This window comes from Barbus barbus (assembly GCF_936440315.1).
Source record: "Barbus barbus genome assembly, chromosome: 3".
Classification (NCBI taxonomy): Eukaryota; Metazoa; Chordata; class Actinopteri; order Cypriniformes; family Cyprinidae; genus Barbus; species Barbus barbus.
In genome coordinates, this window is record NC_136731.1 from 4,339,608 (window position 1) to 4,400,555 (window position 60,948).

General features: G+C 38.8%; 2 protein-coding genes across 2 annotated transcripts; one reads left to right on the forward strand and one right to left on the reverse strand.

Moving 5' to 3' along the window:
* Positions 1-838: 838 nt before the first annotated feature.
* On the reverse strand, positions 839-14,072 carry LOC306854275 (interferon-induced very large GTPase 1-like). The gene is made up of 2 exons (XM_079392153.1): positions 13,828-14,072; positions 839-6,406 (listed from the first exon to the last, which is right to left on the reverse strand). Exon 2 carries the CDS (start codon positions 6,333-6,335, stop codon positions 1,740-1,742), a length of 4,596 nt encoding a protein of 1,531 aa, XP_079248279.1. The 5' UTR covers positions 6,336-6,406; positions 13,828-14,072; the 3' UTR covers positions 839-1,739.
* A 17,120-nt stretch (positions 14,073-31,192) lies between these two features.
* LOC306854284 (interferon-induced very large GTPase 1-like) lies at positions 31,193-48,404 on the forward strand. Its single transcript, XM_079392162.1, has 2 exons — positions 31,193-31,413; positions 43,133-48,404. The coding sequence occupies exon 2, from the start codon at positions 43,213-43,215 to the stop codon at positions 47,458-47,460; it is 4,248 nt and encodes a 1,415-aa protein (XP_079248288.1). The 5' UTR covers positions 31,193-31,413; positions 43,133-43,212; the 3' UTR covers positions 47,461-48,404.
* The last annotated feature ends 12,544 nt before the right edge of the window (positions 48,405-60,948 follow it).

Sequence of the window (60,948 nt, forward strand, 5' to 3'; positions counted from 1 at the left end):
TTCTTCTTAATTGATGTTTTGTGTCTGGCAAAATAAATATTATTTCTTGATTTATTTTAGATTGCTGAAATCATTATAACTAGTCAATTGTGAGGAGGCTTTTGTTACAGCAAATCTACATCCAGGATAGGCCAAACTGAAGGCTCATGAGTGAATTTAGCAGTAGGCACTTCATCGGACTCCTTTCAATTCCTGTCTCTTGCTGATGTTAACAAGTTGTACAGGAAAAGACCGAATAAACTACACATTTTGTCAAGAGCAAGCAAGCACAACTAACATTATGATTAACTTCTAAAATTACTTTTGCAATTTGTATTTTATAGTCACTTGAATTAAATTAGAAATCAAAGTTTTAATAAATCAAGTGATTTTTACAGAAGCACAAGAAAAGACATACACGCAGAACACCTGCTGGACTTTGCTTTTCCTTACATGTGCTAAATCTAAATCATTTATATGGGGGGTTTTTGTATAGGGAGGTGGATGCCTTTTCTTTTAAGACCTACAATTTTTCTTCCTCCTGTTGAAATTAGAGAGGGAGTCAGGGAAGTGTATCTGTATTTAGTAGGAAAGTTATTCCGTGAATAACAGCTTTTGTTTATTGTTGTGGCCTTTTCCCCTTCTGAAGCCTTTGTCTGATTATTTCCCGCAATTTATTTAATAAAATATGTAGTATTATTTTGAAACTGGAGTTGCTGAGCATTTTGTGTATCTGCCCTGGGACCTGGATACAGCAGTTCTCTCATGCTCTCCTCTCTATTCTAGTTACACACCTCGTCCTACCTCTGCATTTAAAAGGGGGCATGTAACAAATACATGTCAAATAAGTGTAAAAGGACATTTGACAAATTCATTTATTGTGTCTTGATTGTTGACATTATTTGTATTGAGTGAAGTACTGGATTTACATTTATTAATTTACCACATGCTTTTTACAACTAAGGAATGTAACAACAAGCAAATCATCATAAAGAGGCAGATACACACAAGAAGTGCTTGTAATAGAAAGTACAGGGAGGGATTAAAGAAATGTGAAAGCCTTTTTCTTTTTAATAGGATGCAGTTGAATGTTGATGGAAAAGAGGAGCTTACTGCTGTCTCTTGAATATTGTCAGAGATTCTGCATTCTGAATAAGTGTGGGAAGATCATTCCACCTGTAAAGAATAATGAATGAAAATGTTCTGGAAAGTGATTTTGTGCCTCTCTGTGATGGTACCACTAGGCATAACTCACTTGTAGATCTCTGAAGGGCCTGTAGATCCGTAAGAGTGAGTTGAAGTAGGAGGGTGCTGAGGTGTGACGTGGGCCCTTTTAGACTTGTTGAAGATCAGGCGTGATGCTGCATTCTTAATCAATTAGCTTTTTTCCCATTGATTTGCATATAGGTCAGATCAACAGGTCGTAGACTTTAACATTACTCCAACCATCTGATTACAAGCATTAAGCTTTAGCAATGTCGCCTTATGTTTATATATTCACATGTTTATTTTATATCCTCAGCAATGTATTATGAAAGTCTTCTTTTTTGGATGATAATTGAGATTAAGTCATTTTGATTATAAATGTTTAGTTTTATTAATTAGGCCTGTGTTCAGAAATATGTTGTTTTAATAATTTCACAGTATTGTTTACTGAATCTTTTTTTTCTTTAATCCTCTTCTAGTGTATGAGCTTTGCTCATCTGAGAATGTAATAGAAATCTCTGACTGTGATCTGAGGAGAATCTAAGAGTCTCCATTCAGTGTCCACTGCCCTGGTAAAGTTTATGTAAACTGTCTATAGCATCCTGTTTTGTGTATCTTCTCCATTCATATGGGATTCCAACCAGTCCATAACATGTTTTACTATAGTGTTTTTCCAGATCTTTCTGGAATCTGCACACAAACCACTTCCAGTAGGGCAGTTCAGAGAGATCAGGAGTGATGCTCCAGTCTGCATAATCTCCTCCTGCTCTTCTGTAATCTCTAAAAGTGAACCTTCCATTGGGTGTGTTAAAATTAAGATCACTTGCCACTAAATCTGTGCAAATATCAGCACAGAGATTCAATGTGTCTGCTGAATACATTCCAAGAATTCCAGTCACTCTGTGTAAAGGAGCACTGTGATCTCCTTCATGGTTTTTTGTGTCATTGGTGCAGATGGCTTTACAGAACGGACACTGAACCCAACAGCACTGACAGAGATGATCAATCAGAAGCTCATCTGGAAATGTCTTTCTGTTGAATCTACTGCTAATCTCAGACATTAGAGCAGAAAGTTCTTGTTTTATCACATCTTCCAGGAGTTTGAAATCAACATCATCATGTTTGACTCCACTGAAGTCTTTTTCAGAGATGACCAGCTCATCTGAGAGCTGCTGTGTGAAACTCTTCAACCACAAGCCAGCATCTCTTTTCACTTGAACATGTTCAGTGGATTCATGAGCTGCTTTCATGATCTTCTGCTGCAGGAGTTTAATGTTCTCCTTCATCTTGGGTAAAACACTGACACTGAACTGATCAGCGATGTACCGACTGACTTCATCTCTGATGAAACTCTTGAAGTGATCTCTGGGAGTTTCAATGTAGTTCATGTATTTGTCAAAATCCTCCTCTTCTGCCAGTGTCTTCAGGATGTGTTTCTCCAGATTTGATCTGCTTCCATTCAGCGATTCACAGTTTGATCTCATTTCATCTGTCAGATCTCTGGCAGTGTTCTTGTAGAGACTCTGCTCAATGGTCTCTTTAAGTTTCTGACAGATGATTTCACCAAATCTGACAATCCATGTTGCTCCATGACAGTGTTTCTGGAAGATACTATAGTACTCATCTCTCTTCTTTTCAGTATACAGAGCAGGATCATTGGCTTCCCTGAACTGTCTGTGTTGGTCAATAAAAGTATCTTTTGTTCTGTTGCAGATGAAATAAACCAAATCCACAAAGAATTCGTCCTTAAATTCATATTTCTCATTTTTTTTCTGATGTTCTTTTACTCTATTCTTGATACAATATACCAGTTGTCGAATGTAGCTGATGTTATATCCCTTCTCTGAAATCTTAAATGACTGAATCAATGTGACTGTCTTCTGAAGAACATCTTTGACAAATGATCTTATTTGGGCTTGATCTTCTGGAGTAAGAGTTGACTCCTTTACATATTGTTTAGTGCAATTTTTTGAAGACTCTCTGAAGATGACATATTCAGAGTAATTTGGCACATCAAGAATATTTTTGTACTTGTTGCCCTGTTTGCAGCAACTGAGAACCTGTGTCACATCATTCAGTATGTCAGTATGTGTGATGATCTTCTTCACACTGCTTTCCCAAATCAAATCAAACTCCTTCTTCAGTATTTCTTCATCATTTGTTTTGTGTTTGAGTTTTAAGGCCAGTTCTTTGCTCTTTTCAATGAGAGTGTTTTCAAGTTGTTTCCTCTCTTCATTATTTTTCTTCAGGTCTCGATTCTGAAGAATCTCATTTAATTTCCCTTTTGTTTTTCTCACAATTTTTCCCTGAAACTCTTTGATTTTTGTTTCATATGATGTTTTCCACTGAGTCAGTATTTCTGCATATGCGTCTTTCTCAAAAAATTCTGACATTGATTCTTTTACTTTTTTACTTGTATTCTTCAGTTCTCTTTGAAGATAAGTTTCCTCAACTTCATGAATTGCTTCATTTTTTATTTCGTTGTGCAGTTTGTTCTCAATTACCATCATGGCACTCTGAAGACTACAGGACCAGTTCCTGTATTCATTCTTCAGTTTCCTGTAGGCTGAACTCTCCAGAGACTTTCCGAAGCTGAAGACAAATTGTTCCTTCAGTAAAGCCTCCCACAGATCTTTAATATGATCTTTGAGGGGTGTCAGACTCATTCTATGTGATTTTGAAGCATGAGATATAATAGTTTTTTTTAGTTCTTTAATATTCTCACAGTAGTTTGGGTTTGGTGGTGCCATGGGTGGGTTTCCTTCCCAGAGCTGAGCAAAATACTTCACATCATTCTGAACATCAAATCTAATGACTTCACTGAAACGTTCTGCACCAAAGCCTTCCTCTTCTGCAGCAAGTTTTGTCATTTCATCCAGTGTCTCCTGCAGTCGTCTCCTTCCCTCCATGTTTTTCTCTCCAGCTGTGATGTCTGACACGTTCTGATGCACAAACACACAGCTGGGATTCAGTCTGACCTTCTTCATCCTCAGGAAGGCCTGAACAACAATCTGAAGAATGTCCTGCATCTCAGCAAGGTTTTCTCCAAGGATGTTGATCAGCGTTAGATTTGCAAGACCAATAACAAATGTGGCCAATTCATTGTCATGATGTTTTGTTGATCTTCCAGCCAGTTCTGGAGCATGAAGACCTTCAGTATCAACAACCAGAATATAGTCAAACCTCATCTGTGTTTTCATCTCGTCTGAGACTCTGACCAGCTGCATGAAAGCTCCTCTGGTGCACCGGCCAGCACTGACGGCAAACTGGAGTCCAAACATGGCGTTCAGCATGGTGGATTTACCAGAGCTCTGAAGCCCTAAAACTGACAGCACAAAGACTCTCTGGTCTCCCAGTTTCTGGATGAGTTGATCTAGAACAGCAGAGATCCAGATCACAGGAACATGAGCAGCGTCTCCATCCATCAGCTCCAGAGGAAATCCAGAGATCATCATCTCTGCTGCGAGACTCGGGAGAGAAGAGAAGTGAATCTGCAGGTCTTTCTTGTTCTCCTTTACAGATGAACATGATTCATAGATTTGTCCGATTTCCCTCATGATGTGCTCCAAACCAAACGTTGCAGCCTGAAGTTCCTCGGATACTGTCTCAAGTTCAGTTTTGAGATACTGAAACTTTTCATGATTCTCTTTCAGTTTTAAGACTGTTGACCATTTTACATCATACTTGTGATGTAGAGCAGAAAGATCAGCTGATGTATGTTCATCCAGGAGAATTCTGAGCCATTTGAGAAAAAACATCTTCTGATGTTGATCATGTGAGTTAATTTCTTTAATGAAGCACTTTATGAAGTCACTGATGTGAAATTCATGCTGCTGGTGACGGATTTCTGTGTTTTTTCTACTTATTTCCATTTCTGTCTCAAGTCGATGTAGTTCTTTGTTCTTCTGACTCCACTGATGCCACAGTTTCTGATGAGGCAGAAATGATTCTTTGATTTCTGTCAGATCTTTCTTCTCCAGTAAACTGATCATCTGCTGTGCTGCTTCTCTTCCTCTCCTGCAGTCACCATCATCTTCCTCGTCTACTCTGATATCTGAGTGTTTGGACAGATCTTCAAGTCTGAATGTGGAAGATGATTCTAAGAGACAAGCATTAATAGCTTTTCTGAGTTCTTCAGATACGTCTGACTGATTTCTGTCTTTCAGACCAATTATGAATTTTCTTTTCTTCATCTCAATTACAGTAGATTTTTCGTCAGTAACAAGACAAATGAGTAATTTTTTGTCTTTGTAGAGGTTTTTAATTATTGATGCATTTCTGTCATACTTGTCCAGTTGTGGTAGAAGAACAACATTGACTGAGGCCATTTCAGTGAGGATCTGCAGCTGTTTTTCATGTTTTCCTGCATCACCGTGTAGATTACAGAATGCAACACAGTCAGTGAATTTATCATCATATGTTCCAGAAGGGCAGTACCAGGCGATCTCCACCACTCCATCCATCAGTTCTCTGGTTCTGCTGCTGCCTGGGCAGTTCCTGTGGAAGAACGTGTTGTGTTTCTCATTGATCAGACTGTTCATCAGCTCAGACTTGGATGAAGACACAGAGCCAAACCTGAAGAAAAACACCATTGGAGTTGTTGCCTTGTAGACCATCTGGTTTTGACTGATGGTTTCATTGTTGGTGCTTCTCGTCTTCCAGCTCTTGCTGATTTGTCTGAATGTCCAGAGAGGAAACTCAATCTGTTGTGTGAATGGATCAGGAACAAGCAGAGGCAGAGCGTACTGACACTGGGACAGTTTAGTCACCATCAGCTGCTTCAGGAAACCATCAGCACAATGAAACATGGCCATCTGAACATCCATTGGGTGAACAGGGTCTGACTGACCTGATGCTTTGTCTGACGGAGAGATGTTTCCGAAAATATCATCAAAAATATCACTCTCCTCTTCAGAAAAGTCGTTGTCTGTTTGTTGTGTTTGATCCTGTTTGCTGGTCTCTTTAATTTTAATGTATCTTGCTCTGTAGTTCATCATCAGTAGTTTTTGTATGAAAGTCTGAATCAGCTCCTTTTCAGAATAAAACTCATGGGACTGTAATGAATGTTCAGTTATCTGAAGAACATCTGCAGCTCCGAGTTTATTGAGGTGCTTGACTTCAACATGGAGTTTGCGGAATAACTTCTCCATTTTTATGTATTTTCCTTTTGTAGGTGTTAATCTGAACTGATTCCTGCTGTTTCAATGTCCTTATAATTTCCCTGAAAAAGAGATTAACATTTTATTTAGTATGGTTGTTAAACAACAGAATAAATCTAAAATAATTGAGCTACTGAACTAATTATGCACTGAACCTCTGTTTTGAAGTGATCTCAATGATGGAGTTTCTCTGTATTGCTACAGTTAGTTCTGGTGTGGTCTCTGCTATTCTCTTAAATGTAAGGCTGGAAGTGAAACACTCCTTATATTCAGGTGTGCATAATTATTAAGCAGGTTTTATTTTACAGATCAAATGAGCCAAAAAAGAGATAACTCAGACTGAAAAGTCAAAAATTATTAAATGCCCATGAGAAGGATGCAATACTAGAATTTGCAAAGTTAAGGCATGACCATTGGACAGTAAAATGCTCTTTGGGTCAGCACAGTCAGAAAAAAACAGGTGGAGAAGAAAAAGCGCATGTTACCTGCAAGAGAATTAAGAATTAAGGTGAATAATTAGATGTGAAACCATCAGGAACCATTTGGTCTCCAGCACCACCGTTTTCCAAAACTACAACCTACCTGAAGTCTCCAGAAGTGCAATGTGTCTCTCACAACGTGGTTCTCAGAGACTTTGCTTGGGTAAAAAAAAAATTGCTAAAAAATTAACCTCACGTAGGAACAATACCATTTCTACACCTTACCTCTACCCCTCTCATGCATTCACGTGAAGGGGTTGCGGTGTCTCTGTTCTCTTTTGGTTGGAGGCGTAGGGGTAGGGAAAAAGGGCTAGCTGGCCCTTCAAACAAAGATTTTTTGGAACCACACTTCAAACGAAGGGGTATGAGAATTCTCAGCATACACCGGCTACAGTGGCAATGGCTGCCCGAGTGAACAAAATGTACCATAATGAACCATAAATGTAAGCATTTTGTTTTTTGACAGTTTTGTGGCATTTTTTCCTGATAAACCCAAAAGGAACTTACTCTGTTATTTTTGATTGTACGGAAAAGAGTAATATGTCATTTGAATTTGTAAAGGGTCTACTAATTTGTACACACTCATAATAACAACAAAACTTTGTGCTTTTGTAATATAAAGAAAACAAACAGGTTGTGCTTTCAGCCATCTTGGTCTCCATGATATTCAATCTTCATCCCATCACTAAAATGAACCGAAACTCAACTAATACTTGACATACAAACATGAGAGATATATCTATAGAAAGCTTAACTCTTCAACTTTTAAATGTCAAAAAAATTATAATTCTGAGATAAAGTTATCAGTATGAAACCAACGCCATGTCCAGTTTCTCTGTCTGAACTTATTGAACTTTATTATTATTATTTTGGTAACACTTTAAACTAACATTCAGTTGTAAGTCATTTATAAGTGATTAGTTAATGATGAACTAATCATTTACAAAACATGACTATGCCTTCATAGATGATTAATAAGTGATATGTTAATATTTTATCTATGTTTTGTAGATTAAGTTATAAATCATTTGCAAGTGATTAGATGATGATGAACTAATCATTTACAGAACTTGACTATACATTCACAAATGATTAAGTAATATGCTGACGATTTACAAATCTGTCCATAAGATTTTACAAACCTTCTGGTTACAGGTTGTGTGTGTGTGTGTGTGTGTGTGTGTGTATATATATATATATATATATATATTTACACACAACTGGAAACCATAAGTTTGTAAAACATTTACAACCGATGAGTAGTTTATACTTCAGATTAGGGGATGCAGAAAGTGTGGTAAATGATTTATAACATTTATTGTAATAATAGTACAATGTTGACATTTCAATGATTTATAAGTGATTAAAAATAGCATCATGAAATAATCAAATAGATCCTTAATGGTTAATAGTTACTAATTAATATATTATTAAAGATTATGGACAGATTTGTAAATATTCAGCATATTTCTTAATCATTTGTGAATGTATAGTCATGTTTTGTAAATGATTAGTTCATCATCTAATCACTTGTATATGATTTATAACTTAATGTACAAAACATAGATAAAAATATTGACATATCTCTTATTAATCATCTATGAACGCATAGTCATGTTTTGTAATTGATTAGTTCATCATTAACTAATCATTTATAAATGACTTACAACTGAACGATAAAGTGTTACCCTTATTTTTAAAGTGACCATGCCCACGAGCTACTTTTGCTTTTGATATTACAATCGACCACGTGAGATGAACGCACATGTAAACACCCACATTATTTAGGCTACGTGTCGTTTCTGGAAGAAGACATGTTGTGAGGAATGATCTTTGTATTACCGCAAAAAAGAAGATTTGATGTGCCGCTTGATTCAGTGGAGGAGCTCTATTTACATGAGAAAGTCTTTTTCACTAGCCTACTTGCCTTAGTTGCTATTGTGTTACTATGACATAACTTGTACACATTTTACTAGTTAAACCTTTTCCAAACTATAATTCCTGACTGCATATGGTATGACAGCTTGTTTTGGAAGGCACTATGAATGCTGAAAGGTTTATAAAGGTTTTAGAGAAACATATGCTCCCCTCCAGATGATGTGTATTTCAGCAGGACAATGCGAAACCGCATACTGCAGCTATTACAACAGCAAGGCTTTGTAGTACAAGAGTCTAGGTGCTGAATTGGCCTGCCTGCAGTCCAGATCTTTCACCTATAGAGAATTTTTGATGCGTATTTAAACAAACAATACGTCAAAGACGACCACAAACTCTTCAGCAGCTGGAAATCTATATTATGCAAGAATGGGACCAAATTTCAACACCAAAACTCCAGAAACCTAGATGCCCAATGTCCTCAAACTGTTTTGAAAAGAAGAGGAAATGCTAAACCATGGTAAACATGCCCCTATCCCAACTATTTTGAGGCTTGTAGCAGACTTCAAATTTTAAATTAGCTAATTTTGTGCATAAAATTGTCAAATTTCTTATAACAAATAAAACATTTGTTATCTATGTTCTATTGTGAATAAAATATTGGCTCATGTCTTTTAGTTTTAATTTTATTCAAATTTTAAAAATGTCCCAACATGGACTTTTAGGTACAGAGAACGCCTTTTGTAGTAAATATCAAACACAGGCCATTTTGCTCTGCATGTTGCTTGCAAAAAAACTGACCTTACAGATGTGGAAAGCAGATTCTGTCCCTACTTTTGAGATGTGGGCAAGAGAACTGAGAAATATGTTACATTTGGAAGAACTAAGATTTATATTAAAAGATAAGTTATCCACATTCATCAAGATCTGGAAACCAATAAGACTGTTCTTGCAGGCAGAGTGAATATATTGGATTCATCTCTTTTAATCGAACTGTCTGAATATACACTATTTGGATAGCTGTTGTCTGTGCATTTACACTGATGCTCATGTACAACATCCCTGACTGCAAAGCACTTGAAGTAACCTTCTACACCTTTTTTTTTTTTTTTTTTGGGAGGTGGGGAGATGTTTTAATATAAAGCTTTAATGTTCTTGACTCCAGAGTCATGTACAGTGTTACAGCTAAAGGTGTTTGATGTTGTATTTTCCTTTATAGTGCCTATCTTTGTGACATTGTGTGTGTGTGTGTTGTTTCAAGAGAATTAAAATAAAGGGGGGAAAAAAACGTCCCAACATGTCCAGAATTTGGGTTGTGTGTGGATATGTATATGTATATATATATATATATATTTATATTAGGGCTGTCAATCGATTCAAATGTTTTAATCACGATTAATCGCATGATTGTCATTAGTTAACTCAAGATTAATCGCAACTAAATCGCACATTTTTATTTGTTCTAAATGTACCTTAAATTAATACTTTTCAAGTTTTTAATACTCTAATCAGCATGGGCATGGACAATTATGGATGCTTTATGCAAATGTATGTTTATTATTATTGAAACCATAGTTAACATAGAGCATGAAGAGTAAACATATGTTTCAAAGATCATATGTTTTTTAAAATACTTGTTCATGTCTATTAGACACATGAAAAATGTATTCCAGGTTCCCATTACTTGTCTTTCTTTGCACTGAGAAATGTACTTACACAAAACTGTTTACATTTTTGTACGACAGAGGGCAGCTCACTTCTTCTGAAGATGCAAAATGTACATTTATTATTTTTTATTAGATTTGTTTGCCTCTCTGTGCCCACATACTGTATTTTGATGCAGCTAAATTCTTAATAAAACTGTTTTCATTGGTATATTTTACTGTTTCTGTTGTCAGACAACCAGAGGCGGACAGTAGTGAAGTATTTTTACTTTACTCAAGTAAATTTAAAAAGTATCTGTAGTTTATCAGAGTGTTTTTCTTTGGAAAACTTTACTACATTCCAAAGCATAATGTCATAGTTTTTACTGCACTACATTTCATAAATAAAAGTTGTTGTTTGTTTTACCTTTAATATTTAAGAACATTAATAATGTTGTACTTTCTAAATCTTTGAATTACTTTTACTTCAGTAAAAGAAAGTACAATAATATGCTTTGGAATGTTGTGAAGTAAAGTTTTCTAAAGAAAAACACTGATAAAGTGCAGACACTTGAAAAGTACTTTTAATGCAGAGTAAAAATACTTCACTACTGTCCGCCTCTGCAGACAACGAATGAATATGAAATAGTGAAACACAACCCATTAAGACTAGGCTACATAACCAGCTCTCTTTTCCAAGATGTTAATTTGCACAAAAATCCTGTTGATAAAATATCTCTGATATTAAGTCTGATAAAATCAAATACTCATAAGATAATGACAATAGCTGTGCTGTGATTTTGGTGATACTTGCATGTAAAATTAGAGAAACAACATAATATCTGTGTAACTGAAAGCGCTGCTCCTCTCCGCTGTGTTAATCATGCGTTAATAAAATTAGTGCTGTTAAAATGAGTTTGCATTAATGCGTTAACTTTGACAGCACTAATATACACATATATAAAATTGTATGATATGTGAATTATGAAGCGCTAATATAAGTAATAAATAAGGTTATAAGGCGAGTGAAATTAGACAAACTTGGGGGGGCGCATGTCCTAAAAGGTTGAAAACCCCTGATATAGTGGATCACTGTTACACAGCAATAAAAGATGCATATCACTCTGTCCCATGGGCAGTTTTGGGGCTCTCTGACCACTGCCTGGTTCATCTTATACCAACCTACAGGCAAAAACTTAAATCTGCTAAACCTGTATTAAAAAGCCTGTTTCAACTGCACCGATTGGAGAGTTTTTGAAGCTGATACCACCGATCTGGACGAGCTCACAGAGATTGTAACATCCTACATCCTCACAGAACCTATATGCATAGGAATATATGCATTCCTACCAGGACTTATTTAATTACATGACATGGCGATTAATTAATCGAATTAATCGCAAATCAAACGCACATCAAATTTGGCTGATAAATTATTCCCAAAAGATCATTTAAAGTCATTGTTGTGTAAAGCATCAAACAGATATTAAAAAAAAGTAGAAATCAGCAAGACATATTTTGTTTGATAAAATTGATTACTTATACTCTTTTGGCCCACGAGGGTGAGTAAATGATGACACAATTGTCATTTTTGGTGGATGAACTATACCTTTAATAATTTATTTTATTAGTTTTATTATTGTCATGGAAATATTAAATTATTTCTTTGATGAAACTAAAACTGCCAGTAGGTGGTAGTAAATGTCTTAATGAATAAGTCATCGAGTCATTTATTCATTTGATTTGTTCATATGGCTGATTCATTCAGGAGTGAAGTAAATGGTTCTTTATGAATGGTCCAGTGAATCATTAGGCTTGTTCGCCTTGAAGCGTAAAATAATAAAGTATTACTAAATAGTAAGTATTATATTAATAATCACAATATAGCTATATTTTAAGGGGCAATCGTGGCTTAATGGATAGAGAGTTGGACTTTTTTTAATAGTGCATTACTTTTTCATTTTACATCTAAACACAAGCATTCAAGTAAGAAAAACAAATAATCAAATGTAAAAATTACTTTGGTGTGTTCATTACAAAAAAATGATAATTAAAACTCCAAAAGCAGTTTAATCAAGAGCATCGAGTGATTCCCTCTTTTCTTTTATCTTTTGATTGACATTTATACGACAGACAGCCTATATTAAGACCTACTGCAAAGAATAGATCTAATATAATATTACATATCAGAAGTTTTCCCCCAACAGTTACATAAATGTTCACTAAAGACATACTATTATGTTTGGGTGAATACTTAAATACTGTAATTATGTATAGGCTGTGTACATATCTGGATCGCTTGACGTCGGAGGTGCCTTTGTGTGCAATTCAGATTTCAATCAGTGCAAAAAGGTACTGCTCTCAAACAACGTACAAATAATGATAAATTTAGATGATTAATTACTATTTGAGGGCTTAATTAACAAATTTTGGTGAAAACCTCAAATTTGACATCTATAAAAAAAATGTCGCCTGTTGCTCAAAATTAGCTTACCAGGGGTCACAAATACATTTTTATCATACAAAGACGGTTCACAAATCAGACAACAGGCAATTCGGGTTCACCCACATGCACATCAAATATTCAATCTGTAAAGTCTTTCATGCACAAAACAAGAAATTATTCTTATAACGCTGAATTCTCATTATTTTACTTCTTAAAATTGAAGAAAGCAGTAGAAATTTCCCAAAATGTGACATTTGGATTTGAGTGAAATGGAAAAATATTTAGAAGTGATTGATTACGTTAAATGATAATCCTCAAATGTTGGACCACAAAACCAGTCATAAGGGAAATTTTTTAAATTGAAATTTCTGCATCATCTGAAAAATACAACTATTTGAAAATCTGGAATCTGAGGGTGCAAAAAATCTAAATATTGAGAAAATCGCCTTTAATGTTGTCCAAATGAAGTTCTTAGCAATGCATATTACTAGTCAAAAATTAAGTTATAATATATTTATGGTAAGAAATTTACAAAATATCTTCACGGAACATGATCTTTACATAATATCCTAATGATTTTTGGCATAAAAGAAAAATCAATAATCTTGACCCATATAATGTATTTTTGGGAATTGCTACAAATATACCCCAGCGACTTAAGACTGCTTTTGTGGTCCAGGGTCACATGTGTGGGTTTTAAGTAGCAGAAAGAAATAAAGTTTACTTTGGTTCACTAAGCCTGGCCAGTTAGAACAGGAAGCAGTATTACAGAAAGTAAGCCTGGCCAGTTTTAAACAAGGTGTAAAGTATGGTGTGTTAAGTAAACCTAAAATTTGTTTCAGATTATTATCATCAGTGAACCCTTCCCTAAGATTCATAAATGAACTAATCACTGAACATGGCATACACAATTAGAAAATCCACACATACACAGAAGTTCACTCATTTCACCAAATGGGGACATTGCATCAACTTCTACTGTTTTATATGTAGCTAATTCTAAATGAAAAATAAAATGTTTTTAAGTCATAAAGACAAACCTGCATATAGAAGGCTTCCCTCTCGGTGTCATCAGTTCAGTTATACGCTGACAATGTGAGTCTGATAAACATGTCTGTTTATAGGAAGTGGAAAAGTTTTGCATTCAGAAAAATCCCCTAACATTACAGAAAGAAAGAGAAAATGTTCTGTTATTTGCGGTGATGTTTGTCACCTTACGGTTGAGGACTCATCTTGATGCTGGTCTAGAGAGCAGTTAGTCTCTGCCTCAGACCTGGTCACGCCCACGGACCGTTGACTGTTTATAGAGAGTGGAAAATTCTGAGAAATCCCCTAACATTACAGAAAGAAAGTGAAAGTGTTTTGTGTTATTTGTTATTTGTGGTCATGTCTCAACTGATTTCAACCCTCTGGCCCTCTTCGTTTAGGAGTCACACTTGCCTCCTTCGCAGTCAAAAGTGACCGAAGCCTTGAAATTTAATTTTTTTTTTGTTCAGGAAAATCAATGCAATATATTTTTGTTCAATAATATTTTTTATTATTATTTATGATTTTGAAGGAATTTTATGATACTATGCAATATTTATACAATTTTAATGAGCTATTTTCTCCATTAGAATTCATATGTATTTTTTAAATTTTTAAATTTCTTTATTTTTTTACTATTTTTTTAATAAATGCAATATTTCACATTAAAATAGAGTGAAGGCATTTAAAATCCATTTTTTTGAAGTGAGAATTGGGCCATCTGAAGGCATTAAAAAATAAAAACTTATGTAATGTTGTGTAACCTTCTTGAATTTTCTTAATTTTCTTAGGTTTTGCATTTAGATATATATCTAGACATTCTAAAAGATTAGATGAGGGGAGGCACGAGCCGCGCAGGGACCAGCTCTGCAGTCACCAACCCTAAAATTGTCTTACCAGCTAATTTCTCTGTCTGCGTGTGTGCGCATGTGTGGGTGTCTATTTTGCATTCCTGATATTCTAGACAGTCACCCCTTGATTGCTGCACACTTTTTTTCTGACCAGTGGCTGATTTGTAGTTTGTACCACCAAAAGATTAACTGACTTTTCACATTTGTTTGTATTTCCCATTCATTTCCTATGTCGGTCATTTTTGACCGCGAAGAAGTCAAGTGTGACTATTTTTTTTTTTGACCCTTTAACATATCCGAATCATGTCCATGATTTTTTTGTGCGTTTATATTGCTAATGTGACAAAAATCACCAAGTGTCATCTCATTCTGATGAAGCTAAGATATTTAAAATTTCAAAATATAAATTTTTTCGCTCAAAAATGACCGAAGAAGGCCAAAGGGTATTAAGTGAACATTTGTGCTTTTTGATATTTCTGCTTAAAGTTATTAATACATTTATTATTGATCATGTGGCCCACAAATCAAGTATTTGAGTAAAAGTACAGAAACCCCAATAAAATATTACTCCAGTAAGTAGGCCTGTTCTTTTTCAAAATTACTTGAGTAAAAGGACTACAGTAGAAACATTGTTACAGTCCACTAATACTATTATTAGCCTATAATGGAAATTAAATATGCGTTTTGTTTGCTGTACACCCAAAAGGACTCATTACTATAATTGTACATATGTTTTTGCCTGTATGGTAAAATAATTGCTTTGTGCGCATGTTCTGTAGGAAATCTACAGTAAAACTCCACTGTCTTGCCATAAATATCCAACTTACTACAGATACAGTACACTCTGTAAAATGGTGGCTTGTTTGTTTATTTATTTACTTATTGATACATAAAATGGGATTATAAGAATTATAACATTCTATTATAAAATCATTCAATTTCATAATCAATCTATAAAATCATTACTGTCACGAATCTGGTCCATGCTCTCCCTGTCAACCACCACTAGAGGTCACCCGTTCACCACAGTGACTTTTACACTCACAGCACATTGGACTCCATTTCCCACAATCCATTGCACAGATCACAGCTGTCACCATTCACACATCACACACACCTGATCACCATTTTCCAATCACCACCACACACCATATAAGCCTGGGACTTGCTCTTGCTCAGGGCCGAGTATTGTTGCATTTATCACTCACCTAGCGATAGCACTTTACAGAGCCACTGTCTTAGCCTTAGTCTTGCCTTGTTTTCCTGCCGTGTTTGACCCTGCTCTTGTTTCCTGGATTTACCCTTTGCCTCTGCCGTTTGGACTCTGTTCGCTCCCTGTTTGGATTATTGCTCTCGCCTCTGGATTATCTCTCTGCCTTGCCCCTTTGGATACTGTTCGCTGATCGTTGACCCACGCTTGCTCCACGGATTGCTCTGTCTTGTCCTTGCCATACCTGTCTGCTGTTGATTGACCCTGCCTGTCTTGACCATGTTTAATAAAGCTTTGCAAATGGATCCGCACGTCTCACGTCTCGTCAGCCCCGTTACAGAATACTCGGCCACACAAGGATCCAGCAGCTTTTCCAGAGGACATTGGCCAGGTATGGACACTGCACGACTGTTGTTAACCCTCGAGCAGGGTTTGAGACCGCTCGAGGAATACATACAGGAGTACTTAGACCTCGCCTATTTTTCTGATCTGCCAGACTATGCACTAATAGACTTTTTTTGTGAGGGCATTAATCAGCCGCTCAAGTCTCAGTTAATCCGCGAGGGTCCCCGTTCATCTCTCAGTAAATTTATGGACTATGCTTTGCTGTGTGTGGGCTCTCCGTTCACTGTGGGTGTCGCGGAGGAACACGGCACCGCACTCACTCACAAAATGGCGGCAGCAACAGCACCCCTTCACGTCATTCCTGCCAAGCCAGAGTCTGCTCACGTCATGCCTGCCAAGCCAGAGTCTGCTCACGTCGTCGCTGTCAAGCCAGGGTCTGCTCACGTCGTCGCTGTCAAGCCAGGGTCTGCTCACGTCGTCGCTGTCAAGCCAGGGTCTGCTCACGTCGTCGCTGTCAAGCCAGAGTCTGCTCACGTCGTCGCTGTCAAGCCAGAGTCTGCTCACGTCGTCGCTGTCAAGCCAGAGTCTGCTCACGTCGCCGCTGTCAAGCCAGAGTCTGCTCACGTCGCCGCTGTCAAGCCAGAGTCTGCTCACGTCGCCGCTGTCAAGCCAGAGTCTGCTCACGTCGCCGCTGTCAAGCCAGAGTCACACCACGTCTCCGCTGTCAAGCCAGAGTCACACCACGTCACAGTGCTCCAGCCAGAGTCTGTCACACCCAAGGATTCAAGGTCGGTCCTTCGAGTTCTGATATCCAGTGTGATGGACCCACCACTGATGTCGGTGCGAGTAGCTGGCATTCCCAGGGCCTCAACCTTGGCTATTACAGAGACTGTTCCCCTGACCTCAGTGCTTCCCGTTATGGCGGTTGCCATTTTGAGTGTGTGGGCTGCACACTGTGCTCCTGAGGCCTCTCCTGTCCACGAGTCTGCTCCAGTGCCTCCAGAGGTGGCGGCTTCTGCTGCAGAACCTCCCGAAGTGGTGGCACCCGTCCCTGAACTCGCTGTCTGCCCTGTCACGGCCATGGAGGCCGTTCTTGACGTCACTGTCTACCCTGTCACGGCCACGGAGGCTGTTCCTGAACTCACGGTCTGCCTTGTCACGGCCACGGAGGCCGTTCCTGACCTCATGGTCTGCCCTGTCATGGCCATGGAGGCCGTTCCTGAACTTACGGTCTGCCCTGTCACGGCCATGGAGGCCGTTCCTGAACTCACTGTCTGCCCTGTCACGGCCATGGAGGCCGTTCCTGAACTCACTGTCTGCCCTGTCACGGCCATGGAGACCGTTTCTGAACTCACTGTCTGCCCTGTCACGGTCATGAAGGCCGCCCCTGAACTCACTGTCTGTGAGCTCACGCCTTGTCCTGTCACGGCTATAAACGCAGTCTATGAATCCTCGTCCTGCCCTGCCACGCCCCCTGAGATCATGAATGCTCTCCCTGTATTGTCTGTCTCTGCTCTCCCTGTGTTGTCTGTCTCTGTTTCCCCCAGATCTCAGACTCTGCCATGGTTTCCTGCCCAGTCTGCTTCCTGGCGAGGGTCTTCTGCTCAGGTCTGGTGGTCCTCTGCCCCGCCATGGTGGTCTTCTGCTCGGGTCTGGTGGTCGTCTGCTCCGCCGTGGTGGTCTTCTACTCCGGTCTGGTGGGCTCCTGGTCCGTCTACTCCGCCCTGGTGGGCTCTAGCTCGGGTCTGGTGGTCGTCTGCCCCGCCATGGTGGTCTTCTGCTCGGGTCTGGTGGTCGTCTGCTCCGCCGTGGGGGTCTTCTGCTCGGGTCTGGTGGTCGTCTGCTCCGCCGTGGTGGTCTTCTACTCCGGTCTGGTGGTCATCTACTCCTGGTCCGTCTGCTCCGCCCTGGTGGGCTCTTGCTCTGTCCTGGTCTCCGGTTCCGCCTGGGTGTCCTGCTCTGCCGGTTCTGCCTCAGTCCCCGGTCTTCCCACTTCCTCATGGACCTGGCCCTCCGTCCCTCCCCCTGTTCCGCCTCCGCTCCACCGCCCTCCTGGACTATATAAGAGCGTCTGGAAGCCGCTCCTTGGGGGGGGGCTATGTCACGAATCTGGTCCATGCTCTCCCTGTCAACCACCACTAGAGGTCACCCGTTCACCACAGTGACTTTTACACTCACAGCACATTGGACTCCATTTCCCACAATCCATTGCACAGATCACAGCTGTCACCATTCACACATCACACACACCTGATCACCATTTTCCAATCACCACCACACACCATATAAGCCTGGGACTTGCTCTTGCTCAGGGCCGAGTATTGTTGCATTTATCACTCACCTAGCGATAGCACTTTACAGAGCCACTGTCTTAGCCTTAGTCTTGCCTTGTTTTCCTGCCGTGTTTGACCCTGCTCTTGTTTCCTGGATTTAGCCTTTGCCTCTGCCGTTTGGACTCTGTTCGCTCCCTGTTTGGATTATTGCTCTCGCCTCTGGATTATCTCTCTGCCTTGCCCCTTTGGATACTGTTCGCTGATCGTTGACCCACGCTTGCTCCACGGATTGCTCTGTCTTGTCCTTGCCATACCTGTCTGCTGTTGATTGACCCTGCCTGTCTTGACCATGTTTAATAAAGCTTTGCAAATGGATCCGCACGTCTCACGTCTCGTCAGCCCCGTTACAATTACTGTGCTGTAAATCAAATTGTGTTATGCAAAACAACAGGTACGCAATGTCAGTTGCATATGCCTATTCCGTATTACAGGAGACCGGTTAAGTCCACTTGAATTTTAAATGTTGTAAACTTTTGATTATAATATTTTTGTTAAATTAGTTTAAATGTGGGCAGTATATATGTTAAAACGGAATAAAATATGCTGTATTAAGAAATCCTATCATCTGAAATAAAGATCATAATCAAAGTTTATGATTACTTTTATAGGTTTTTTTTAGAGTGTAAATTTTATTTGAGTCTAATTTATGAAGTAATTGTGACCCTGGACCACAAAACCAGTCTTAAGTGTCAGTTTTTCAAAATTGAGATTTATATATCATCTGAATAAATAGGCTTTCCATTGATTTATGGTTTGTTAGGATCTGACAATATTTGGCCGATATACAACTATTTGAATATCTGGAATCTGAGGGTGCAAAAAAATCTAAATATTGAGAAAATCGCCTTTAAATTTGTCCAAATTAAGTTCTTAGCAATGCATATTATTAATAAAAAAATGAAGTTTTGATATATTTATGGTAAGAAATTTACTAAATATCTTCATGGAACATGATCTTTACTGAATATCCTAATAATTTTTGGCATAAAAGAAAAATGGATAATTTTGACCCATACTGACCCATGTATTTTGGCTATTGCTACAATATACCTCAGCGACTTAAGACTGGTTTTGTGCTCCAGGGTCACAATTATTATTTACTAATAGGTTCACTTTAGAATACTGTTTCAGGTTCAAAGTAATTCTTGCGGAATTATCTAATAATTCTTTATTAATTACTAATAGGTTCCCAATATTTTCACTTTAGAATAGGCCTACTGTTTCAGGTTCTAAATAAGTCCTGTGGAATTATTTGATAATTTGTTTATTAATTACTAATTGGTTACCTGTATTTTCACTTTCCCTCAGTCCTTGCCTTACATTCAGGAATTGAATTAATGGTAATATGGTATATGCTGAGGAGGCACACATACAGTACTGTATATAAAATATAAAAACTAAGGTAAGTTATCACATGGCACTGGAGTGGTGGTGGGATTCTTATCGGAAGCTGATTTCTCACACTCACAAAACAATTCACTACACAAGCAAACCTCTATAAAATTTATTGCATTTATTAATATTGCATTTTCATACTGCTACTACTGCTAATAACATTTATATGAAAGGATCACAACTCAATGTAATTGTGTGTGACTGTTCATTAGTAGTTACTTCATAGTTACTTTTCTTGAACCATCTTCCTTAGTAGTTAACAGTAGTGAATTAAGTGTTAATGAATAATTACCTGTTAGTTCTTCAATAATTCCTTATTAGTAATGCAGTAAGTGTTACTCTGATAGCAACCAATCACGTTTAGTTTTGTTCCTCGTCATGTTTAGGGGCATGGAAATGTCGTCTCAATAACAGACCGGTGTGTAAAACTCTTGGACATATTTTAAAGATTCTATACCACAAACTTAAAATTCAGCGTTTAGTTGATCCTGACAAGCGCTCGTTGTCAATTGTAAACACGACGGCTTTCTTCTTTCGTGAGGGGGTTTGGCGCCAAACATTCAGCCCTGACAAAATGATGCAAAACTTTTATTAAACGGAAACGGCGTTGCCTTGAACACCCTGGCTGTGTTCGAAATGCCATACTATTCATACTACTCTTACTATTTCTGCAGTATGTATGCTGAGCATAGTATGCAAATTTTCTGTATGCATGAAATACCCGGATGTATGCATCTCAGGGCCTGCTCTCACCTCTATGCAGGACATCTACCTCAAACGCTGCAAAAGTAGAGCTGTTAAAATAATCAAGGACTCAAATCACCCTGGTAACCGTCTATTCACTTTGCTTCCATCTGGTAAGCGCTTCCGTAGCCTGATGGCAAAAACTGAGAGACTTAGGAGGAGCTTCTTCCCCCAGGCCATCATTGATAACATAATTGTGTATGTGACAAATAAAAATCTTGAATCTTGAATCAAGTATACTGAAATCAGTACATAAGTTGTGTTCCGACATAAATTGTACTTTAATCTCTATGGCACTTTTCCGATCAAGTCAAATGATGTCACCTTTATCTCTATAGAGCTTTATACATTGTTTCAAAGATATTACATAATAATATTAATATTGCAGTATTTTCACGTGTTAAAAATCTATAAGACTCGTTCCTAATCTTACTCTAGAACAATGTAAATCTTAAATTCCCTGACGATACTCCACTCGTACTGTGTCTTGTTAAAGACGCTATGGGAAAAGCCTTTTTTCTCCTGAACTGAAGTCTTATTCAATCACGCAGTGAAACTGCACGCCTATTGGTTCGTGCAGTGTGTATAAAACAAACCAATGGGTCGGCAGCGGAGCTGCACGAGCCTATGGCGACAAAGCCCGCCAAATCCCGCCAGAATTGGGGGGGCTATTTGGCTATATAAGCGGCTGTTTCGCCATAGGATCCTCAGATTTCTTCTCCTTCAGCGACGACGATTTCGCCTCGCTGATCCCGGAAGCCTGCTTGCTGACGCCGCCTTTTCCTCGCGCTCCAGTGCTGCGGAATCCCGGTCTCGTTTGCTGCAGCCATGCGGCGATCTTTCACGCATCTAAAAGAGCAAATTAAAGGCGTTGTTTCAAATGCCTCGCCGTTATTCAAATCCCACGTGGATGCCGCGCTCGCTGGTACTGATTGTTCTCACTGCAGGAACATCAGTCTCGCCTCTCTGCGCTCGCGGATCGCTTTCTTTTCAGAGAGTGACTCCACCCCTCGCGCCCTCCCGTTTTCTTCCTCCCAGGGACCTGTGAGGAAAAAACAGCGGGGCAGAGGATCTCAGCTCACGCTGGCTCAGATCCCGCGTGCCTCGCCCTTGCCACAGAGAGAGGTTTCTCCCGTCCTTTTTTCCCAACCTGACCAGCGTCCCTCTGCAAGCGCGAGCGATCTGGTCTCGTTCGGTGGAAGTGACGAAGAGCTGGCCGATGACTGCATGTCATTGGCAGCTTTGGACGTTGAGGAGCTGTCGGGCTCAGCTGTTGACTCCACCCTCCCGCATTCGTCCGCGCCCAGCGCCGCCAGAACCGGGATGGACGCCGAACTTTTCCGTGCCCTCTCAAAGGCGGTCGAGGAACTGGGACTGGATTGGTCTCCGCCAGAGGAGCCTTCTCGCAGCCGTCTCGACGAGTGGTTCCTGCCGGGGTTCTTCCCTGAAGTTCACGACGAGCTTCCGAAATCTTGGCGCGCCCCTTATTCCGCCCGCCTCCGTACTCCGGCTTCATGCGCCCTCACTACAGTTGATGGCACTGAAGAGAAAGGGTAGGAGAGGATGCCCCAACTGGATGAGTCAGTGGCTGCACATCTCTGCCCACCCACTACCATCGGCTGGAAGGCAAAAGCCAACCACCCGTCCAAGCCATGCAGGACCACTTCAGCGCTCGCTGGACGCTCCTACGCTTCAGCTGGACAGGCTGCTTCGGCGCTTCACTCTATGGCGGTTCTACAGGTCTATCAGGCCAAACTCCTCTCTGCTATGGACGAGTCTGAACCTGATCCTGCGACTCTAAGGGAGCTGAGAAGTGCTACAGACCTGGCTCTGCGCGCCACCAAGACCACCGCCCAGGTGATAGGTCGGTCCATGGCCAGCATTGTGGTGCTCGAGTGCCACCTGTGGCTCACGCTGACGGAGATCAAGGACGCGGACAAGATCCCCTTCCTTGATGCGCCGATTTCGCCCAACGGCCTCTTTGGACCTGCAGTGGAAAGTTTCGCTGATCGCTTCACGGAGGCACAGAAGGCATCACAGGCCATGCGACACTTCCTGCCCAAGTGCTCAGGCTCCTCTGCTGCTGCGAGTCGCCCTAAACCTGCGCCGACTCAGCAGCCTGCGAAGCCTACACCTGCCGTTTCCGCTCCTCAATCTGCCAAGACTCAGCAGACGCGAGGACGTTCCCGCTCGGCAAGACGCCACCCCCTTCTGAAGCGCCAGGGCCCCCGACCCAGGATAGTGTTGGACCCTGTGCCTCCGGCGTCTTCCTGATCTGCAGGACAGGAAGAGGAGAGGGCCGAGTCCCGCCACGGCCGGACCGCCCGCCAAACAGCCTCTCTTAAACCTCTTTTCACCCCATTCGTTGCCGGGTGCAGAGGACGTTGTGTCTTCTGCGAATTCAGGGCCCGTACAAGCGCCCAAGCAACCACCCGCTGTTATCCTGTTAACGTTCACCAGAGCGACCTCGCACTGAAGCGTTTTTTCCTCCCACTAGTTTAATGTTTATGAATGAATTTAACGTGAAAGAATATCGTTTATTCTTGACAAACTATATATCATTCTGAAGGTCTAAGCCTCAAGCATTGACGACAGATTGCTGTTTTTCGATGGAAAGCTTATAAGGAATGTATTTGCTACATTTGTGTAAGCAGTACACATCAACACAGGCAGAATAAAAAAGCCGTACGTACCAGATTCATTGTAATAACGAGCCACAAACTGAAATCCCAGTTTAGTTAGAGAGGTAAGGGTCCACAGAACAACATCCCAGCGAGCACTTTAATCCAGCGAAACAATAACGTTGTAATAAGGATGAATATTCCTCTGTTTACTTTTCATTTCTTCGGGAGAGTTATTGTTCACGTCCGTTATGGAATAAATTACGCTCAAAAACAGCGTCTTGGTAGTAAAAAAACAACACGGTGTTGTAGCATACAGTTTTACAAACAGAATGAGACCGTCCATGGAAAAAAAAGTCTCAGAAAAGCGGAATATAGTTATTTGAATTTGGCGCTCCCTCCTGAAAGCGTGACGCACACGCTATGACGCACGCTGTCATCTGAGCGGGGCGTAACTTAGCGATCTGCTTTATCCATAAAAAACTGTTTTTTTTTCTTCTACATTTTTTATATGTGTGTGTGTGTATTGTGTGGGGAATGTGGCCATGTCTGCATGATTATAATATGTATGGACGGACATCAGCGTGTTTATTACCGACTCTATGACGGCTATCATTGTGATTCATTGATCAGCTATTATTGATTATATGGCCCATCTGTATGATTATCATCTGGATGGAAGCACATCAGCGTGTGATTACTGACTGTATGACCATGTCTGCCAATATCTCTTCATGTCTGGCAATCAGAATACTTCAATATACATACTATATACAAAGCATTTTTTTTCCTTTTTTATTACTCAAATAATTATTTTTGTATTTTTTAGTGCTCAAATAAATCTGTCTTATTATTTTATAATTGAAAAACTATGCAGGAACATGTATAATGACTAAAACAGCTTGTATAATTCTGCAATCTATTTGGTTGTTATTTTTCCTCAAACAGGGGGGTGGGGGGACTATAAATAGTTTCAGAAAAAATATTGCAGGAATCTCATTTTTCATGGTATCTTCTTCAAATTTGAAATATAAACTCATGAGACATGTGGCTTTCAATCTATTACTTTTCTGGATTGCTCCAGGACTTATTTAATGTATTTGTATATGAAATAAAAAAAACATTCAGTGTGGAAAAATATTTATAACTTTTAATCTTTTTGAACAATTAGATTGTGTTTTTTTGTTTGTGTAAACTAATTTGTTTGTGTAAACACACTTTGTCAAGAACTGTTACCATTTTAATTTAGGTAGGTTATTTTCACCTGTGAGGCCCACAATGGGGCCGAAGGTTAACAGGTTATAGTGGAAAAAATAAAACACAAACATTTTCAAAAGAGAGCAGACTTCCTCTTCCTCCCCTCATGAGCGCCCTGCCTCCATGCAGTCGATCACTCGAGTTTATCCAGCCCCTTGCCACGCGGGCCGAGGCCTGGCAGGCCATCCCCGGAGTGTCAGAATGGGTTATGAGGATAATAAAACGAGGTTACTCACTCCAATTCGCTCGAAGACCCCCGCGCTTCAGCAGCGTGGTCTCCACTTCTGTAGAGGGCAAGAACGCTCACGTTCTGCGCTCAGAGGTGATGACGCTGTTGGACAAAGGAGCCATAGAAAGGGTTCCTCCAGCCCAGAGCGAATCAGGCTTTTACAGCCGCTACATCCTCGTTCCAAAAAAGGATGGCGGCCTCCGGCCCATCCTCGATCTCAGACGCCTGAATCGCGCCCTCATGAGGAGGTCGTTCAGGATGATCACGCTGAAGCAGATCCTCTCGCAGATTCGCACAGGGGACTGGTTCTGTTCTCTGGACCTGAAAGACGCATACTTTCACATCCAGATTGCCCCCCATCACAGATGATTCTTGAGATTCGCCTTCGAGGGAGTGGCTTATCAGTACATGGTCCTTCCCTTTGGACTGTCTCTGGCCCCCCGCACTTTTACGAAGTGCATAGACGCGGCTCTTTCCCCTCTAAGGCAGATGGGAATCCGCATTCTCAACTACCTCGACGACTGGCTCATTCTGGCCCAGTCAGAAGTGCAGTTGCTTTCACACAGAACCCTACTCCTCAGCCACTTAGAATGCCTGGGGCTCAGGGTCAATTTTGCCAAGAGCTCACTGTTTCCCAGCCAACGGGTGTCGTTCCTGGGAACAGTTCTGGACTCTGCTCAGATGAAAGCTGCGCTAGCACCAGAACGCGCTCTGGCCATTCAAAAGCTCGCGGCCTCCTTCAAGGATGGCACCGCCCACCCCATCAAAACGTTTCAGAGAATGCTGAGCCTTATGGCAGCAGCATCACCAGTGCTACGGCTGGGCCTGCTACGCATGCGACCCCTTCAGCGCTGGTTGAAACCACGGGTTCCACCCCACGCATGGCGACATGGTCGCCAGTGTATCAGGGTGAGCCAGGCCTGTGTGACAGCCCTGGCCCCCTGGAAGAACCCACAATGGATGGAACAGGGCGTGACCATAGGGATGGTCTGCAACAGGAAAGTTGTCATGACAGACGCCTCCAACGCGGGTTGGGGGGCGCTGTGCGAAGGCAAACCGACCTTTGGTCGAAGGCGGAGAAAGGCCTCCACATCAACTGCTTGGAGATGCTAGCAGTATGTCGGGCCTGCCAGTTTTTCCTGCCAGAGCTAAAAGGACGCCATGTGCTGATCCGCTCAGACAACATGTCCGTGGTGTCCTATATAAATCACCAGGGAGGTCTCTCCTCGAAGCGCCTCTTCATTCTAGCAGAGTGCCTTCTGGAGTGGGCTCAGCTCAACCTGCGCTCGCTGAGAGCAGCACACTTGCCGGGCTGATTGAACCAAGGATATGTTATCTCGGAGCAACGTCACCTCGGAAGAGTGGATGCTCCATCCGCAGACGGTTCAGACGATCTGGAAGATCTTTGGCAAGGCTGAAGTAGACCTTTTCGCCTCCAAAGACAACTTTCACTGCCCAGCTTATTATTCGAAGGTCAAGGACGCGTTGATTATTCGAAGGTCAACCTCCTCCTTTATGCATTCCCTCCAGTCGCCCTGATTCCACAGGTCATCAGGCGGATCAGGGAACAAGGACACAAGGTCTTATTGGTGGCCCCCTTGTGGGAGAACTCAGCTGCTAACCGCAGCCCCCTGGCCCGTGCCCCTGAGACGGGATCTTCTCTCTCAGGCGAACGGATCATTATGGCACCCCCGTCCCGAACTGTGGGCCCTTCACATTTGGCCGCTCGATGGGAGCCTACCGGCCTCCTAGAGCGAGTGCTGAACACCATTTCTGAAGCTAGAGCCCCATCTACGAGACGCCTCTATGCCCTTAAATGGTCGGTTTTCTCCGAATGGTGCCTAAACCTCTGAGTTAGCGGTGATTCTGTCCTTCCTGCAAGAGCTGCTGGATAAAGGACGCCCTCCCTCTACACTCAAGGTGTTCGTATCGGCTATAGCGGCCTTTCACGCTCCTATAGCAGTCCAATCAGTGGGCAGAGACAATGCAATTGTCCGCTTTCTAAAGGGAGCCAAGAGGCTGAATCTGCCTCGGCCCCTTACCATCTCTACATGGGACCTACCCACTGTATTGAGGGCCCTGAAGGGTCCTCCTTTTGAGCCGCTACAGTCTACGAACCTTCGGTCACTGTCGCTGAAGACTGCTCTGCTATTAGCACTGGCATCGGTCAAGCGAGTAGGAGACCTACAAGCGCTCTCTGTGAGCCCTGCCTGCTTGGAATTTGGGCCTAACGACTCCAAGATCGTCCTAAAACCAAGGCACGGGTACGTACCTAAGGTGCTTTCGACTCCGTTCAGATCTCAGGTCATAACACTCTCCGCGCTCCCTCCCTCCGAGGAGGACCGGGAGTTATTTTTGTTATGCCCTGTTAGAGCTTTGAGGATCTACTTTGAGCGTAGATAATAATGAACAAAAAATAAATCATTGTTTTCGTAATTATTACGTTCTCACCCCTTGGCGGAAAAATAGCCTATGAGCTGTGACTCTTCAGGGAAAGACCTGTAAATGGCGCATCCCGCGCATGGGGTTATCTGCCGGAGAGAACGGTTTAAAGCAGTCCTGCACGTCATGTTTGGGAAACGTGCACCAGCAGTAATTTACAGACCACCCGACCCGTTATCCGACAGCAGCACTAATTTATTTCTGTACCAGACCAGAACCGTTTGACATAAAGACCGCGAGTCGCGAGCCGAACTGCACTCGCATTAATCTACAACATCAGGTGGGCAAAATTATTTATTTTCTCATGTAACACAAGCAATCAAACCAACATTGGGCATTTTAAGTTGCTGTGAAGAAAAACAGACATGCAGCGCAACATGATAATTAACAGAAAAAAGATGAGCCCGCGCATCCTTTCTGTAAGCAATACAAAACTTCTAGCATCTTGTGATCACTCTTCCTGGCTTACGAACAAATATAGGCTAAATGACATCATACACACACTAATAATTCTTCATTAATAAAGAAAAGAACATATTCAAATATGAGCCTTTACTGTTAAATATGATTGCCGTTGAATTTCATTAGACCCAGTTATGATTTTTACGCGGCTGTTCACGGAAAAGTGACCAAGACACGACAGTTACAATATCATGGTTAAATAATAAACAAAAAAAAATCTAATATAACCAAATTAAGCTACATTTATTTTCATATTAAATAATTCAACACACTATTAGATATGATAATTAAGCGCAACTTGTGTAGATTTATTTAGTAAAAAGCCTGACTGCTTCCTTTGGTGTATATTTGTATACTTTTACCATCTAATCAATCTTAACATGCGTTAATTTTGTGTTGCTAAATATTTCCCTTACTAATTATGCCCAAGTCTTTCTTTGGCTCTGGAAGTGATCTGTTGATTCTGCTAAACTTTAATTAAAACTGAAACTAAAACTGAAACTAAACTATATAAAACTAAATAAAAATGTGTTCACAAAATACAAACTAAACTAAAACTAACAAAAATTTGAATGAAACTAATAAAAACTAAACTGAATTTTATAGCAAATTCGAAAACGATATTAAAATAAAACAAATTTAAAAATTCAAAACTATAATAACCTGGGTACGGAACAGCTCTTTGTTAGCTTCGGTAAATGCGCTAAAGGGCATCCGGTCACGAAGCAGAGACTCTCTAAGTGGATAGTGGATGCTGTTATGTTGGCGTACTCTTCTTTGGGCCTTCAGTGCCCCATTGGAGTACGAGCCCATTCGACTAGAGGCATCGCCTCGTCATGGGCCTGGTCTAGCGGTGTATCCATTACAGACATTTGTGCGGCGGCTGGCTGGGCCTCGCCGTCCATTTGCAAGGTTTTATAAATTGGACGTACCGGCCCTACAGGCCAGGGTCCTCTCTGCTTAGATGAGCATGACTTATACGTGTGGGAACAACCCTGATGGGGAACTCTTGACTGCAAAGCACTCAAGATCTCTGGTGGGTTCCTTACATACTTCGGTCCTGTACGTACTGAGTATGCAAGGGTTACATGGAACGATCACCTAGGCCGAGCATGACCTCTATGAGTTTAGCTCGCCTTAGCCCGGGGTATACTATTGTGCTTCCTTATGAGCATTAAATGCTTATGGAGGTATATTTACAGTCGTACCTCTACCTTAGCAAGGCGTGATTGAATTGTGTTCCCATAGCGTCTTTAACAAGACGCAGTACGAGTGGAGTATCGACAGGGAACGTACTCAGTTACTGTCGTAACCTCGGTTCCCTGAGATACGGAACGAGTACTGCGTACTTTGCCATGCCAGGTAGCTGCACGACTCAGTCGTCGCTTCAGTCGAAGTAACCTGAGGATCCTATGGTGAGACGGCCGCTTATATAGCCAAATAGCCCCCCCAATTCTGGCGGGATTTGGCGGGCTTCGTCGCCATAGGCTCGTGCAGCTCCGCTGCCTACCCATTGGTTCGTTTTATACACACTGCACGAACCAATAGGCGTGCAGTTTCACTGCGTGATTGAATAAGACTTCAGTTCAGGAGAAAAAAGACTTTTCCCATAGCGTCTTTAACAAGACTCAGTACTCGTTCCGTATCTCAGGGAACCGAGGTTACGACAGTAACCGAGTACGACTTTTGCTTTTGAGTGCTGTGCATAGGAAAGTCATTTATATTATAGGCCTAATAAAAATATAATTTGCTTATTAATTCACATGCATTAGCCTATTTTATATACAAACTGGTGTTTAAATGTTTGATATAATTAAGGCTTTTTATTTATGTATTTATTTATTTGAAAGAAGATTGAATTTATTTGATCAAAAATACAGTAAAACTATAGCCTAATATTATGAAATATTACACTTAAAATAGTGGTTTTCTATTTAGGATGTTTTAAAATGTAATTTATTGCTGTGATCAAAGCTGAATTTTCAGCATCATTACTCCAGTCCTCAGTGTTCCTTCAGAAATCATTCTAATGCTGCCCAATTTGCTGCTTTTATTATCAGTTATTGTTTGTGATCAATTATTAATAATGGTTGTATTATTGGTATAATGGTTATCAGTCAAAGAACAACATTTATTTGAAATATAAGTACTTTGTAATAAGTGTAAGTATCTTTACAGTCATACCAGAGCATTGTGTCATATGGACTGATAATATTGGTATTTGACTTTAGTGATATTAAACTGTTTCTCGTAAAAATTCTTTAAAATTCTTTACTATTTGTCATATACATAAGAAAAGACAAATTATAATGTCAAGAATATGCCACTCATTTATGTTGTGGTGTGGTGTGGACCGGGTTTGGTTGGCCGCTCTGTGCCTAAAAGTCCAGGGCCACTTTTTGGCCCCAGTCCACCCTGCGCATATTTATCTAGGTTAAATGTTTAAACTTATAATTTGATATGCTTTAAGTATTTTATATCTACAGAGTTTATCTTCGGCAAGTCGTAATTACAATATCGTATGACATTGTCTCATTTGATGCTCATAAGTTTTTTCATATTGCGTTAGTATCTGATAACACCAAATCAATCAAAGGATAAAAATTGCACTGCGAAAAATCTCCATGATTAGCCTGTTTTGCACTTCCTGTTTTCCCTGCTTGAGAAAAGCACACGTGTGGTTTTTTGAATTTCTGGTTCACTTGCAAAAAGGGCAACGTGAAAGTGAACCGCACCAAACAAACCAAAAAAATCAACATTGTATTTGGTCCGGATCAAAGCAAGTGAACTAGTGGACTTTCCTGGTGTGAATATACCCTTAAAGAAGATCCAGATCTATACTTGTTCTCTTATTCAGTTATTTTGCCTTTAATGTACATAAATGTGTGCAAGCAATATACTTGCTCTTGTGAATTTATTTTGATGTTAATTACATTTACTTACAAATTCCCACTGTATATAGCAGTATGTGCATCAGTGGGTATACAAGGTAAGGTAAGGAACTTTTAATAACTTTTTCTGTCAGTTACTTCAGCAATCAGAAAATATAGTCTAGGAACCAATTCACATGATCAATAATAAATGTATTAATAACTTTAAGCAGAAATATTAAACAGCACAAATGTTCACTTAATTGAAATCAGTTGAGACATGACCACAAATAACACAAAACACTTTCACTTTCTTTCTGTAATGTTTGGGGATTTTTCAGAATTTTCCACTCCCTATAAGGAGGGTGGTGGGTGGTGATAGCGCAGTGGATAAGACACATGCCTTTGGTGTGAGAGACCCGGGTTCGAATCCACTGTGAGACACCAATGTGTCCCTGAGCAAGACACTTAACCCCTAGTTGCTCCAGAGGCGTGCGACCTCTGACATATATAGCAATTGTAAGTCGCTTTGGATAAAAGCGTCAGCTAAATGAATAAATGTAAATGTAAATCTCTATAAACAGTCAACGGTCCGTGGGCGTGACCAGGTCTGAGGCAGAGACTAACTGCTCTCTAGACCAGCATCAAGATGAGTCCTCAACCGTAAGGTGACAAACATCACCGCAGATAACAGAACATTGTCACTTTCTTTCTGTAATGTTAGGGGATTTTTCTGAATGCAAAACTTTTCCACTTCCTATAAACAGACATGTTTATCAGACTCACATTGTCAGCGTATAACTGAACTGATGACACCGAGAGGGAAGCCTTCTATATGCAGGTTTGTCTTTATGACTTAAAAACATTTTATTTTTCATTTAGAATTAGCTACATATAAAACAGTAGAAGTTGATGCAATGTCCCCATTTGGTGAAATGAGTGAACTTCTGTGTATGTGTGGATTTTCTAATTGTGTATGCCATGTTCAGTGATTAGTTCATTTATGAATCTTAGGGAAGGGTTCACTGATGATTAATCTTAAACGTAATCTTAAAGTTTAGATTTACTTGTTGCACCATACTTTACACCTTGTTTAAAACTCAGGCTTACATTTAAACAATTTTTTGATGTTGTAGTAAACCTAGGTAATCCTAACTGGGTCATTCCGTGTCAAAACAACCAAATTTCAAAAACTTACCCGGTTCAGATTTTTTATTTTGCTAATTTCATGAAGAACGATAAACATGTATAGTGAGGAAAGCAAAAATATTAAATATCATGGATGAATATTTTCCTAGTTATCCATTATTTTGTAGAGGGGGGTCAAAATGACAGTTTTCACCTGGGATTCACAGCTAAATTACAGGGGGGTCAAAATTACTTCAGAAAGATGGCAGCATCATAATGTTACTTTTACACAGAGATTGATAGGTCTGTTAGTAAATCTGTTGACTTTAGCCATCTTCGTTGCATTATGTGCCAATGGTGACCATTCACTTTTTAAGTTTTTATTCCAAAGTTTGCATACCTGTAACTCAAGAAGCATTAAAGATATCTTAATGGTCTTTTAGATATTGGGTCTTAACAAACTTTCCTTTTGGCACTTTCATTGCTAAGGCCCTATATTGTTCGGTTCCAGAGATATTGGAATTTCAATATGGCTCCAGAAGTAAATCATTAAAAGATACACATTTTCAGTGGTTAAAAACCAAGTGTGGGTCACTTTGCAAAAAGATGATACTTCTGAAAAAGGCCTGAGGAACAAATAATGTTGAAACTACAGATGTGTCTCATTTCCTTCTGTCAAAAGAACTGCAATGAACATACCCAAGTGCCATATTCTTTTTCCAAAGTTTGCATACCTGTAACTCAAGAAGCATTAAAGATATCTTAATGGTCTTTTAGATATTGGGTCTTAACAAACTTTCCTTTTGGCACTTTCATTGCTAAGGCCCTATATTGTTCGGTTCCAGAGATATTGGAATCTCAATATGGCTCCAGAGGTAAATCATTAAAAGATACACATTTTCAGTGGTTAAAAACCAAGTGTGGGTCACTTTGCAAAAAGATGATACTTCTGAAAAAGGTCTGAGGAACAAATAATGTTGAAACTACAGATGTGTCTCATTTCCTTCTGTCAAAAGAACTGCATTGAACATACCTAAGTGCCATATTCTTTTTTCAACATTTGCATGCCTATAACTCAAGAAGTGTTACAGATATCACAGTATGATTTTAGAGAAACACTGGACACTGCTATAAGACAAATGGCCATAATCTAAGTGATGACAACAACAACAACAATAAAAAAAATAATGAATACTCTTATGGTGAAATATCGCCCGATTATCAAACGTCATACGCTCACTGGATGTAATGACAACAAATGTCATGACGGAAAAGTTTCAATATCTCGCCTTCGCTTTCATTTCGGACCATCTCCAAAAAGACATAAAAAAAAACCTAAACAAATGATTTACAAGTTTAACATGCATTTATCAAAGTAGGAAATATAATTAATGCTCTTGAGATACGAAATGGAGGCGGTTCTGGATTGAATTCCGGACTTTGAGAAGCACTGCCGTAAATGTTTACCATTTTAAGTGGCATTATATTGTTTTGCACTAACTTGGCAGAGCTGTCTGACAATAGCTGACATTAGCACATTATATTTCTAGGAGATCTAATGTCTTAAGGGTATTGTAATTAGATAATGCATCCATCTGCTTGTCTGTGTCCCCTCACAGAACTCAAATATACTGATCTGGTTCAATTATTAGGCAAGGAAGATGATCATATCTTGGTCTTTCTGTGATGATCTGAAACCAGACCTGATCTTGATGCTGAAATCTGGTTTCATTTTCTTGAACATTGAAAAACTGGGGTGAAACTCTGCAGTCACCTTGTTGCTCTTATTTGTAAGTGAATTCACATGGATGCATTATTGACTAAATGTTAAGGGGGGAAAAAAAGACTGATCATCCTATCCTGGTCATTAACAACAACAATAGTAATAGTAACAATACCAACAATACTAACTAAAAATGAACTGATGCCGCTGAATGATATACAGGGTGACCTTTACAGGGTTTCTGCAGTGATTTAAGCTCAAATTTAAGGCCTGCACAAATAAAATTAATGCCATATGAGTGGGGTACGGCGATGTCTATAGTACCATATTAAACTGTAAAATGACTGTCAAAAGCATAATTTACAATTCAGGTACAAGTTTTCACAAAAACAAAACGTTTTATAAAATGATCAACTTTTCAGCCTTTAAACCATTTGTAAGAAAATGGATAAGTCAAAAGTATTAATAATATTGATTTTAACTATTATTATCAATAAATGATTATATAAATTAGATCAAATGAATTAGGGGTGTGCAAAATTGACAACAAATTATATTTTCTGGGATTTTATCGATAACAATAATTAGACGATATTTTGCTGAGTGTGTTAGTGTGCTGGTATCTTAAGGACTACCGTGGACAGCTGACTCCTAATGTTTTTGATATTCGGTGTGGTCAGTTCACAGCAGTGATAGAAATTAATCTTTTCCAATAAGTTTCATGGGCATTTTTACCATTAAGCCATTTTTTTTAAAAGTATGCATCATCTTTTGAGTCAAATTCTTGCATTTCAATGCATCTGAAGTGGCATTTAGATATATTTACCAGCGTTGGGCAAGCTACTTGGAAAATGTAGTGAGCTAAGCTAACAGTTACTCCTCATTAAATGAAGCTACCGCCCTGGGAAATGTAGCAAGCTAAGCTACAGCAACATGGCAAAAGTAGTTTACTACATCCAAGATATTTAAAAAATATATATATTTTTTTATATTGAACCAACACCATACCAAATCAATGCTCTCTCAGTGATCACATGTAACGATGCAACATTTATTTGCATTGTTACATGTGTCATATTATTAACATTTCACCAAAATCAAGTTAAAGTTTTTGACCAGCGAATGTTTTTTTTTTGTTTTTTTCGGTCACTACCACCACATCAAAGGAAGTAAGGGCATCACATTTACATTTTCATGAACTTGCAGGTCATACAGTTTTCTGTCGCTTCAGAATGCTTTGTATAATGTAACATTAGCTTTTGTTGACGCTACCGCGCTACTTGATCAAAAAACGAGATTTGCTACTGAAAAGCTATTTGATTCAGAAAACAGCAACGCTATTGTAGTTCCTTGTCAATACTTCACTCGTACTGCGTCGCTAGACGCTATGGGGAAAACTCCTTTTTCTCAGAGGACTGAAGACTTTTTCAATAAAACTGTCAGTCAAGCAGATAGAAAGGCATAATAGTTTCGATTAATTGTTTATTCAACAGCTGTTACAAACCAATTTGGCAACAAAAATCAGTATCGTGTACAGGGCCGGATTCACCTCAGATTGTGACATAGGGAAAATAATTTTTTGCTGTCAGCCGGAAACCTCCTAGTGGTCGTTGGTATTGTGGCTTTATTGTATACATTTATATAAATGGTAACACTTCACAATAACGTTCATTAGTTAACATGTAGTTAACGTGAACTAAGAATGAACGATACTTCTGCAGCATTTATCTTAATGTTAATCTCAACATTTACTAATGCATTACAGTTTTTCTCAGTCGCTTTGGTGCATTTCTCAGATCAGAAATGAAATTCATCACATGATAAAAGCAGTTTCTCATTCTTTTGAAGTTGCTTTGGTACATTCATGCAAATGATTTGTCTGCGTTTTCCTACATTATCAGTTGCTATTGTCATGTTGTTCAATATGTATTATTTAGTTCTCTGTGCAATAGTCTTACCCATCAAAACATAGTTCATCGTATAACTCATTAAATGCAAAATGGTTGAACTAGCCTAGTTGTCATAAATTTTCTACACATTTCTATTAGTCTTTTTGTAAATTTGCCATGATTTGTGCAGGTGAATCTTGACTTTCACTTATGAAGAGAATGTAGATCAACTAATGATAAACCAGCTCTCTGAAATCCCTCATACAGTGCTGCATACAAAAGCAAAGCTCTGCCTGTGTTTGCCTTTCTAATTTTGTATTTTCGCCTTTGTGCCCATATTTATTTTTCTTTTCTATAATACAATGACGTTGTAATGTTTTTTTGGTCAGACCACTAGTAAAAGTGTAACTGTGAATCCTATCCAGTCTCTTTCAATCAATATCCCACATACAGTAATGTGTAAATTTGTACTTTTGAAATGGATATATGGCATACATAAGAAGTGCAGCCTTCTGCATTTCAGTACAGTAACTGTCATCCAAACTGTTGCCATAGTTTATATCAGCTAATACTAACAGAGTGCACTGTTATATTGACAACATGACTAAGCACTTTGCCTTTCTTGTTTGTGAACAATGACACAAGGACTTTTCATTCTCATGCCGCTGATTTGTTCATTGACATAAATACTTACATGAAAACATAAAAACTAGATGAACTAAAGATTTTGAGCAAGTTACAGGCTTTTGTAGGTAATCCATTGTGTGGTGCTGTTTGTACAAATTGCAAATATTAAGATTCGAGCAAAAAGTGACTGAGAAAAAATGTAAAATCAAAAGTTAGTTAATGCACTGTGAACTAACTTGAACTACCAATGAACGACTGTATTTTCATTAACTAACATTAACAAAGATGAATAAATAAGCCTGGCCTACTGTAATAAATGTATTGTTCATTGTATGCTCATGTTAGTTAATACATTAGCTAACATTAATGAAATCTTATTGTATGATGTTACCATATAGATAATAGGTCTGGCTACATTTATTTGCATCGTTACATGTGTCATATTATTAACATTTCACCAAAATCAAGTTCAAGCTTTTGACCAGCGAATGTTTTTTTTTTGTTTTTTTCGGTCACTACCACCACATCAAAGGAAGTAAGGGCATCACATTTACATTTTCATGAACTTGCAGGTCATACAGTTTTCTGTCGCTTCAGAATGCTTTGTATAATGTAACATTAGCTTTTGTTGACGCTACCGCGCTACTTGATCAAAAAACGAGATTTGCTACTGAAAAGGTATTTGATTCAGAAAACAGCAACGCTATTGTAGTTCCTTGTCAATACTTCACTCGTACTGCGTCGCTAGACGCTATGGAGAAAACTCCTTTTTCTCAGAGGACTGAAGACTTTTTCAATCACGCAGTGTGACTGCACGGCCATTGGCTCATGCAGTAAATAAAAACGAACCAATGGCTCGTCAGCAGCACTGCACGAGCCTATGGCGGCAAAGCCCGCCAGAGCCTGCCAAAAGTAAAATATGGTGGTGGTAGTGTGATGGTCTGGGGCTGTTTTGCTGCATCAGGACCTGGAAGACTTGCTGTGATAAATGGAACCATGAATTCAGCTGTCTACCAAAAAATCCTGAAGGACATTGGGTCTCATTCAAGTGCGTACGTTTTTCGTATTTATACGCACATTTGAACTTCTCACGAAAACTTTCCACCTAATTCACAACACGTGCGTACGCACATGAGCTTGTTCTTAAACTCGTTCTTCTGTTAGTGAATCTGGAGTCTTCTAAATGAGCGCCCGCGTGCACGAGGTTAGTGATTAGCATAATACACGCCCAAACCAGCTCCATATAAGGGCTTTCCGCAAAGCGGCACTCGTCTAGAGAAAGAAAATTATGGCATCGAAACAAAAGACTAAGAAAAATAACTTTAACGATAATGAACGTGAGGTTTTGCTGTCTGAGGTGGAAGCCAGAAAAAAATTGTTATTTAAAAGCAACTGAACAGCCATTCGTCACTCTCAGCAAACATATCTGTGCACCAGAGCCGGCGCCAGGGCACCTCCATCGGGGGGCATTTAAATTTCTAGGGGGGGGGGGGGGCACAAATCACATTGTGTGTGTGTGTGGGGGGGGGGGGGTGTATTCGTGAAGAGCGTGCAATCTGTGATCGCGTGCAGTTGCTGACGCTCGCTAAAGCGTTCAATTGCTTTCTTATGTGCGCTGTTTTATCGGTACTTTCGCTTTCAAAATCGATCGCGTTCAGCAAGGAGGGGAGAGGATGGAAAGTGGGGAGGCACAGTAACTCGTTTGAGGGGCCACGGCCCACGAGTGCCCCCCTTGGCGCCGGCCCTGCTGTGCGCTCTCTAAAGACGTGCTCTCTCCTTAGAGCACACGCCGCAATGTCTTCAAGCAGTACCAAGTGTGCCATGCCTCCAAACACAAGGTGAGAAACAATAATCACCGTTTATATAAGCATAGATCAGGTGGTTTGTTGTTTGGACCTCTAATTTTATATATATATATATATATATTTATATAATTGGACCTCTAATTATACTTTATTATCAATTTTAACGTCTAGTTACTTTTCACCCACCCTGTACATAACATATCTAATTATATGTGGGGTTCTTTATACATGCTTATAAGGCCCTGGGCGTACATGATTATTGCGTACGTGTGGTATAAATTGTTCTTTAATTTTTTCGTACATTTAGAATAAATTTTAATACGAAAGTTTTTGATGAATCATGATTTATTCGTGAAAACGTCCGTACGCACATTTCATGCAAAAATTAGTGCGTACGCATGTTTAGTGAATGAGACCCATTGTCCGGCCATCTGTTCGTGACCTCAAGCTGAAGAGAACTTGGGTTCTGCAGCAGGACAATGATCCAAAACACACCAGCAAATCCACCTCTGAATGGCTGAAGAAAAACAAAATGAAGACTTTGGAGTGGCCTAGTCAAAGTCCTGACCTGAATCCTATTGAGATGCTGTGGCATGACCTTAAAAAGGCGGTTCATGCTCGAAAACCCTCCAATGTGGCTGAATTACAACAATTCTGCCAAGATGATTGGGCCAAAATTCCTCCACGGCGCTGTAACAGACTCATTGCAAGTTATCGCAAACGCTTGATTGCAGTTGATGCTGCTAAGGGTGGCCCAACCAGTTATTAGGTTTAGGGGCAAGCACTTTTTCACACAGGGCCATGTGGGTTTGGATTTTATTTTCCCTTCATAATAAAAAACTTCATTCAAAAACTGCATGTTGTGTTTACTTGTGTTATCTTTGATTAATATTTAAATTTGTTTGATGATCTGAAACATTAAAGTGTGACAAACATGCAAAAAAATTAAAAATCAGGAAGGGGGCCAACACTTTTTCACACCAGTGTATGTTAACTGATTCATTCTCTGCCAGCACGTGTCGCATTTGGCAGAAATATACCGGTTTTCCAGGTAAAGACAGAACACAAAGCAGCGCAGCACCGGACTTTGAACTTGCCAGCGCTCATGTTTATTTCATGAAGTCATAGCCTTTTGAAGTTTAATCGTCACATTCAGCCATATCGCAATTCTGGACTTTCCGTCCTCTTGAAATCATAATTAAGATTTTCTTGTAAAATTTAAGACTTTTTAAGGCCTTCAATTTGATACAACTAAATTTAAGACCCCACGGAAACCCTGCTTTAAAATGTTTGAATTTTAGACAGACAATTTTTAAAAACATGGTGGCACTAATCTATGTCATCCCTGTTATCCACATGTCAAAAACAGTTACTCTAAAAAGTAACAGGTTGACAGTAACAGGCTTGACAATTTCAAACACATTTGCTAACTGTTAATTGTTAAGTTCATAAAAGCAAGTTGTATACTTTGAAACGGTGTTACTTGTAGATATTGATTATATTAAATGTAATAAATAATTGTTACAATGTTTAAAATGGTAACAGTATTGACATTGCACAATGCCCCCCCCCAGTCAGAAATAAAACATTAAACAGGAGTGAGAAAAACATTCTTGTGTTTTAAGTGTTGGAATCCTGGTTAAGAGATTATGTAACATCCTATAAGTGATGTAACTTGAATTTACCATTATTTTACAATAGTTTTTTGATGAGGGTAACAGGGATGACATGAAATTATTTTGAATTATTTATATTTTATAGAAAAAAAATGTATAATTATGCCAAAAACATTGCTTAACAATGAGACTGTATTTAGAACAATATACAAATGTGATATGTGACCAAGTCCTGCTGAAAGAAAAAAATCATAGTCAGGGACAGGCCAAAAACCTTTAACATTATCAGCATAAGTGCTAGTTCAGTTATTTAAAATAATATATTATTGATGTAATATTCATGAAAGAACACATAGTATTGTTATGTTTTTAATTCATACATTTATATGTTTTCATATTAACTCTATGTTTGATTATTTCTTAGGGATGCAAATGGCACCGATTTCGTGGAATGATCCTGAAGTATTTAAACCAGCAGATTTAACTGCACAGCACACACTTACAATAAACAGAACTTTATCGTGTATTGGTGTGGATGCTAATTTAGTTCCCTCTTGAATGGTCTCTCCCTTTGTGTCGTTTGATGCTATGGGGAAACTCCTGTTTACTGTTACTGAAGCATGATTTGTTCACGTTTGTGTAGCTGCACAAACCAATGGCTCTCTGACCCACCAAAAAGGGAGGAGCTGATCACTATATAAATCAGCTCGGAGCGCCATTTCATCAGGATCTTTCTCCTTCAGCGACAAGATAATCTTAGCTGACTCTGCTATCAGTAAGTTGGAAAAGAACAAGAAGGAAGAAAGAAGCTCAGTTGCTCGTCGCTGTAGAAGGAGCCCCAGCAGACGAAGACCTGTGGACATCCGGCACCTTTGAAAAGAGTCATTTCTGAGCAAATTTCCTGCAACATTGTTGCAAATAATTCGTAACATTTATATAACGCTCTTCTGGGTACTCAAAGTGCTTGAAGGCAAATGTCATGCCGCAAGTGTGGCTCCCTGTGCATGATGCAGGTGGGCAGGATGAGTGCATTGTCTGGGCAGCACCCGTGCAGAGGCTGTGCTCACTGAGATGTCACGCTCTCACTGCAAGGGTATGAGTCTCACCCTTCTCTGCTCGTGGATTGCCTTCTTTAATGAAGGTGGTCCTCCCCGCTCTGCTCTCCGATTTCCTTTGTCTCCCAAGAGAAAGAAACAGCGGAGCAGCGGGGCTCTGACATCGGGCTCGAGTGATATCACACCAATTCAGCTCCCGCATACTTCCCTCTCTCCTCATAGCCTCGCTTCGTCAGTGTGCTTCACACAGAAGGTTAAACGTCCCTTGTCGGCAGCGAACGGCTTAGTTTTCTTCGGCGCTTCTGAAGAGGAGATCGCCGTTGATGACTCCATGTCTCCTTGCTGGCAGTTCCTTCCTAGTGATCTTGAAGACATTGATTATCTTCTTCAGGTGTGTTTGATTAGGGTTCGAGCTAAACTCTGCAGGACACCGGCCCTCCAGGACCGAAGTTGCCCTGCCCTGATCTAAGCCCTGCATAATGACATTGGCATGGCCAGTGAATGTGTGACTTGCAAGAGTTTAGGCCTAACGACTGTAAAGTCATCCTCAAACCGAGGCACGGCTACATAGTATTGTTAAAAGTCCTCTCCACTTTGCAGAGGTGGGCACAACTTTAGTGAAACATTAGTTTCAACATTACTTGAGTGAAAGTACAGATACTGCTGGTCAAATATTACTCTGTTACAAGTTAAAGTTGTAAAGACACATTTTTACTTAAGTTATAGTACAGAAATACTTGCTTTTAAAAGTACTTAAAAGTAAATTTCCTTTTTTATGTTAATGAGCTGTTTTATTATTGTTGCATGTAATACTTGCAATACCTCTGAAGCAACTTATAATACATTACACCTACCGAATATACTGACTAGCTTGTAGTATCTTTGAAATAAAGAGCTTTTAGAATGTTAAAAACATATGGGAAAATGAAATTAACATCCCTCCCCATCCTCACAAATGCAGCATGGTAGTGATTTCACACAGCTCTGGCAGTGCGTGCACACATCTGTGTGTAACCATTCATCCAAATTTGAACTGAGTGGACAGTGAAATTGCTGAAAACGCAGACTGAATAGAAAAAGTCTGTGCAGTGCTGCTTCAAGTCAAACACCTATTGTGTTTTCTTAGGAGACACACAACAGTTCTTCTGTGGCTTTATAGGTAATATTTTCATTTGCACAATTTTGCAAACTCAAATATGTGTTGAATATATATACCACAATATTAACTTCTTATTATTTAATTGTTGCAAATTAATATCTTAATAATTAATAGTGTTCAAAAACAGCTGGGAAATCACTTGATGCAAGAGTGATTACTGATAGCCTGTCTAAAAAAAGGTTCACATTTTAAATAAAAAATAATAAAAAATCACTCACCGACAATCAAAGTGGCTACATAATAACGACTTTCTACTTTGAGGATCTTGATAGAAATGTATGTTTTTACAAAAAAAAATGCTTAAGTAAAGTACAGATACTCAAAAATTTTGCTTAAGTACCGTACTCAACTAAATGTACATAGTTACTGTCCACCTCGGCCACTTTGTTTAGAGCTCAAGTTATCACCCTTCTAGTGCTCCCTGCTGCAGATGGTGAACAGGGTCCCAATCCCCCTTGCCCTATTCGGGCCCTTAGAATGTATGTTGAGCACTCTAGTCTGTTCAGACACTCAGAGCAGCTTTTTTTATGCTACGAAGCAGAGACCTTGCTGATCTCACTGGATAGTGAATGGTATAGCCTTGGCTTACGCCTCAGTAGGCTTGCAATGCCCTATAGACAGGAGGGCCCACTCCACCAGAGGAATGGCTTCCTCCTGAGAGTGGTCCAGCAGCATTTCTATTGGTGAGATTTGTGCAGCCGCTGGCTGGTTGTTGCCGTCTACCTATACCAACTTTTATAACTTTGATGTCCCTGCTTATGCTTATAGGAGCCCTCAGTACGGGTGCTCTGGGGCTGGGTTCGCAAAGCAGTCTTCATCCTGCACTTGCTTATAGCACAGCGCTATTGGATGCATTCCCTATAGCATTAAGTGACACAAAGGAAGAGACTTATTAACTCTGGTAACTAACGAAACCTCAGTTCTTTGAGATAAGGGAATGAACATTGCGTAAGTTGCAGTGCTATAAAGCTGCATGTGAATCGATGACTATTGCTTCAGTCAAAAGATTCTGTTGAATTGGTGCTTTGAGCCAACTTAAATAGCGATTGGTTCCTCCCCTTTTGGTGGGTTACAGCGCCATTGGTTTGTGCAACTACACAAAAGTGAACAAATCAGGCTTCAGTAACAGCGTTTCACCATAGTGTCAAGCGACGCAATGTTCGTTCGCTCTCAGGGAACCAAGGTTGCGCTTTCCTTATAGTTATTTTTATAGTTATCATCTTTGGTGTGAATGGGCCTTAAGTGTCTGTATCAACCAGCTCCCAAGTTCAGTAGTAGGTCTAGGAGTTAGCCATTTCTAGAGCTGTATTATTGCCCAGTGTATTGAACTTTGGCTCCCTAAAATGCATGTAATGCACTGTAAAAACTTTGAGGGACTATTCCTATGGGGGTTTTTTTTTATTGAGTTTTGAGCTAACAAAACAGGGTAAGAATGGCAAATTTATGACAGTTACAATAGAGATGCATAATAAACAGAAAGGAAATCTGAAAAAAATTAACTACATCTCATTTATGTAGACTGTAACAGCTGAAATAATCTTGATTTATTTTTCATCAGGGAAAACAAAGGACATTGGAACAGCAGGAATCAGTTCAGATTAACACCTAGGATAAAGACAAAAGGATAAAGACTTAAAAATGAATAATATATTCCACAAACTCCATGTTGAAGGCAAGCACCTCAATAAACTCGGAGCTGCAGATGTTCTTCAGATAACTGAACATTCATTACAGTCCCATGAGTTTTATTCTGAAAAGGAGCTGATTCAGACTTTCATACAAAAACTACTGATGATGAACTACAGAGCAAGATACATAAAAATTAAAGAGACTGACAAACAGGATCAAACACAACAAACAGACAACGACTTTTCTGAAGAAGAGAGTGATATTTTTGATGATGTTTTTGGAAACAGCTCTCCGTCAGACAAAGCATCAAGTCAGTCAGACCCTGTTCACCCAATGGATGTTCAGATGGCTGTGTTTCATTGTGCTGATGGTTTCCTGAAGCAGCTGATGGTGACTAAACTGTCCCAGTGTCAGTACGCTCTGCCTCTGCTTGTTCCTGATCCATTCACACAACAGATTGAGTTTCCTCTCTGGACATTCAGACAAATCAGCAAGAGCTGGAAGATGAGAGGCACCAACAATGAAACCATCAGTCAAAACCAGATGGTCTACAAGGCAGAAACTCCAATGGTGTTTTTCTTCAGGTTTGGCTCTGTGTCTTCATCCAAGTCTCAGCTGATGAACAGTCTGATCAATGAGAAACACAACACGTTCTTCCACAGGAACTGCCCAGGCAGCAGCAGAACCAGAGAACTGATGGATGGAGTGGTGGAGATCGCCTGGTACTGCCCTTCTGGAACATATGATGATAAATTCACTGACTGTGTTGCATTCTGTAATCTACACGGTGATGCAGGAGACCATGAGAAACAGCTGCAGATCCTCACTGAGATGGCCTCAGTCAATGTTGTTCTTCTACCACGACTGGACAGGAATGACAGACATGCAGCAAAGATCCAAAACCTGTACAAGGACAGAAAGCCACTCATTTGTCTTTTTGATGAGAATGATTCTTCTGTAATTATGACGAAGAAAGGGAAATTCAAAATTGGTCAGAAATGTAGAAGTCAGTCAGATGTATCTGAAGAACTCAGAAAAACTATAAATGCTTGTCTCTTAGAATTGTCTACCACTTTTAGACTTGAAGATCTGTCCAAACACTCAGATATCAGAGTAGATGAGGAAGATGATGAAGACTGCAGGAGAGGAAGAGAAGCAGCACAGCAGATGATCAGTCTGCTGAAGAAGAAAGAGCTGAGACAAATCAAAGAATCATTTCTGCCTCATCAGGGGAAACTGTGGCATCAGTGGTGTCAGAAGAACAAAGAACTACATCGACCTCAAGGAGAAAAGATTGAAATGGAAATAAGTAGAAAAAAAACACAAATGAATAAAATCCGTGAACAGCAGCATGAATGTGACATCAGCGATTTTATCAACTGCTTAATCGAACAAATGTGCTCATATGATAAACTTGAGAAGATGTTTTTTCTCAAATGGCTTAGAATTCTCCTGGATGAACATACATCAGCTGATCTTTCTGCTCTACATCACAAGTATCATGAAAAGTGGTCAACAGTCTTACAACTGAAAGAGAAACATGAAAAGTCAGAACAACTTAAAACTGAACAAACTGAACTTGAGACAGTATCTGACGAACTTCAGGCTGCAACGTTTGGTTTAGAGCACATCATGAGGGAGATCGGTCAGATCTATGAATCATGTTCATCTGTGAAGAAGAACAAGAAAGACCTGCAGTTTGACTTCTCTTCTCTCCCGAGTCTCGCAGCAGAGATGATGATCTCTGGATTTCCTGTGGAGCTGATGGATGGAGATGCTGCTCATGTTCCTGTGATCTGGATCTCTGCTGTTTTAGATGAACTCATCCAGAAACTGGGAGACCAGACCAGAGTCTTTGTGCTGTCAGTTTTAGGGCTTCAGAGCTCTGGGAAATCCACCATGCTGAACGCCATGTTTGGACTCCAGTTTGCCGTCAGTGCTGGCAGATGCACCAGAGGAGCTTTCATGCAGCTGGTCAGATTGTCAGACGAGATGAAAACACAACTGAACTTTGACTATATTCTGGTTGTTGATACTGAGGGTCTTCGTTCTCTAGAACTGGCTGGAAGATCAACAAGACATCATGACAATGAATTTGCCACATTTGTTATTGGTCTTGCAAATCTAACGCTGATCAACATTTTTGGAGAAAACACGGCTGAGATGCAGGACATTCTTCAGATTGTTGTTCAGGCCTTTATGAGGATGAAGAAGGTCAAACTGAATCCCAGATGTGTGTTTGTGCATCAGAATGTTTCAGATGTCGCAGCTCGAGAAAAAACCATGGAGGCAAGAAGACAACTGCTGGAGAAATTAGATGAGATGACAAAACTCGCTGCTAAAGAGGAAGTCTATGATGCAGAACATTTCAGTGAAGTCATTAAATTTGATGTTCAGAATGATGTGAAGTATTTTGCTCAGCTGTGGGAGGGAAACCCACCCATGGCACCACCAAACCCAAACTACTGTGAAAACATTCAAGAACTGAAGAAATGTATTAAGTATCATGCCTCAAAATCACATAGAATGCTGCTGAAAGACTTCAAAATTCATATTAAAGATCTCTGGGAGGGTTTACTGAATGAACAATTTGTCTTCAGCTTCAGAAACTCTCTGGAGATTTCAGTCTACAGGAAACTGGAGACCGAATACAGCAAGTGGTCCTGGAGTCTTCACAATGCCATGCTGAAAATTGAGAATAAACTACACAACAAAATAGAAAATGAAGCAATTCGTGAAGTTGAGAAAATTTATCTTAAAAAAGAACTGAAGAATACAAGTGAAGAAGTGAAAAAATCAATGTCAGAATTCTTTGAGAAAGACACATATGCAGAAATACTGATTCAGTGGAAAACATCCTTTGAAACCAAAATCAAAGAGCTTGAGAACAACATTGTGAAGGAAACAAAGAAAAAAATGAATGAGATTCTTCATCAACAAGACCTTAAGAAAAAACATCATCTGATGACACATCATGAAAACACTATATTTGAAAAGAGCAAAGAACTTGCTTTAAAGCTCAAAGATAAAGCAAATGATGAAGAAACACTGAAGAAAGAGTTTGACTTGTTTTGGAAAATGAACATGAAGATCATCAGTGACACTCCAGCAATCAGAGACATTGGCATAATGAACATGAAAGAAATCCTCAGTGATAAGAAAAAAGATGAGTACTATAGTATTTTCCAGAAATACTGTCATGGAGCCCCATCAGATGCTATTTTTGGTGAGATCATCTGTCAGAAACTCAAAGATCCCATTGAGCAGAGTCTCTACAAGAACACTGCCAGAGATCTGACAGATGAAATGAGATCAAACTGTGAATCACTGAATGGAAACAGATCAAATCTGGAAAAACACATCCTGAAGACACTGGCAGAAGAGGAGGATTTTGGCAAATACATGAACTACATTAAAACTCCCAGAGATCACTTCCAGAGTTTCATCAGAAATGAAGTCAGTCGGTACATCGCTGATAAGTTCAGTGTCAGTGTTTTACCCAAGATGAAGGAGAACACTAAACTCCTGCAGCAGAAGATCATGAAAGCAGCTCATCAATCTACTGAACATGTTCAAGTGAAAAGAGATGCTGGTTTGTGGTTGAAGAGTTTCACACAGCGGCTCTCAGATGAGCTGATCTTCTCTGAAAAAGACTTCAGTGGAGTCAATCATGATGATGTTGATGATGTCAACGTTTTAGAAGATGTGATCAGAAAAGAACTTCCTAATATAATGTCAGACATCAGCCGTAGATTCAACAAAGAGACATTTCCAGTAAAGCTGGACTTTAAATTCAGACCAGATGAGCTTTTGATTGATCACCTCTGTCAGTGCTGTTGGGTTCAGTGTCCGTTCTGTAAAGCCATCTGCACCAACACCATAGAAAACCATGATGTAGATCACAGTGTTGCTATCCATCGTAATATTGGACTCAATGGGTGGTTTTACAGAGGAACAACAAACTTGTCTATTAACATCTGCACATCATCAGTAGCAGGTAATGGATATTTTTATCCAAATGCTTCAGATGATAGAGTCCTCTGGAGAGATTACAGAACAGCAGGGGGAGTTTATGCAGACTGGAGCATCACCCCTGACCTCTCTGAACTGCCGTACTGGAAGTGGTTTGTGTGCAGATTCCAAGAAGATCTGGAAAAATACTACAATAAAACATTTGATGGTTGGGGTAAGATCCCAGACAACTGGAGAACATACTCAAAACATGAAGCTGTTGAGTCTTTGGAAAAATACATTTAATTAAACAGAAATGTTTCTGCCCGGTCTATGATTCACAGTTTGAAACGAGTTCCTCTTTTTCAGTTTAGTGATTCTGAAATCCACTAAATTTCATAAAATATGTAGAGAGAGGATTTAAGTAAATTTAAAGTAAAGTGATTGTTTCAAAAGCCTGAAAATGTTCTTTATCTCAGTATATGTGATTTGTCCTCTATAGACAATGTCTAATTTTGACAAAATACTCTTTTAAAAAGTTGGATTCCAGAATTGTAACCAAGAAAACTAAAATGTGTATCTCTGTAATAGTTTATTTAAATTGTTTGTTTGCAACAAAGTGGTAGATAAATGTGGTATATTGATGTTTCCAGAAATAAGTGAATTTCTTTATAGAAATACAGTTTTTATTGAATATTAACTGTGTGGATATGAATTATTGAATTATCGTGTCTCTGCGCATATATGAATGTTTGCTTGTGTAAATATACAATAAACATGATACAATACACAATACAAAAAATACAATTGCTTCAGAATCAGCATCACAGAGATAAAAAGGAGCTGTCCATTAATAAGGAGCCTAACCCTTTAATGATTTTAAAAGTAACCAGCTGGATTTTAAAATTTCTACCATTTTTAATAGTCAGCCAATGCAGTGTTACAGAGAGTATATGTTGTAGTTTAGATATATTTTTAGGATGGAAAAGTGCAGTCAATTTATTCAATTGTGCTATTAGTATACTACTAAAATTTTAAAGTTTAACTAAAATTTAAAATATATACTTTCAGTCTACCTTTAATGTACTTCTCAGTAATAAACTTTGCACTTAAGTGAAATAAATTGTACTTAAGTATACTTGACTTATATTAACAGTATATTTGGCCTATACTTCTCTATACTGTTAATTTGATCAAAATATACTTAAAAAGTGTAATTAAGTATTGTACATATATTTGGCTTGTAGTTAGAGCTGGGTAGTAACTGATTACATTTTAAAATTCTTGTAATCAGACTAGTTACTTTTTTATAGATTACATGATTACAAACTATTCACATAGCGAGAAATTATTGTTAATATACTGATTCTCCATAATTCCTTTTAATTTCTTTCTAAAATAGCCTACCACTTGCATACATTCAGAAGAGTTTTGTGGACATTCACACAAAGACTAGTCACAAGTCAGGATTTAATTACAAAGAAAACTGACAGGTCACATCCCAGCTAACACAAATACGTAACTGCAACGTAATCTGGTGACCAAACTTACGTCGTGGCAACCGGAAAAGTGAAAGGTGCGTATACGTCGCCACGACGTAATTTTGTGACGTTGCCAGTTCGTAACTGTGACGTTGTGGCAACGTCGTGGATCAATAGTTGTGTGCTGGTAATCAGTTGGTAATTTTTATAATTATTTATTTTCTATGCAGTAGTTTAACCTAATTTTATATCCTCATATGCCCAAACTAATGTAAAGGCTGTTTCAACAGCTGTGAATGATGAATACGAAATTAATTAAATTTATTTATTTTGAAAAACACACAAATATGAACAGTAAAATACACCCAAATTATGAATAAAAACATAGAATATACAGCGAAATATGAATGAAAGCATTCATCCAGGGTCACAATTATTATTTACTAATAGGTTCACTTTAGAATACTGTTTCAGGTTCAAAGTAATTCTTGCGGAATTATCTAATAATTCTTTATTAATTACTAATAGGTTCCCAATATTTTCACTTTAGAATAGGCCTACTGTTTCAGGTTCTAAATAAGTCCTGTGGAATTATTTGATAATTTGTTTATTAATTACTAATTGGTTACCTGTATTTTCACTTTCCCTCAGTCCTTGCCTTACATTCAGGAATTGAATTAATGGTAATATGGTATATGCTGAGGAGGCACACATACAGTACTGTATATAAAATATAAAAACTAAGGTAAGTTATCACATGGCACTGGAGTGGTGGTGGGATTCTTATCGGAAGCTGATTTCTCACACTCACAAAACAATTCACTGCACAAGCAAACCTCTATAAAATTTATTGCATTTATTAATATCGCATTTTCATACTACTACTGCTGCTAATAACATTTATATGAAAGGGTCACAACTCAATGTAATTGTGTGTGACTGTTCATTAGTAGTTACTTCATAGTTACTTTTGTTAACAGTAGTGAATTAAGTGTTAATGAATAATTACCTGTTAGTTCTTCAATAATTCCTTATTAGTTATGCAGTAAGTGTTACTCTGATAGCAACCAATCACGTTTAGTTTTGTTCCTTGTCATGTTTAGGGGCATGGAAATGTCGTCTCAATAACAGACCGGTGTGTAAAACTCTTGGACATATTTTAAAGATTCTATGCCACAAACTTAAAAATTTTCACATACTTTTGAAAATTCAGCGTTTAGTTGATCCTGACAAGCGCTCGTTGTCAATTGTAAACACGACGGCTTTCTTCTTTCGTGACGGGGTTTGGCGCCAAACATTCAGCCCTGACAAAACGATGCAAAACGTTTATTAAACGGAAACGGCGTTGCCTTAAACACCCTGGCTGTGTTCGAAATGCCATACTATTCATACTACTCTTACTATTTCTGCAGCATGCAGTATGTATGCAAATTGTCTGTATGCATGCAATACCCGGATGGCCTACTATATTTGCCAGAATCTGCTAAATATAACTATAAATATATAAGTTGTGTTCCGACATAAATTGTACTTTAATCTCTACGGCACTTTTCCGATAGAATCAAATGACGTCACCTTTATCTCTATAGCGTTTCAGAGATATTACATAATAATATTAATATTGCAGTAGTATAATATATAAATAAAATGTACAAATAAACTTAATATTTCAATTAAGCAAACATAATTAAATTCCACTGTCAAGCAGCTCTGAAAAGAAATGGAGTGTATTTACTCTAAGGACATTACTCTAAGCCCATCACATACCAGATCAGAAAGGCATTTATTTTCAATAAAAAATTAAGTAAATATTTGAAAAATGGAGACTAAACGCCTCATTAATAATACAGTGTGCTTAGCTGTAGGTAGGTTTTTGTCCCAATAAAGTGGCGTTCATCAAATAAAATTTATGATAATTTGCACTCAATGTTATTGCATACTGTTTTATAATGTACTACAGTACTGAAGTATAGGCTAAATTGGGCAATATAGCATTGTTTACTAATATGAAATCTTATTAACAAGCCTTAGTAAAAAGAATAGTTTTAAGGTAGAAATCTTAGACAGCTGTGCTAAATTAATGTTTGTGATGTGACAATTAAGCATACTACTCTGAAACATTTGTTGCTTATTGTATACTGTTTCACACACTATTCTTTAGAAAATAGTAGGCAGTATGCACTATGTACTGGGCAGTAAGCAAGTATGCCATTTCGAACACAGCCCCTGTTCTGATGATGGAAGTGTTGCAACTACGGCAGCTGAGAAGGCCATTCATTGTGTTCTTTTTGAAGAATTTCTGGAGCCTGATCAAATAGGTATAAATATCGCAAAATATGCTCAATGTTACAGACAGCTCCCACATGTAGTGCTGTTTTTTTGCATTTCAATCACTTGTTTTTAAACCACAATGCTTAAAAATGCATGCAAATGAGTTTTCGTTCCATTGCCCTTGCAGCAACATGACGCTTGCTGCAAAAGTTACCATGTATATGTTAGGGGAAATAGTAAGGAGATATTTGAATTATTTATGAATATAATAAAGTAGTGTTTTCTGAGTCAGTGTCGCAAAGATGAAATTGATGATCCTGACTCGCCATCTCATAACTGGACGCGCCTTTAGAAAGAAATACAGATTACATGATGAAAGAGTTTTTGTTTTGGATTTGAATTATTTAGTTTTGTAGTCATTTAAAGCTTTATTAAAGATATATTCATCGTGTCTGTAAGGAAAATATTTGCTGAGTTTCGGTGCATTTTTGTGAAGCGCTCCTGTTCAAGACCGACGCACAATGTTTTCTTGATATTGATATTGTTTCTTGATATTGCGGCCCACTTCATTAAAGCGTGCAGCGGCTCAAAAGCGCTCGTCAGTGTCAAAATGTTTGAAACAGCCAATCAAAGTGTAGAAGGCGGGATTTACTGTTCACAGACGCTGAGCTGCAAAACATAACAAGAGTCAATTCAGCAATATTTTCCAACCGTTTAGTTAAACGACAGACATTAATTTTCAAGAATGCAAACTACTACTGGCCTTTTCACAAGTTATTCGAATCGTCATAATGTAGGCTACATAATGCAGTTTTCAGCAGATATGAGATAAGAGTTAATGTAAATCTGCTTTCTTCCGTGATTTCACGTGTTAAAAATAAAAAAAATTAGTTCTCAATCTTATTCTAGAACAATGTAAATCTAAAGACTTTTGCTTTCGAGTGCTGTGCATAGGAAAGTCATTTATATTATAGGCCTAATATATAATTTTCTTATTAATTCACATGCATTAGCCTATTTTATATACAAACTGGTGGTTAAAAGTTTGAATTAATTAAGGCTTATTATTTATTTGAAAGAAGATTGAATTTATTTGATCAAAAATACCGTAAAACAATAGCCTAATATTACGAAATATTACACTTAAAATAGTGGTTTTCTATTTAGGATGTTTTAAAATGTAATTTATTGCTGTGATCAAAGCTGAATTTTCAGCATCATTACTCCAGTCCTCAGTGTCCCTTCAGAAATCATTCTAATGCTGCCCAATTTGTTGCTTTTATTATCAGTTATTATTTGTGATCAATTATTAATAATGGTTTTATTATTTGTAGAATGGTTCTCGGTTAAAGAACAGCATTTATTTGAAATATAAGTACTTTGTAATAAGTGTAAATATCCTTAATGTCACTTAAATCAATTTAATCAAAGTCCCTTTTTGTATTCTATAATGCAATTTGATTAATTCGACATTGTTGAAGAAATATATTAATTCATATTTTTTAATCTTACCCAAGACTGAATGGTATCACATTTTCCACACAAAAAATGAAGCAGCACAACAGTTTTCAACATTGCTAATAATCAGAAATGTTTCTTGAGCAGCAAATCAACATATTAGAATGATTTCTGAAGGATCATGTGACTGAAGACTGGAGAAATTATGCTGAAAAATCAGCTTTGATCACAGGAATCAATTACATTTTACTATATATTCGTATAGAAGACTGCTATTTTAAATTGTAACATTATATATTTCACAGTACTGTTTACTGTATTTTCATCATCAAAAAAACAGTCCACATTCTGCACTGTTCCAGTTTTCTAGATAATACCAGAGCATTGTGTCATATGGACTGATAATATTGGTATTTGACTTTAGTGATATTAAACTGTCCCTCGTAAAAATTCTTTAAAATTCTTTACTATTTGTCATATACACCAGAAAAGACAAATTATAATGTCAATAATATGCCACTCATTTATGTTGTGGTGTGGTGTGGACCGGATTTGGTGGGCCGCTCTGTGCCTAAAAGTCCAGGGCCACTTTTTGGCCCCAGTCCACCCTGCGCATATTTATCTAGGTTAAATGTTTAAACTAATAATTTGATATGCTTTAAGTATTTTATATCTACAGAGTTTATCTTCGTAATTACAATATCGTATGACATTGTCTCATTTGATGCTCATAAGTTTTTTCATATTGCGTTAGTTTCTGATAACACCAAATCAAAGGATAAAAATTGCACTGCGAAAAATCTCCATGATTAGCACAAATGTTCACTTAATTGAAATCAATTGAGACATGACCACAAATAACACAAAACACTTTCACTTTTATTCTGTAATGTTAGGTGATTTTTATGAATTTACCACTCTCTATAAACAGTCACCCCATAACACATGCACACCTCATGCACATGTACATCATCATTATATGTTTAGTTATTAGTTCATGATTAACACACACAGATATATATATATATATATATAAAGCATTTGCATTATTTTTGTATGGAACATAGTCATTCCCTAACATATAAGCAAGCTATAAAGAAGACAATAACTCTCATTTTGGATTATAGGTAAGGAAAACAAACAAAAAAATGATATTAAACCAGAAGAAAAACTTTCTTATCTTTCCCTCGGGTGGCATTATCTCGTAACACGGACAATGACCTGCTTTAAACCTTCGCTTAGTCTGCAACGTAATATTTACTCTTCTTCAATAGATCGGCTGCAGGTGTCAGATTTTAGCATCTCCTTGGCCTCATAATTTTCATCAGAAAAGCTCACATTACTGTGTGTGTTATCAGCAGGACCTGGAACAGGCCCGTTCCACCTTTTAGATTTCCAATGTTTCCTCCTCAAGTCCTTGGTTACCACGAAATCGCCAGGCCTGATATCATGCAAGACTCCTTCAGCTGGCTTGGGCAGAGCGTCCTTGACCTGCTGAGATATCTGAGAGAGAACAAGGGACACATTTCGACAGTAGTTTAGCATGTCATCTTCACACAAGGCTGTAGAGGGCAGTGGTCATACAATGTTTTAGCAGACATGGTTTGTTTTCAGTTTGCACTCGGCCTTGACCCGTTGTTTCTTCTCCTCTGGTGTTGCATAGCTGTGAGAGAATCAGAAGGGAGTGTGAATGAGTCATTGTTATCCGCTACACATATCAAAGAAGGCTCTGTTCTCATAGCTGCCTCCTTCACAGCTGCATCAGCTCGTTTGACACAAAATCATCGCTTTTAGAGTGTGCCACACATTTACAGATAGCGATTGACTTTTTCCTCACGTTTTCTCATCTTTTGCTGCGATCAAAACATCATCCTTCTCAGTGCTTGGTTAAATATGGTTGGCGATTCTGAATAGCCCTGGCAGAGCCTCGTGAAAGTGTAGGCCTTACCATTAAAATCAAACCAATATTGGTTGTCTTTGTGAACTGCAACAGCACATCTGTTTTGTGTCCAGATGAACCATTTCAAGTCTGTTGTGTCTGTACATTGAAACCATTTCTGTTCAAACATTTCATCCCCTCCAAATGATACATGTGCTGAGCAATGTAAATCAGAGAATGGCATGCTTTCAGAATTAGGTGAAACCCTGTCCTTTGTAGCATTGACAAGTTTTTCACATAATTCATCATCTTTCAGTTTCCACTGGTAAATATACAACTGCGATTGTTGAATTGTGGCTAAAGTGTGAATTTGGCACTGGGCCACATGAATTCCATCTGGGCTGGCTAATAGACAAACACCCAGTTTGCACATTAAATCTCTTCCTAATACATTTTGAGGGCAGCTTTGTGACAGCAGAAAACAGTGCTTAAAACTTGTGCCATTCTCATCCTCGCATCTCAATGGAACACTGAAATCTTCTTTCACAGTGTGGCCAGATGAAGTACAACATTTCTGCTTAATTTTAGAATTGGATCTATTTAATAGCCCCGCTGTCAGCCAGGGAAGACATTTCCATTCCTTTCACCCATAATCTGATCTGTGGCATTTGTTTATACGCTAAATCATTCAAATGACTATATGTGCCTATTTTCTTAAAAGATGACTTGTCATTTTCTAGTCTTACAATGTGATCATGTATCAAAGCAAGCATATTTTCTTCATTGCAATTAGCATCGTTAGTAAGTGTGTTTCATTCTTATCTGTTTGTGCTGCGCGGCCTTGGTGGACTTTGCTCCTGACTCCCCCTCCTTCTCTGGTTTCTGCTGCGATAGTCTCTGTTGTCAGTCTGCCTTTGCCTTTGTACATCGTCAGAGTTGTCAGCTGAAGCTCTTCCGCCTTTTTCTTTCCCCCTCTTTCTTCCAGCAGTCTTTCAGCATGGATGGCATGCTGCCTTATCTTTTCCAGTTTCTCGTCCTCCCATCCGATGCAAGTTTGTTTGATGATCGCAGCTATCTCATAGCCTCTTTCAAATCTTTCTCATTCCATGGTCGGAAAACCATCACAGTTCCTTGCGGTCCAGCCACTTGAATCATGGGGAAAATTCCCACGTGCTCTCCTCTTTCCTCCAGTTCATCCTCGTTCAGGCTGTCCGGTTACAGTGTCACTTCCTCATGAGCTTTAGATCTGGTGCTTACTCCAGTCACGGAGTATTTCATTGCTCTGATGCCATTGCTGATGGCAGACGGTCTGGATGATGATGATGCTGTCGAAGTTGTTGCAGGGGCGGGTGTTTGCTCTCCACTTGGCAGTTCAAAGATCTGTGCTTGTCTCTCGTCAGGCGGTGCTTACTCGTGAAACCAATGGGTGGCTCGGCCTTGCATCATAAAGTCTGGGAATATCAAACCTCCATATACCAAATTAAAACCCACTCTGAATCACAAATAAATTATTTTCAATTTTCAATTGATTTTCAAAATCAGTCTCACCGTTTGCAGCACACGTTTTCTGATCCGTTGAGAGACCAGCAGTGAAGGTCCAGAGCCCTCTGACGTCAGTCCCCCCTTCCCTGAAGCCTTTCGGGGTTTAGGGCTTAGCCCTTTTTGGGTTAGGGTGAGCAGCCAACTAACGTTCTCAGGTCTCGGACGATCAGCTGTGGAATCCCATTAAGCATTAAAGATATCTTAATGGTCTTTTAGATATTGGGTCTTAACAAACTTTCCTTTTGGCATTTTAATTTCTAAGGCCCTATATTGTTCGGTTCCAGAGATATTGGAATTTCAATACGGCTTCAGAAGTAAATTGTTAAAATGTACATATTTTCAGTGGTTAAAAACCAAGTGTGGGTCACTTTGCAAAAAGACGATACTTCTGAAAAAGGCCTGAGGAACAAATAATGTTGAAACTACAGATGTGTCTCATTTCCTTCTGTCAAAAGAACTGCATTGAACATACCTAAGTGCCATATTCTTTTTCCAACGTTTGCATGCCTATAACTCAAGAAGTGTTACTTGAGTTCTGTGTCCCCTCACAGAACTCAAATATACTGATCTGGTTCAATTATTAGGCAAGGAAGATGATCAGATCTCGGTCTTTCTGTGATGATCTGAAACCAGACCTGATCTTGATGCAGAAATCTGGTTTCATTTTCTTGAACATTGAAAAACTGGGGTGAAACTCTGCAGTCACCTTGTTGCTCTTATTTGTAAGTGAATTCACATGGATGCATTATTGACTAAATGTTAAGGGGGAGAAAAAAGACTGATCATCCTATCCTGGTCATTAACAATAGTAATAGTAACAATACCAACAATACTAACTAAAAATTAACTGATGCCGCTTAATGATATACTGTAGGCATTAGCTCAATAATATACACAGGGTGACCTTTACAGGGTTTCTGCAGTGATTTAAGCTCAAATTTAAGACCTGCACAAATAAAATTAATGCCATATGAGTGGGGTACGGCGATGTCTATAGTACCATATTAAACTGTAAAATGACTGTCAAAAGCATAATTTACAATTCAGGTACAAGTTTTCACAAAAACAAAAAGTTTTATAAAATGATCAACTTTTCAGCCTTTCAGGAGGTTTCGTGCTAAGCATCATTATAAACAGATATGCTATGGTAGCATAATATTTGCTAGCAGACAATTCAGATAATTAAGGAAAGATACCATAATCACAGAGGTATAAATATTAACAAAAGTACTTAAAGTAGATTGTATAAACATAATTTTTCAAAATAATAAATCTTTAAAAAAATGAAAATGTTTATAAAACAGAACAATGACCAATTATAACCACATGTGAACATATTTCACACAAAAATGTAAATTCTGTTACTTACCCTCATTGTCGCTCCAAACCCATAAGACCCTTTTGTGCAGAACACAAATGAAGATATTTTTAACAGATGCCTTGTGTACGCAAAAAACAGCAACAACAAAAATATTATGTTTTTATTCACAAATGATGTATATCCAATGCATTTTCACAAAAGCAGCATGAGATGAACAGTTCTCACGCCAACACAACACTGATGCATCATGGTGCTCTCGTGAACATGTTATTTTGTAAATAAAAATGCAATGTTTTTGGGCACACAAAACATTCACATCACTTCATAAATTGAGGTTAAACAACTGGGGCCTGTACCATGATGGTGGCTGAACAAACTCAGGGTTACAGGATTAGTTTTGAGTTTTACAAAACCAAACCAGTCCAATCCGGCTTTGTTGGTACCATGAAGCTGATCATCAACTTCCTCTGTCAACTCAGGCTTGATCCTGAGTTAATGGAGCGCGTGCACATGAATGTATGACATCAGTAATGAGCAGCCAATCACATGCCTTGAAACTGTGATTCACTTCTCATGAGAGTCAGTGCGATTCACTACCAAAGATTGAACAATATGAAGAATTTAAACACATTTACACAGCAAGATGAAACGATCGATCCATGAAAGAGGAAAACATATCTTACCATATAAGTGCAAGTAAAATTTGTAAAGTTTATAATATTTATAGATATAACAACACTTAAAAATCTAAACTCATATGTAGTCATGTTTACAGCTATTGATTCTAAAACGTATTTGTAAATTTGTTTATATTAATTTAAAATAAAAGCTTAATAATTACTATTAAATTAAGCTGGCTTGTGTAATGGATTAAAGATATAATAATTATATAAATAATAAAAAATAATCATCTCTAAATAATCTGATGATTTTATGTTTTAAAAATGTTTTATTATGTAACGTCCTTTAATTTGGAGTAAGAGAAACTGGAGGAGTGGCTTTATTGCGTCAGAGATGTGTCACGGTGCTTGAAGCTGATTGGTCAGATTTCGGTTTGAGCTCTCTAAACCTGAACATAACCTGCAGGTTAGCTGTGGAGCGATGAACTATGGCGATGAACACTGCTAAAAGCCAAACCACTTTCATGGTACCTAAAACCCAGAGTTGGCGCAAACTAAACTGAAACTTACCTGGCTAGCCTGCTAAACCGGCTTCATGGTACAGGCCCCTGGAGTCACATCGATCACTTAAGTATTTCACACAACTATTTACAGCATTTTAAAGGGATGACCAAATATACTTTGTGGTAAACAAACACATTTGTATAATTAAAAAAAGGGGGCATCAAATGACCACTATAACCAGTAGATAACAGCAGAGGAACACTTATAGGCTTATTAGTCATTCATTTCTACTTTTTACTTTACATTTTGAAATTATAAAACACTATTATAAAATTTTAAATCGTCAAGAAATCTAATTTTGTAAACGTTTGCTCTTTTTTGTGTATGAAGTAAGAAAAGTCACAAAATGCCTTGAAAAACACCAACTTCTCTTTGACTGAATCACACAAAGCAAGAGAGCTCCTTTTATAATCCCTGAAGCTGTTGGTCAGTTCCATATAATACTACAGAAGAATAATGGTACATTTAATAAGAGTAGAATATGTTCATTTTCTATATAAAACTTACATTATTACTGTTGTTAATAAAAGTACATTTTGTGCTTCCAACTCAAGCTCAGTGCTTTACTGTCAAATGTGCATTACCAAGAAATAAATGTGTAATATTACTAGTAACTACACTTTTTTTAATGCAAAACAATATACTTTATTTTGAAAACCCCCACACACCACCCCAAGCGCTACCAGATCTGCTTCTGGCGCCACCATCTGTAGAACTCAGTGGCGCTGGTCTCCAAAGTTAGTCTGGAGCCCTGCTATATATGCAAATGTGGTACAATTGAAATTACTATGCAAGTACTAAATAAAAGTCAGCTGCTGAAATGTTACAAGGATAGTACATAAGAACCGCACCGGAATGGTGACTCTAAAACGGTTATAAAAACCAAACCGAATAAATACTGAGAATGTGTTTGACATAAAAAAACGTACTTGAACAGCAAAAGATGCAGTGACCTGTGGCTGAATGGCCTTTGGTTTTATTTAGCTGTGATTGACACACAAACAAAAGGGAATAAAAGATAATAGCGTCGCTGAATATGAGTCAAATATTGCATATTTCTGTACAAATTAAAGTGTACTCATTCTTCATGAGTGATTATTAACTAATCAGTATGTCAGGGGTTCTCAACTCTGGCCCTCAAGGTCCACTGTCATACAGAGGATTCGTCTCAATCAGCATCATAGTTCGCTAGGTTGTGAATAAATATATTGTGAACACAAATTCAGGCACTGGTAAGGACACACTGGTGACTATTTCCGTCCTCATTGTACAACATTACTACTGACATTTATGCACAACAGTAAAACTGATATATTTTTTTAATGCTATTTTCAGCACATTATGATAAATACTTAGACATTACCTGTCTAGTGATGTATGTTTATGCTGAAATATAATATTGGTTTGTGTTTTAAAATCTATCACGTGTCATTTTGTTTTGAGCTTCAGAACTTCCTGTAAGGGAACATAGTGAGCATCGATGCTTCCTGGTTTTCACAGCTTTTTTAGGGAGCAAACTAAAGACAGCCCTTAACCACTGACTACTGAGCAAGGGACCTGAGTGATTCCCACCCAGAGTTTAGGTCCACACCTGATCACGCTCACCTGTTTGTGACTTTATATTTAGAAAAACTGAAGAACTTGATTAGTTTGTTCATGTGCACTGCACTAGGTTGGAGCAAAACTCTGCATGTAAGTGGACCTTGAGAGACAATGTTGAGATCTTCTGCAATATATTGTGAACATGACAATTGGGTAAATGCGCCCGCGTTCCGCAAACCATAGTAGATCGCTTCCGGTTTTGTACACTCTATGCTGTCATGGTGCTGTTTTATACATGAAGCCTTCAGGAGCTACCAAAGATGTGAATAACCGATGTCCATTGGATATGCTCGCTAACATCTAAAACTCCAGCCACCAAAATGTTCAAGTTATATGCTTCCTCTTACATTATGGAAAGCTAGCGGAGCGGAAATCCTGTACAATGTCACTAGCTAGCTAATGCTAACATAATCTGCCTAATCAGAGCAACAGTGGCATAAGCCCAGAACAGCTGTGAGTGTTGAGACGCGACTCCTGTCATTAGTTATGGTAACATATAGACAATATTGGAAGCATGTTTTGTCAATGCCACATTTCTACTTGTAATGATCAGGAACCTTATAAGGATGTAAATGTATTATTAAATGCAATTTGTTTGCCCTCATTTTGACAAGGGCAGTCATAGGTAATATGTTACTTTGCCTGACTAGTTCAGTTTTTTTGTTATTTCTTTTTAATTTTCTTGTCTCTTATATATTATTGTGTTTTTCCCATCAGGGAGTGAAACCTGGGCCTATAAACAAGAAGTTGTGCCTTCTCACCCGGCTGGAAGGAGGAATCAGGTGAGTCAATTAAGGCTGCCCCACACTAAAAAAAAATCTTATCAGATTTTTAAACTGTGAGAGGCCACAAAAATAGCAATAAAAATCATAGATTTTTTGTTTTGTTTTGTTCCTATAGTGTGTGGAGTAGAGGTCTTCACGGGTCCAAAAATTCTTACCCGAACACAAAGAGACCCATATTTTATTTGAAAGTGGGACCCGAACCCGTGCAGACCCGAGAAATGCCTTAAATGTACTACGCGGACCCGACCATTATTCGAAAGTTGGACCCGAA

Bases quoted from the DNA above. Each gene is read 5' to 3' on its own strand.
- LOC306854275 (XM_079392153.1), bottom strand. From the start codon at position 6,335: ATGGAGAAGTTATTCCGCAAACTCCATGTTGAAGTCAAGCACCTCAAT.
- LOC306854284 (XM_079392162.1), top strand. From the start codon at position 43,213: ATGAATAATATATTCCACAAACTCCATGTTGAAGGCAAGCACCTCAAT.